General features: G+C 44.4%; 4 protein-coding genes and 1 pseudogene across 4 annotated transcripts; 1 reads left to right on the forward strand and 4 right to left on the reverse strand.

The window, feature by feature from the left end:
• The first annotated feature begins 15794 nt into the window (after positions 1-15794).
• LOC125517130 (F-box/kelch-repeat protein At3g61590-like) lies at positions 15795-26834 on the forward strand. Its single transcript, XM_048682318.1, has 3 exons — positions 15795-16970; positions 18172-18265; positions 26594-26834. The coding sequence occupies exon 1, from the start codon at positions 15859-15861 to the stop codon at positions 16768-16770; it is 912 nt and encodes a 303-aa protein (XP_048538275.1). The 5' UTR covers positions 15795-15858; the 3' UTR covers positions 16771-16970; positions 18172-18265; positions 26594-26834.
• A 133-nt stretch (positions 26835-26967) lies between these two features.
• Positions 26968-27904, reverse strand: LOC125517131 (annotated as a pseudogene).
• A 21445-nt stretch (positions 27905-49349) lies between these two features.
• On the reverse strand, positions 49350-49990 carry LOC125517355. Its single transcript, XM_048682547.1, has 2 exons — positions 49684-49990; positions 49350-49540 (listed from the first exon to the last, which is right to left on the reverse strand). The coding sequence occupies exons 1-2, from the start codon at positions 49931-49933 to the stop codon at positions 49485-49487; spliced, it is 306 nt and encodes a 101-aa protein (XP_048538504.1). The 5' UTR covers positions 49934-49990; the 3' UTR covers positions 49350-49484.
• A 2250-nt stretch (positions 49991-52240) lies between these two features.
• Positions 52241-52997, reverse strand: LOC125516473. Its single transcript, XM_048681906.1, has 2 exons — positions 52658-52997; positions 52241-52453 (listed from the first exon to the last, which is right to left on the reverse strand). The coding sequence occupies exons 1-2, from the start codon at positions 52995-52997 to the stop codon at positions 52395-52397; spliced, it is 399 nt and encodes a 132-aa protein (XP_048537863.1). The 3' UTR covers positions 52241-52394.
• Positions 52998-63752: 10755 nt separating this feature from the next.
• LOC125517354 lies at positions 63753-64582 on the reverse strand. The gene is made up of 2 exons (XM_048682546.1): positions 64375-64582; positions 63753-64268 (listed from the first exon to the last, which is right to left on the reverse strand). Exons 1-2 carry the CDS (start codon positions 64543-64545, stop codon positions 63918-63920), a joined length of 522 nt encoding a protein of 173 aa, XP_048538503.1. The 5' UTR covers positions 64546-64582; the 3' UTR covers positions 63753-63917.
• Between the last annotated feature and the right edge of the window lie 7507 nt (positions 64583-72089).

Genomic DNA, 72089 nt, shown 5'->3' on the forward strand with positions numbered 1-72089 from the left:
AGTGTCACTAGTATGCCTCTACTTGACTAGCTCGTTAATCAAAGATGGTTATGTTTCCTAACCATGGACAAAGAGTTGTTATTTGATTAACGAGGTCACATCATTAGTTGAATGATCTGATTGACATGACCCATTCCATTATCTTAGCACCCGATCGTTTAGTATGTTGCTATTGCTTTCTTCATGACTTATACATGTTCCTATGACTATGAGATTATGCAACTCCCGTTTGCTGGAGGAACACTTTGGGTGCTACCAAACGTCACAACGTAACTGGGTGATTATAAAGGAGCATTACAGGTGTCTCCAAAGGTAGATGTTGGGTTGGCGTATTTCGAGATTAGGATTTGTCACTCCAATTGTCGGAGAGGTATCTCTGGGCCCTCTCGGTAATACACATCACATAAGCCTTGCAAGCATTACAACTAATATGTTAGTTGTGAGATGATGTATTACGGAACGAGTAAAGAGACTTGCCGATAACGAGATTGAACTAGGTATTGGATACCGACGATCGAATCTCGGGCAAGTAACATACCGATGACAAAGGGAACAACGTATGTTGTTATGCGGTCTGACCGATAAAGATCTTCGTAGAATATGTAGGAGCCAATATGGGCATCCAGGTCCCGCTATTGGTTATTGACCAGAGACGTGTCTCGGTCATGTCTACATTGTTCTCGAACCCGTAGGGTCCGCACGCTTAAAGTTGCGATGACAGTTACATTATGAGTTTATGCATTTTGATGTACCGAAGGTTGTTCGGAGTCCCGGATGTGATCACGGACATGACGTGGAGTCTCGAAATGGTCGAGACGTAAAGATTGATATATTGGAAGCCTATGTTTGGACATCGAAAGTGTTCCGGGTGAAATCGGGATTTTACCGGAATACCGGGAGGGTTACCGGAACCCCCCGGGAGCCATATGGGCCTACATGGGCCTTAGTGGAAAGGTGAAAGGGCTGCCCACAAGGGCTGCGCGCCTCCCCCCTTCCCCTAGTCCTATTAGGACTAGGAGAGGTGGCCGGCCACCCCTCTCCCTCTTTCCCCCCTTGGGAATCCTACTTGGAATAGGATTGGGGGGGGGGAGTCCTACTCCCGGAAGGAGTAGGACTCCTCCTGCGCTCCCTCCTTGGCCGGCCAGCCTCCCCCCCTCTACTCCTTTATATACGGAGGCAGGGGACACCTCTAGACACACAAGTTGATCCACGTGATCTATTCCTTAGCCGTGTGCGGTGCCCCCTGCCACCATATACCTCGATAAAACTGTAGCGGAGTTTAGGCGAAGCCCTGCTGCTGTAGTACATCAAGATCGTCACCACGCCGTCGTGCTGACGGAACTCTTCCCCGACACTTTGCTGGATCGGAGTCCGGGGATCGTCATCGAGCTGAACGTGTGCTCGAACTCGGAGGTGCCGTAGATTCGGTGCTTGATCGGTTGGATCGTGAAGACGTACGACTACTTCCTCTACGTCGTGTCATCGCTTCCGCAGTCGGTCTGCGTTGGGTACGTAGACAACACTCTCCCCCTCATTGCTATGCATCACATGATCTTGCGTGTGCGTAGGAATTTTTTTAAAATTACTACGAAACCCAACAGTCGCTTCCCTCCTTCCTCTCCTGTAGCTCGTTCTCGACCACCCAGGCCGAAGCTCCCGCTGCGGCGCCTTGGACAGGAGGTCCCACATGGAGCTCGCCTCACTTGCAGCGCCCTCTCCTCCGTTCCGCTGCTCCGCCTCCCTTGCCATGGCGCCCCATCGGCGGCGAGCCCAAGCCTGCCGTCGCGCCTGACCGAGTGTCCTCCGTCTACTCTACCCCGCCTCCGTGCCGCCGTCCTCCATGGTCGCAGGCGGCCGAGCTCGAAGCTCCCGCCACTACACCTCGTCGCATCTCTGCTGCCGGCGACCTCGCCTGGACCTATCAAGCTTCGCCGCCCTACTTCCCCTGCATCCTCTGCTTCGAGCAGGAGGACGAGACGCGCCCCCAACCCCCTGCCTCACTGCGTTCTGCGCCGGAGTTCCCCTTCCCGACGTCTTCGATCCATCACCTCGCAGAGGAGAGGACCAGCAACACAAGCCACATCAAGCCACGGCCAAAAACCTGCCGCGTTGACCAAGGCCCTGCTCAAGCCCGCGAAGTGTACGACTACACGACGCCTGCCAAGTTCGACTACCGCCGACAGGTACCTCACCGTCGCCATGTGTTATCTTCCGCCAAGAACAAGACAACCCGAACATCTACGGACCCTGTACCACTACCGTCGCAAGAACGAGACCAACAAGTCCGAAGACCCCAAGTACCACGACAACCCTGAAGGGATTCGATTTCGCCAAGTTCCTCTTCGACATTGTGTACCACTACTGCCGCCGAACTTCTACAGAACGTGTACCACAACCATCGCCGAAGACCCGTGAACGACTACCGATGACCCTCCAAGTTCGTCCATGATTGCTATGTACCACTACCATCGACGTGAACCAACTACTACCACTACGAACGTGGCGAGAACGCCTACTTCCGCTACGAACTTGATCCGTTCCGAAAAGTCACCCCTCGAAGGTATAACCGTCGAGAACGACCGTCCGAGAACGAATGCATGTTTTGTATGAGATGAACCCCACGTTTGCACCGTGTCTGAAATTGTCGCTTGCATGTTCCTCCTCGTTGCCATGCCGTCCACCCATGGGAACCCGGCAACCGGGAGCACCCCATCTTCTTGCATGACACACTCACACCCACTTCCTTTGGCACCGATATCCCCGTGAGCTACCAGATCATGGGAATATTGCCGCGGCATCATTTCCGTTTCGTCACCGTGGCACCTCTTTCTTTCTACCACGGTGACAAATGGTCTCATCACGCTCATGTCAACTTTTAATAAAAATTTCATAATACTTGCAAACGTCATCCGCATCATGATAATAACCTTTAAATGTTTAAATTTATTGTTGCACCAAATTGCTAAATGCATATGGGGATTTACCGGAATTGTTGTTGTTGTTTCCGGTCTCATTTAAAATGCCTAACTATGTTTTCTAATCATGTTTCACCTCTTGCCATGTTTAACAATATTTAATATTGTTGAGTACCTAACCGAGAGTGAACCAAATAAGGATGTGGTGTTCCGTCAATATGCAACTCATTGCATATTGAGCTCCACTTAACTTGTAGTATTGTTTGTGCACTTTGCCATGCCATGCCTCATTAAACCGGACATGCATCATACTTGATTGTGCATTATGCCTTGATTATGTGATGGTTGATTACTATGTTGTTTGCTTCTTTCTGGTGTTGCTTCTTCGGGTTAGTTTCGATAACGTCGCGTTTGTGAGGATCCATGCGACTACGTCCGTTTGTCTTCTTCATGGACTCCTTCTTCTTCCTTGCAGGATTTCAGGCAAGATGACCATACCCTCGAAATCACTTCTATCTTTGCTTGCTAGTTGTTCGCTCTTTTGCTATGCTGCGATACCTATCACTTGCTATATCATGCCTCCCATATTGCCATGGCAAGCCTCTAACCCACCTTTCCTAGAAAACCGTTGATTGGCTATGTTATCGCTTTGCTCAACCCCTCTTATAGCGTTGCTAGTTGCAGGTGAAGATGAAGTTTGTTCCTTGTTGGAACATGGTTATTGTTGGGATATGTTTATGTTGAGATATCACAATATCTCTTATTTAACACTACAAGAAATCTGTTAATACGTGACGGTACTAGTCCGTCACAAATGAGTGAAAAACTGTCATGGGTGCCCATGCATGACGGACCTGAAGTCCGTCATGTATATCGCGTCATAATTTGACATCGTGCCTTCCTTGACGGATCTTGACCGTCATGGATCTGCCCCAAGCCCGCCTAGGCCCAAACCATTGTGACGGAAGAAGCCGTCATAGCCTGACGCCACGTTGATACTACTTTTCGTCACAGAAATCGTCACATACGTAGGCACAATTTAAATATGGTCCAGCCAATTTAGTTTGGCCCAATTTTGACACAGAACAATTCACGCAATATGCGGCCATCTGTATGTATATATTTTTCTCAGAAAAATCCTGTGTGTATATACAACAAGCAGTTTACAAACCCTTCCATGTAATGATAATTATAACACTAAATATATCACACAACAAGGTTAAGAAGCAGTACAATCCAGTTTACATCAACAAAACATATAAACTTTTGAAGCTGCTGTTGAGGTTCTTCGTCGATTCTCCTGATGGCAACTATCATGTCCTAGCGCAGATTATGATGGGTAGCACTTTGTAGACCACTACCCAATCATACCTAGCATATTTAATAGAAAATTAGATTTTTGCAGATTCATAGATAGTAGAGACAACAGTATTACAACAAGTGTAAAAAATGTATTACATGTCCACTTGGCCAGTATTGAGAGTACTATTACTTATAACAGGAAAAATAATGAAATGAAACAAACCAATATATTTGTATAGGTGACAAGACCTACAAATATAATTTATTACATGGCTTACAAATTACTTCATGGTTATTAAGGTACAAGCTAAATCATAAAACATGAACCCCAACTGAACATAATACTAGTACTAAGTCACCTTAGTTTACGCAAGCTCGAATACTTCATGCACCGAATTAATTATGTAGGACATGGGATGTCAGGGGATTTACATGTATGTCATGTAGTAACAATCACTAAGTTGTTTTGATGGAATTGCACAAGGCAAGATTTTTTTGGTTTGATGTGATCAAACATCTCAGCAGCACATGAGAAATACACGGCAAGGTTTGGAACTAACACAATCCAATTTACATAAACAGAACATGTAAACGATTGAGGTTGTTATTCTGGTTCTCGTCGTCGGCCCTCCTGATGGTAGCCTGCTACCTAATGATACCTAGCATATTTGTACCAACAAACTATTTGAGGTTGTTATTGAGGTTCTTGTCGTCAGCTGATAGTAGCCCTCTACCTAATACCTTAGCATATTTACAACAAAATTAGACATTAGATAGTAGAAATAAGAGATTAGAAGAAACATAAAAATAACTGACATGCTTTCCAAAATTCTTAAAACATACCATGGCTACAAATGAGAATAACATTATATACTACAAAACAATAATAATCATGTTGTTGCTTAACATTAATCCAAATAGAAGTGTGTCAAATGAAAGTCTATTCAAGTTGACCTTTAAGTGACAACGTAACAGAAGATAGATTTCAGAACTCCTAGTACTCAGCAGCAGTTGAGGCCATATAAATCCACGGGAAAATGGCATCACTAATAAGCAATATCAATGGGGCGGAGCCGCTGCTCATCGACCCGGCTGGCGTAAACATCAAATGTTCATGTGTCAACAAGTTCACTCATGAAACAAAATATTTGTCAAGGATCTGAAAATAGCAACCAACACTTGCTTGACACGTAAACTCCAATTGGCATTTAAAATACCTAACTCTGAACTAGATCAACTAAATAGGTGTAGTTCAGTGGTAGTTGAGCTGGTGAATGGAAATAATGAAGAAATCATAGGAGTGGCAGTAGAGAACCAACCCCTGGTTGATCACGGAGCAGCTCCATCACGGCCATCGTGGCAGCAAGCCCTCTCAAGCTCTATTTTGTGTCATGCAGCAGTGCCACCAAGACCTGCATCCTAAAAAATATAGATCATAATCAGGGAAATTAGAATGTTAAGTTATCAAAATAAAAAAGAGGGAATAACATCAACAAGATTTAGATAAAGCAGTAGACAACAATCCCCACTTGTTGGGGGAACTATTGCTAAGGGCGACCTAGATATGGAGGTAGGGAGCAGAGGAGTTGAATAAGAAATGTGTGTGTCATTGTGTTGGCAAGTGCTAGCTCGGTGTGTCTCCAGGTTGAGAGTGAGCTAACACGTACGTTGTCTTGGTACAGGTACTAGTAAGTGCAGAACTAATAGTAGTAGTACTACTATAAATTGACTCACTAATACATGTGTTTAGTACACAAATTGACAAGTTTAAACTCTGTATTATTACTGTAGGACTGCCACACTGTAAATGTAATTTTCTTCTTAGATTCAGATTAAACTAATTCTGATATATATATTCACCGAGTAGAAAAAGAAATGCCTAGGAGAAAACACTAAACAGAACATGTCATGATGTTAATACATTAACAGAAATCATGTCTCAAGACCTATTTGATGAAATTATTGACACACTTGATTACATTTTTTCATAACTTGAATTATATTTTGATAGAAAATAAACTGAATGAATACTGAACACTTGGTTATATTGATTTAGAGAACAGAGATTACACCAAACTATTGGAAAAATCTAAACTGAATTAGATTTGGTAGAGAACTAACTGAAATAAGATATTTGATAGAAGGTCGCATCTGCAGCCAGTTGACGAAACATGTGCGGATATATCTACTGGTACCTGCAGTGTACAAGATGGAGAGAAAAACTCAATGTGAAAATTCAGAGAGGAAGCACGACACACACAACATACTGGCTGTTGCACGCACGCACATCTCACTAGTAGAACACGCCGGAGCCACCGATGCCGCTGCTGCCGACCATGTCATCACGCACACACAACGCACCCTACAAGTTGGAGAAGGCAATAGCCACGCTAGGAATCGGACTGTAGAGGGAGGCCACGCACCAGCCCATTAGCCTTCCCAGTGTAGGCAAATGAACCGGCGGTCGCAGCAGCAACACAAGGCCATGGTATCGAGGAAGCCAAAAAGAGGGAGGGGCAAGGACAACATCACTAACCAGCCGCGACTAGGTGTGGCCTCCACCGAGCAATTGTGGTAACCGGCCACCCGAAGGTAGCTCCGTCTGACAAGACCTGTGTCGGGGTTCAGCCTCGTCCCAGATCTGCGCGCGCCGGATCTACAGCAGCAGCCCAAGGCCATGGTATTGAGGACGGGAGAGGATGGGGTAGAAAAAGGCCGCGGCCATGGAGGTGGGGTTGGGTGGAGGAAGGAGAACCAGAGCAGTGGGGGTGCGGGGGCGGCGTAAAGGAGAGGATCAGAGAGAAGGGAGAAGATGCTGGGGCGGCGGCGGTGGGAGAAAGAGATGGGGGAAGAAGATGCCTAGGGTTAGCTTTTATACGGGGAATGGGTTAGGCGGGCTTCGGCGGGCTTCAGCGGGCTAGGGGGCTGAACTAGGCCGGTTCATGACGGTATATCAAAACGTCAAGAGAAATCCGTCATGTATTAACCGATTTCTTGTAGTATAATTAATGTATCTATATACTTGGTAAAGGGTGGAAGGCTCGGCCTTATGCCTGGTGTTTTGTTCCACTCTTGCCGCCCTAGTTTCCGTCATACCGGTGTTATGTTCCTTGATTTTGCGTTCCTTACGCGGTTGGGTTATAATGGGAACCCCTTGACAGTTTGCCTTGAATAAAACTCCTCCAGCAGGGCCCAACCTTGGTTTTACCATTTGCCACCTAAGTCTTTTTCCCTCGGGTTTCCGGAGCTCGAGGGTCATCTTTATTTTAACCCCCCCGGGCCAGTGCTCCTCTGAGTGTTGGTCCAAACTAGAGCCCCTTGCAGCGCCACCTCGGGGAAACTTTGAAGGAAATATGCCCTAGAGGCAATAATAAAGTTATTTATTTTCTTATATCATGATAAAAGTTTATTATTCATGCTACAATTGTATTAACCGGAAACATAATACATGTGTGAATACATAGACAAACAGAGTGTCACTAGTATGCCTCTACTTGACTAGCTCGTTAATCAAAGATGGTTATGTTTCCTAACCATGGACAAAGAGTTGTCATTTGATTAACGGGATCACATCATTAGTTGAATGATCTGATTGACATGACCCATTCCATTAGCTTAGCACCCGATCGTTTAGTATGTTGCTATTGCTTTATTCATGACTTAATACATGTTCCTATGACTATGAGATTATGCAACTCCCGTTTGCCGGAGGAACACTTTGTGTGCTACCAAACGTCACAACGTAACTGGGTGATTATAAAGGTGCTCTACAGGTGTCTCCAAAGGTACATGTTGGGTTGGCGTATTTCGAGATTAGGATTTGTCACTCCGATTGTCGGAGAGGTATCTCTGGGCCCTCTCGGTAATAGCACATCCGCCTTGCAAGCATTGCAACTAATGAGTTAGTTGCGGGAGAGCAAACCCAGATGTTATGAACGTCTGGCAGAGCAAAGCTGATGACTACTCGATAGTTCAGTGTGCCATGCTTTACGGCTTAGAACCGGGACTTCAACGACGTTTTGAACGTCATGGAGCATATGAGATGTTTCCAGGAGTTGAAGTTAATATTTCAAGCAAATGCCCGGATTGAGAGATATGAAGTCTCCAATAAGTTCTATAGCTGCAAAATGGAGGAGAATAGTTCTGTCAGTGAGCATATACTCAAAATGTCTGGGTATACAATCACTTGATTCAGATGGGAGTTAATCTTCCAGATGATTGTGTCATTGACAGAATTCTCAATCACTGCCACCAAGCTACAAGAGCTTCGTGATGAACTATAATATGCAAGGGATGATAAGACTATCCCGAGCTCTTCGCAATGCTAAAGGCTGCGGAGGTAGAAATCAAGAAGGAGCATCAAGTGTTGATGGTCAACAAGACCACTAGTTTCAAGAAAAAGGGCAAAGGGAAGAAGAAGGGGAACTTCAAAGAAGAACAGAAGCAGTTGCTGCTCAAGAGAAGAAACCCAAGTCTGGACCTAAGCCTGAAACTGAGTGCTTCTACTGCAAGCAGACTGGTCACTGGAAGCGGAACTGCCCCAAGTATTTGGCGGATAAGAAGGATGGCAAGGTGAACAAAGGTATATGTGATATACATGTTATTGATGTGTACCTTACTAATGCTCGCAGTAGCACCTGGGTATTTGATACTGGTTCTGTTGCTAATATTTGCAACTCGAAACAGGGACTACGAATTAAGTGACGATTGGCTAAGGACGAGGTGACGATGTGCGTGGGAAACGGTTCCAAAGTCGATGTGATCGTAGTCGGCACGCTACCTCTACATCTACCTTCGGGATTAATATTAGACCTAAATAATTGTTATTTGGTGCCACCGTTAAGCATGAACATTATATCTGGATCTTGTTTGATGCGAGACGGTTATTCATTTAAATCTGAGAATAATGGTTGTTCTATTTATATGAGTAATATCTTTTATGGTCATGCACCCTTGAAGAGTGGTCTATTCTTATTGAATCTCGATAGTAGTGACACACATATTCAAATGTTGAAGCCAAAAGATGCAGAGTTGATAATGATAGTGCAACTTATTTGTGGCACTGCCGTTTAGGTCATATCGGTGTAAAGCGCATGAAGAAACTCCATACTGATGGACTTGGAACCACTTGATTATGAATCACTTGGTACTTGCGAACCGTGCCTCATGGGCAAGATGACTAAACACCGTTCTCCGGTACTATGGAGAGAGCAACATACAGATGTATGTGGTCCGATGAATATTGAGGCTCGTGGCGGATATCGTTATTTTCTCACTTTCACAAATGACTTAAGTAGATATGGGTATATCTACTTAATGAAACATAAGTCTGAAACATTTGAAAAGTTCAAAGAATTTTAGAGTGAAGTTGAAAATCATCGTAACAAGAAAATAAAGTATCTACGATCTGATCGTGGAGGAGAATATTTGAGTTATGAGTTTGGTGTACATTTGAAACAATGCGGAATAGTTTCGCAACTCACGCCACCCGGAACACCACAGCGTAATGGTGTATCCGAACGTCGTAATCGTACTTTACTAGATATGGTGCGATCTATGATGTCTCTTACTGATTTACCGTTGTCATTTTGGGGTTATGCTTTAGAGACGGCCGCATTCACGTTAAATAGGGCACCATCAAAATCCGTTGAGACGACGCCTTATGAACTATGGTTTGGCAAGAAACCAAAGTTGTCGTTTCCGAAAGTTTGGGGCTGCGATGCTTATGTGAAAAAGCTTCAACCTGATAAGCTCGAACCCAAATCAGAGAAATGTGTCTTCATAGGATATCCAAAGGAAACTATTGGATACACCTTCTATCACAGATCCGAAGGCAAGACTTTTGTTGCTAAATTCGGAAACTTTCTGGAGAAGGAGTTTCTCTCGAAAGATGTGAGTGGGAGGAAAGTAGAACTTGATGAGGTAACTGTACCTCCTACCTTATTGGAAAGTAGTACATCACAGAAAACTGTTTCTGTGACACCTACTCCAATAAGTGAGGAAGCTAATGATAATGATCATGAAACTTCAGGACAAGATACTACTGAACCTCGTAGATCAACCAGAGTGAGATCCGCACCAGAGTGGTACAGAAATCCTGTTCTGGAAATCATGCTGCTAGATCATGATGAACCTACGAACTATGAAGAAGCGATGGTGAGCCCAGATTCCGCAAAATGGCTTGCCATGAAATCTGAGATGGGATCCATGTATGAGAACAAAGTGTGGACTTTGGTTGACTTGCCCGATGATCGGCAAGCAATTGAGAATAAATGGATCTTCAAGAAGAAGACTGACGCTGACGGTAATATTACTGTTTACAAAGCTCGACTTGTCGCAAAAGGTTTTCGACAAGTTCAAGGGGTTGACTACGATGAGACCTTCTCACCCGTAGCGATGCTTAAGTCTGTCCGAATCATGTTAGCAATTGCCGCATTTTATGATTATGAAATTTGGCAAATGGATGTCAAAACTGCATTCCTGAATGTCAAAATTGTAGCGATGCTTTATTCATGACTTATACATGTTCCTATGACTATGAGATTATGTAACTCCCGTGTGCCGGAGGAACACTTTGTGTGCTACCAAACGTCACAACGTAACTGGGTGATTATAAAGGTGCTCTACAGGTGTCTCCAAAGGTACATGTTGGGTTGACGTATTTCGAGATTAGGATTTGTCACTCCGATCGTCGGAGAGGTATCTCTGGGCCCTCTCGGTAATGCACATCACTTAAGCCTTGCAAGCAATGCAACTAATGAGTTAGTTGCGAGATGATGTATTACGGAACGAATAAAGAGACTTACCGGTAACGAGATTGAACTAGGTATTGGATACCGACGATCGAATCTCGGGCAAGTAACATACCGATGACAAAGGGAACAACGTATGTTGTTATGCGGTCTGACCGATAAAGATCTTCGTAGAATATGTAGGAGCCAATATGGGCATCCAGGTCCCGCTATTGGTTATTGACCGGAGACATGTCTCGGTCATGTCTACATTGTTCTCGAACCCGTAGGGTCCGCACGCTTAAGGTTTCGATGACAGTTATATTATGAGTTTATACGTTTTGATGTACCGAAGGTTGTTCGGAGTCCCGGATGTGATCACGGACATGACGAGGAGTCTCGAAATGGTCGAGACATAAAGATTGATATATTGGAAGCCTATGTGTGGATATCGGAAGTGTTCCGGGTGAAATCGGGATTTTACCGGAGTACCGGGAGGTTACCGGAACCCCCCGGGAGCTATATGGGCCTTAGTGGGCCTTAGTGGAAAAGAGAAGAGGTGGCCTAAGATGGGCCGCGCGCCCCTCCCCTCCCTTGGTCCGAATAGGACAAGGAGAGGGGGGCGGCCCCCCTTTCTCTTTTCCCCCCTCCGCGAATCCTATTCCAACTAGGATTGGGGGGGGAATCCTACTCCCGGAGGGAGTAGGACTCCTCTAGGCGCGCCACCTCTAGGCCGGCCGCACCCCCCCTTGAGCCTTTATATACGGGGGTAGGGGCACCCCAGAGGAACACAAGTTGATCCCCACGTGATCATATTCTTAGCCGTGTGCGGCGCCCCCTGCCACCATAGTCCTTGATAATATTGTAGCGGTGCTTAGGCAAAGCCCTGCGATAGTAGTACATCAAGATCGTCACCACGCCGTCATGCTGACGGAACTCTTCCCCGACACTTTGTTGGATCAGAGTCCGGGGATCGTCATCGAGCTGAACGTGTGCTAAAACTCGGAGGTGCCGTAGTTTCGGTGCTTGATCGGTCGGGCCGTGAAGACGTACGACTACATCAACCAAACGCTTCCGTTGTCGATCTACAAGGGTACGTAGATCACACTCACCCCTCTCGTTGCTATGCATCACCATGATCTTGCGTGTGCGTAGGAAATTTTTAAAATTACTACGTTCCCCAACAAACTTGAGGGTTGGTTTTAGTTGTACGGAGTGCTCATCTGGTGTGCCTTGAGAACAAGATATGTGCAGATCCTATCGGGATTTGACGGCACATTCGGGTGGCTTTGTTTGTCTTGTTTTACCATTGTTGAAATGTCTTGTAACCGGCATTCCGAGTCTGATCGGGTCTTCCTGGGAGAAGGAATATCCTTCGTTGACCGTGAGAGCTTGTGATGGGCTAAGTTGGGACACCCCTGCATGGTTTTGAACTTTCGAAAGCCGTGCCCGCGGTTATGGGCAGATGTGAATTTGTTAATATCCGGTTGTAAAAAATCTGACACTTAACTTAATTAAAATGCATCAACGGCGTGTGTAGCCTTGATGGTCTCTTTTCGGCGGAGTCCAGGAAGAGAACACGGTTCTTGTGTCATGCTTGAACGTAAGTAGTTTCAGGATCACTTCTTGATCACTTCTAGTTCACGACCGTGCTTTGCTTCTCTTCTCGCTCTCATTTGCGTAAGTTAGCCACCATATATGCTAGTGCTTGCTGCAGCTCCACCTCACTACCCCTTTTCCTATCCTTTAAGCTTAAATAGTTTTGATCGCGAGGGTGTGAGATTGCTGAGTCCTCGTGGCTCACAGTTACTTCCAAACAGTTTCAGGTGCCGGTGATACCAGTGCAGGTGACGCAACCCAGCTTGAGTGGGAGCTCGATGAAGATTGTGTTCGTGTGTTGTTTCGTTTTCCAGTTGATCAGTAGTGGAGCCCAGTCGGGGCGATCGGGGATCTAAGCATTAGGGGTGGTCTTCTTTTATTTTGGTTTCGTCGTCGGACCTTGATTGTATTCTGGATGATGTAATGCTATATTTATGTATTATGTGAAGTGGCGATTGTAAGCCAATTCTTTATCCCTTTCTTATTCAATACATGGGATGTGTAAAGATTACCCTCTTGCGACATGCCTACTATACGATTAGCCTCTAAGTCGTGCTCCGACACGTGGGAGATATAGCCGCATCATGGGTGTTACAGGCTTATTAATAGCCCCCTTGTGTACTAGAGTGTTCTCAAAATTATAAGTAGAATATATTGTTTTGTACTCTATTACAACCAAGGAACACAAAATAAATTATGTTATGCAAAGTGAGGTATCGAGCAATTTAAGATAAGAAGTATCCAATAGGTTTGTTTCATATTATCACTTTTTTAGAAAAGGAGGATTACTTCCATCCTCTACATCATTATGATGCACAAAACCATATATTATTAAAGTTAAATACCAACCATCAGTACCGAAGTACACAAATAACAAATAAAAAGCCACAACCGAGGAAAATATCACCTTTTTTAATGGGCAACACACTACTACAAACTACAATAGTGCAAAAGGGAAATCAAATAGTCCTAATAAAATTGGAGGTGGCATGATTAAAATATTGGTTTCTAACTATAACTATAGACACTGAGTGCTAAATAAGAATACAATTATATATGTAGTTTTCTTTAAAAAACTGAAGCTTATTTCTTGGTTAAAGATAAATCTCGCAAAATGCCTGCGTCTTTATACATTTGGACAACCTAAACCAAAGGATATATATGACAAAATTAATTTAAATGTTCATACATTTTTATTGTAGTTTGTTTTTCTTAGCCAACTTAGCATATATGTGTTGATTTTATTATAATTTTCAGAGATGATTTGATTTATAGTAAATAATTTTAAGTCTTATAGTTTATAATCAAACTCACATGAAAGAATGTTGCTAAGGTAGTGCTCATGACTGCAAATGTGCAGATAAACAATTATTGGTAATGCTATCTGGCTGAATGTTCGCTGGAAGGCGGATAGCTAGCAAACCAACGCATATTGCTGGCAGTTTTACTTGCGACCCGAGATCAAATGAGGGCAGTTTCTACACGCCAGAAACTATCAGTCTGTGAAGAATCTGCCAGCAAAAACGTTCGCAAATGTCACCTCTCATGACGAACGTTCACCAGCTATTGGGATCTAGAATTATACATACAAATTTATCATAATTTATGAACATATTCTTATTATTTTACTATGTTCGTATTATTAGTATGCCATTTTATATTATATAATCATATTTTTTTTGACAAAAGGTGGATTTTATTGACTCAAGATGAAGCATCAAGTGAATACAAACATAATGAATACATATCCGGTCTCTGCATAATTAGGATGCACACATCCAATACGAACACACACAGACCTGAACACGACGGCAAATAGCAAAATCATACAAGACGAAAGTTATGTCTTTGCAAGGAAAAAAAGAAAATGACCCGAAGCGATCAAATCAATGATCGACAAATTACAACAACGACCATCTATGCACCAACCATTTCTTGACACCACGGGATAACAACATTCTTCAATAGCAACGCCTTTCGTAAGGGAACAACGCTCAAGCGTCATCGTCGCCGGATCCAACCACCAAAGGTCGGATTCTAGGTTTTCATCCCGAAAAACAAGTCTGAGCATATCCGAGCAATGCCTTCAACAAGATCACCACAAAAAAATATCGCCATTGTCAGGTATAACCCACTCGAGTCAGACCATTGATTTTCACCCCGGAGCTCGAGACTGGGTAGACGAGGAGCACCACCAAATTGAAGTTAATCATGTGTCGTCACCACCACTTTTCCTTGATCCCAACGAATGGGTTGGTTTAGAAATCCCACCATCGTCACTGCAGCACCATATCCTCTGCATCAAGCCATTGTCCATGGATTGCATCGCAGCAACGAAAGCTAACTGGCTAAAGTGAGAGCCGCCAAAACCAATCGTGTAGCCTTCTGGCTGCATCCCACAACTTCGCTAGCATGAACCGTCGGTCGGTGTCACCACTGTCAGATCTGAAGGAGGAATCCTCTCAAATCAAACACGTGACCAAGACGTTCGTCGATCTAATCGGATTCGACCACCACAAAAGGGCATCGCCATTAGGAATCTGCAACATCGTCGAGAAACTACCCCGTGGCAGGTCAGCTGGGCCTACCACTGTCGATCCCAAGGCCCATAGATGGAACTGGCCATGCAGCTTCCATGGTCGTCATCGCTGTAGAAAAGACCCAGGGCCACTGACGTGGCTCCCGCGCTCTGCCATGAGCAAGCCCCACGGCGAGAGCCTCACTTAGCCACAACAAGCGCATGCCTATATCTACGTTACTCTTTATCGTCGGTGATTGCTGTTCTGGTGCGCTAGTCCTATAAGGTCTTAGCACGACGACTTTCTGACTGTCTACTGCAATAAGTTTTGCCCGGCTCCAGCAAGGGAGGGACGATGATGGCAGCGAGCCTTCGGCTCGCTTCAATGTTTGTACTCGTTGCTATGTGGTCTATAGGTCTGAATGTAATTTTTATTATTTCTACTATTTGTTGCATGATTGAAGATGAATATATCAGAAGTTTTCTAAAAAAGAAAAATACGGAGTAATTTAGAACTGATTTATAGTGTACTGTACAATATACTTGTATTTTTAAAATTAAATAAAAAAGAACTTGATCACACTGCAGTGCAGAGAACGCTTTTATCTAATCTAATGTAATAAAGCTCTCAAAGTTTTCCCTGGAAAAAAAAACACTGCAGCTTCATTTTTTTGTTTTTTCTAAAAATAAAAAATATAGTTTTGGGGCTTCAATCCCACAACTGCACTTTCACTTTCCCCATTGCGGCTGCGCCCCACCCTAGACTCCGCCGCCGCCGCCGCCGCCTCCCCCCATGAGCACGCAGGACGGCGAGATGTCGGCCACCCTCCACCACCGCCCCCGCTCGCCGCTGGAAGACGAGGATCTGCTCCTCGAGATCCTCCTCCGCCTCCCGCCGCAGCCGTCCTCCCTCCCCCGCGCCTCCGCCGTCTGCAAGCGCTGGCGCCGCCTCGTCTCCGACCGCGGCTTCCTCCGCCGCTACCGCCGACACCACCGCCGCAGCCCTCCCCTCCTCGGTTTCTTCCGCAACGACCTGCGAGGCATCTCCTACACGCCTGCCATGGAGGCCCCCGACCTTGTTCCCGCCGACCGCTTCTCCGTGCATCTCCACGACGCCGGCTACCACTTCCATCTCCTCAGCTGCCGCCACGGCCTCGTGCTCATCTCCCACTCGTCGCGGAACCAGGTCCTGGTGTGGGACCCCGTCAATGGCGACCAGCACCACATTGCCGCTCCCCTTGGGTTCGACATGAAAAGTACCCCGATGGACGGGGCGGTGCTTCGCGTTGCCGGCGACGCCCACCACTTCCGGGTGGTATTGGTGAGCTACAAACAGGAAGATGAACAGGCGACCGTCTCCATTTACTTGTCGGAGACCGGTGGGTGGAGTGATCTTATCTCAACGCCGGTTCCAGGCAAGGCCATGGATTATGAAGGCATGCCCGCTGTGCTGGCCGGGGATTCCCTTTGCTGGCTGCTCCCTGGGGACAATATAAGTGTAATTCTTGAAGTTGATTTGGATAGCCAGAGTCTAGCTGCGATACGGGTGCCGACGAATATGTTTGCCGAAGGAAGACTTGATGGTTATGCGAGCAGAGGGTGGCGGTTTGGGCATACTCTCTCTGTCAGAATTCACGGCCGAGTTATGGAAGAGGAATACCGACTGCGATGGTGTTGCTTCATGGGTGCTGGGACAAACTATTGAACTGGACAAGCTACTTCCCCTGAATTCAGATAAGACAAGCAACATATGGATGCTAGCTTACGCTGAGGAAAATAATGTGGCTTTCATGCGTACGATTGCTGGTATCTTCATGGTCCAGCTTGAGTCATTGCGGTTCAGTAAACTTCCTGAAAACAACAACGCTGTTGTCTGTTATCCATTCGAAAGTGTCTATGCTCCAGGTAATAACATGTCATCAAATTCTGGTTATAACGAAATCATGTCTATTTTCAATAATTGGTTGATGGCCTTTCACGTCCTTTTGTGTTAAGCTAACAATTTTAAGTAGTGCTATATTAAGTGCTTCTTTTGCTGCTTGATGTCCTCTTCAACATATGGCGAATTTGTTATGTAGTGTTTCTATTCTGATGCTTGTGTGGTAGATTTATTTGCTGGTCATGGTCTGGATTCACATATGTTACTGGTTGCTAATCTGCCAGTGTCCTTTATGCTTTTGATGTCACCAGTTCATCATTATGTTGTTTGTCAACAAATATGTAGCTTGCAATTTCACATTATCACATATTGGTATTTGTTGAACTATCTGGTTCGAGTCAGAGATAACAAACTGTCTTTATCAGTTTATTATGTGAATATCTATTCAGTAATATGATGAACACGAAGACTGGATCTTTTCCTTCCTGTAATTACTGAACTAGATTTCACTATTGCTGCCTGTTGACATATTCAGGAATTGTATACTGGTAGCATTAGTTCTGTGTTATAGTTTTTTCTTATGTTGAAAACAACTGCATGAAAAATTAGGTTGAACCAACTGAAATATCAAATAGTGCTCAATAAGTATATCTGGACTTTTAAATCTAGTTATATTTGTTCATTTGATATTGTTATTGGGCTAATATTCTTGAATTGGTAATGATGAATTTGTTGTAAATGAATGCATAATTGTTCATCTCATCTCTTGTTGGAGATTCCTGCTGCGAGTGGCAAGTCCATTTGTACCAATGAAGCACACAAAATGTTTTCATTTCATTTCTCAGGCTAAATATATTTTAAAGATAATCTCTTATAGTCAGGATCATGTTGGTTGCTATGATTTATTGGTATGAGCATATTTTACTGTTTCTGATATGGTGTATAACAATTTTATTAATTCTGGATAACATGTCTATTCTGACCGGCTAATAATAGCCTGAGTGCGTGTGTCCTTCATTTTCACAATATTAATCATAATGTACTGTTTCGTAATATTTAAATTTGATAGGCTGTGTTATTTCCTTTTCTGTTCCTAATGTTGTCAGAACTGAGTTATTTTCCCCAAATTACAGTTGTGAGTAATCTAAATATCTTGTTGATTCTACCTTGTATCTATTTAGCTTTCCAATTGAAGGTTATTGGTTGTTTGACTTTTTATGATTGCAGAAGCAGGCATTGGTGGTGCCATGGAGCTGATCAAGATAAGCTAGTATGATGTACTGGTTGAGCAAGCAAGCTTATCTTCTGAATTTATGTTGAGGTATATGAACTGTTCTTTCAAAAAACTGTACTTCTTTCTTTTGTACTGCCATTCCTCAAGTACTAAATTGCAAGTGAGGGCTCTGATATTTTCTCTACAATCCATTCCACAAATACGGAACCGCAAGAGAGGGCTCTTAAGATTTTCTCGACAACCCTTTGCTTAACTGTTGCCCACCTCGCCACCTCCTGTCATGCTTCCTTCATGGCAGGCTACATCTTGTTTCTTATCTCCAGACACTGCTTCCTCATCCCTTCTTCATCGTCTCTCCATTCTTTTCCTCATGCCCTAACCCACCTACGCCATCTTTTATCAGCTGATGCTTTAAACTCCTCCACTGGAGGTGCTCTTTCGCTTGCCTTTTTCCCTTCTATCCAGCTGCCTTTCTTTCAGTTTGCCACCTCCTTGGCACTCTCCAAGTTCCCTCTGCTAGTGCAGGTTCTTCTCCTCTAGCTCCCTAGATGACCGATGACTTGAACCCTGTCGTTGCCACTGGGCAACTCGCTCGCTCTCACGATCGATCTACCAGACGTGGATCAGCTCAAGAACTCAGAGACATGAAGTGGTTTTGCGCCGCCAACTAACTTGCGGCCTTTTCTGTTTTCTCTCTTATTCCCTGCGCAACAGCGCCGCCCGATCCATGCGCCATGCCCGCTCTCGACGTGCCATCCCACGACGAGCGGATCATGACCACGAGCGCGCTGCTACCGGCGTGAACGGAGCACGACTCGGCCTCCTATCTTCTACGCAAATGAAACAAATGTGACGCTATGCAAAGCTGTCACGTATAATGAAAAACGGAAACTATACTATGTCTAAACCTGGGCTAGCACGACACATGTAATACCTAAGAAATCACCCCCTTGCGTCGTCCAGTTTGCACCTTGATGCCGATCCTCTTCTTTAGCTCCCTGAACTGAACTCTGCCCAGGGACTTGGTGAGCACATCAGCAAGCTGGTCTTCAGTGCCCACATACTCGATATCAATCTTTTCAGTCTCAACACAGTCTCGGATGAAATGATACCTCAAATCAATATGCTTGCTGCGATCGTGATGCACCGGATTCTTGCTCAGCGCGATCGCCGACTTGTTGTCCACCGGCAGCTTGACACTTCTCGTTTCAGTGCCTTGTATGTCAGCGATCAGTCTGCTCAGCCACACTGCTTGCATAGCTGCTGCGGCCGCCGCCACGTACTCTGCTTCACAGGAGGACATGGTGATGATCTTCTGCTTCTGTGATGCCCAGGTGATCAGGTTTCGCCCAAGGAAGAACACTGACCCACTGGTGCTCTTGCGATCATCCAGGTCGCCACCATGATCGCTGTCACTGTACCCCACAAGCTGCGGTTCATCCCCTCCGCCTCGCTGGTACTTGCATCCATGATGAATTGTGTCGCTGATGTAATGCAGAAGATGCCTCACCGCGGCCATATGCTGCACTGTCGGCGCCTCCATGTAGCGACTGACGATCCTAACCGCGTAGGCGATGTCCGCTCGTGTGTTTGCCAGATAGCGCAAGCTGCCCACCACACTCCTGTAGTAGGCCACATCCATCGCCGGACTCCCGTCGCTGTTTGACAGCCGCAAGCGATTTTCCATCGGCGTCGAGCACGGCTTGCAGCCTGTCATCCCCGTTTGCTTGAGGATCTTGCGGGCATAGCTACTCTGGCAAAGTGTGATGGCATCGCCCTTCTGCTCGACCTCGATCCCGAGATAATAACTCAGGGGGCTGAGATCACTCATGCTGAAAGTGCGTTGCATCTTCTCCTTGAACTTTGCGATCTCGCCGGCGTTGGCGCCCGTGGTGATAAAATCATCCACGTACACCCCCACAAGTAGGAGGGTGTTGCCGCTCCCGCGCTTGTACACAGCATGCTCAAGCGGGCTTCGCTCAAAGCCGAGAGCCGCGAGCGCACTGTCCAGCTTGATGTTCCAGACCCGCGGCGCCTGTCGTAGCCCATACAACGCCTTGCGCAACTTCAGAACAGCTCGTACGTTGTTGGTGTCGACGAAGCCCTCCGGCTGCCGCACATAGACCTCCCTGGCCAGCTCTCCGTTGAGGAAGGCAGACTCCACGTCCATGTGATGAACGTGCCAGCCGCGGTGCGCGGCGAGCGCGACGAGCACGCGCACAGTCTCCATCCGCGCTACTGGCGCGAACACCTCAAAATCAATGCCTTCCCGCTGTGCATACCCTTTATTAACCAAATGAGCTTTGTGCTTGATCACATCACCTTGGGGATCTTTCTTGATTTTGAACACCGATTTCAGTCCAATGGCCCGGTGTCCAGCTGGGAGCTCTGTCAGCTCCCAAGTCTCGTTGTCGTGGATGGCGCGCATCTCCTCTTCCATCGCCTTTCTCCAGCACCCCTCAGCGAGTGCGTCGTCAATGTTGCCGGGCTCCTCAGCAGCCAGCAGGCACAACCCACTGTACTCGATCACGACCAGCTCGGCGTGATCCACCACCTCCATCATGCGAAAGCGGAGCGCCACCCCTTCCGTGTCGTGTGTCTCTCCAGTAGGAGGCGTCACGAACGGCACCGGCGATGGCTTCAGCGTGTATGGCTTGCTGGGCGTTGAGGGTGCACACGGCGTCGCTGGGGGCGTGTCCAGAGCGCGGTCGCTGTCGCCGCTGTGCTCGGTGTTGTCGATGGAGTACTCGACAGTGAAGGTAGCGGGCGTGCCCGCGGGCACTGCTGGGTCGGGCGCCACTTCCCAGTTCCAGGGACAACCTTCGTCAAAGACCACGTCGCGAGTGATGTGCAGCTTGTGGGCCGCCGGGTCATAGATGCGGTAGGCCTTGCTGCCGTCCTCGTACCCCATGAACACCATGGGCGCCGCGCAGTCTGTTAGCTTGGTGATGCCCGGTCCCACCTTCACGTAGGCCGTGCACCCAAAGGTGCACAGGTAGGCGACGTTCGGGCGCCGGCCGTGCCAAGCCTCGTAAGGAGTGACACCGTCCAGAGCACGTGCGGGCGCCCTGTTCAGGATGTGTGCAACAGTTTTTACAACCTCACCCCAGAACTCATCGGGCACTTTCATGGCCTTGAGCAAGCTGCGGGCGGTCTCAACCATCGTCTGGTTCCGGCGTTCCACGACACCGTTCTGTTGCGGGGAGTACGGCGCCGTCGTGTACCTCTTGACCCCATTCTCGTCGCAGTACGTCTTGAACGCGATGGAGTTGAACTCGCTGCCCCGGTCCGTCCTGAAAGCCAGGAGGTTCATGCCGCGCTCGCTCGACCTTGCGGAAGAACTTGAATGCCTCGTCCTTCATTCGAAGCATCTTCACCCACATATAGCGGCTGTAGTCGTCGACGATGAGGATGAAGTAGCGGTTGCCGCTTGGTGTAGCCGGCGTCACGGGTCCGCACAAGTCGCCGTGTACCAGCTCCAGACCGCGCTCCGCGCGATACGAGGACGCTCGTGGGAACGGCGTCTGGTGCATCTTGGCAAGGGTGTACCCATCGCAGAGCTGGTCCACCCGCGCGATCGGTGGCACACCAACGACCATGCCCTTGCTGGAGAGGTCGTGGAGCGCCCTGAAGTGCAGATGTCCGAAGCGTGCGTGCCAGCGCCACGCCGCGTCGTCGGCCTTGGTGAGGAGACACACCGGGCCCGTGATGTCAAGCTGCAGCGTGTATAGGCGGCTCCTGGAGCGCCTGACGCGCGCGAGCAGCAACCTTTCCTGGTCGAAGATGCTCATCACGCCGTCCTCGACCACCCCCCTGCAGCCTACCTCGTCGAGTTGCCCGATGCTCACAATGCTGCTCCTCGGCTGGGGTATGAAGTACACCCCTGTCAGTGCACGGTGTGACTTGTTCCTGCAGTTAAACGCCACGGTTCCACGTCCACGAATATCAACAGACAAGCCGTCTCCAAACCTGACCGTGCCAGTTGAAAGGATCGATATGGTTGACTAGAGGAGGGGGGGGGTGAATAGGCAATTACCAATTTTTAGCTTTTCTTTACCAAATTAAACTTTGCATCAAATTAGGTTGTCTAGATGTGCAACTAGGTGAGCAACCTATATGATGCAATAACAACAAGCAAGTAAGGGTAGAAATACTAAAAAGCTTGCACAAGTAAAGGTAAGAGATAACCAAGAGTGGATCCGGTGAAGACGAGGATGTGTTATCGAAGTTCCTTCCTTTTGAGGGGAAGTACGTCTCCGTTGGAGCGGTGTGGAGGCACAATGCTCCCCAAGAAGCCACTAGGGCCACCGTATTCTCCTCACGCCCTCACACAATGCGAGATGCCGTGATTCCACTATTGGTGCCCTTGAAGGCGGCGACCGAACCTTTACAAACAAGGTTGGGGCAATCTCCACAACTTAATCGGAGGCTTCCAACAAGACCACGAAGCTTCACCACAATGGAATATAGCTCTGAGGTGACCTCAACCATCTAGGGTGCTCAAACACCCAAGAGTAACAAGATCCGCTAGGGATGAGTGGGGGAATAAAAAATCCCTTGGTGGAAGTGTAGATCGGAGCCTTCTCAACCACTCCCGAGCAAATCAACAAATTCGATTGGCTAGAGAGATAGATCGGGCGAAAATGAAGCTTGGAGTATTTAATGGAGCTTGAGCAATAAATGGAGCTTGGGGGAGGAAGAGGTAGGTGAGAAGGAAGAAGGGGACTCCCTTTTATAGTGGGGGCAACAATCCCGTTGCCCCCCACCAACCAGCCCTGCACAGGGCGGTACTACCGCCAGGACAACGGTACTGCCGCGCTGGGGAGACAAGTAGGGAACGGACCCAAATGTGGTACTACCGCGGTGGTAGGGCGGTACTACCGCTCCTGGAACGGTACTACCGCCACTACAACCGTGACTAGTGCCGCAAAACCCGACACGAGAAAAAGACCTCTCGAATCGAGGCGGTAGGAACCAGACTGCCCAGCGGTACTACGACAGTGGGGTCAAGGGCGGTAGTACCGCTGTGGAGCGGTACTGCCGCTTGTGACCCTTCGGCCGTAGTACCGCAGGCAGTGTGGTACTACCGCTGGGGCGCGCGCGAGAGAGAAGAAATCTCTAAAAGAAGCTGAGGACAAGGCGGAGGTGCCAGGCCCCCAGCGGTACTACTGTTGTGGAGCCACGGGCGGTACTACCGCTGCGGTACCGCTGGGTGCGCGGTACTACCGCTTTGACCCAGCCAGGACAAGGAAGAGAGAGGAGAGATCTCTTCAATGGAAAGGAAATGCTCGGAGGGTGAGAAGCTGATGTGTACGTGATGATTCTACCCATGCAAAACCCCAGCGGACACCCTCTTGATAGTACGGTGCCCTCTACGCAACTAGTCCACCGAGAAAGAAACGAAAGAGCTACACCGTCTTGAAATACACTCCGAGGGGAAGAAGGCGTCTCGTGCCAGGGGAGAATCTGTGAATAATTCAAAGCATAAGATTAGTCCGCAAACATGTTGTCATCAATCACCAAAACTACCTTGAGAGAGATATGCCGTAACACCAGTCATCGTCTCATTGAGCGTGGAGAACACGGCCCGGTCGCCTGTCATATGGTTGCTCGCGCCCGTGTCTAGGTACTAGGCGTCGCACGCTGTCTGCACCGGGATCACGCTCTTCTCATTGAGGAAGACGTGCTCGCGCGCTGGCTCGACGTGGATCTGGGCGAGCCCGCAGCTCACCACCATGAGTAGCGTGGGTTGATCTTCCTGCACTTGGTTAAGGTTGGCCTCTTCCTTGCGCTGCTGCTTGGGCCTGGTGCAGTTCCGAGCCATATGGCCTTGGATCCCGCAGTTGTGGCAGTTGCCCTTGAAACGGGAGCTGTCGCCCGACGACCCTCGGCCGTCGCCAGGCACGCCGTCTCCGGGTGGCCACGGCCGTCGCCACGGCCATCGCCACGACCACCGCTGCGCGATGATCCCTCGCGTTGCTTGTAGCGCGCTAGCCACTGCTCCTTAGTGAACAGCAGGTTTCCACCGGTCTGCCCTGAGCTGTCGTGGTCATATTTCCTCGGCCGCTTTGAGGCGGCCTGTCAGATCCTCAATGCTTAACGTATCGAGATCAACGAGAGTTCCAATGGACAGGGCGATCTGCGAGTACCGTGGAGGCACCACGCGCAGGAACTTTCTTACCGCCTTCTCCTCGGTGACCTTGTCGCCGAGAATGTTCAGGTTGGTGACCATGGAACCGAGCCGCATCGCGAAATCGTCCACGCTCTCCCCGTCGCGGAACTCGTTGGTCTCGAAGTCTTGTGCCAGTGACTGGGCCTTGGCCGCGCGCACGCGGTCGCGGCCGATGCGCATGGTGGCGATCGCGTCCCACGCCGCCTTCGCCGTCGGCTTGACGGCCAGCGTGCCCACCATCTTCGGTGGCACCGCACCAAGGATGGCCTCCAGCGCCATACGGTCCTCGTGGAAGTCGACGTCGCCGTGCTTGACGGCGTCCCAGTAGCCTCGCGCCTGCAGCTTCACCTTCATCAGGAGCGACCAGTCATTGTAGTTTGTCTTGGTCAACATCGGCCAGTTCGCCGATCCAGATTCCTGGATCACCTTGTGCACCACAGGCGTTGCCAGCTCGCGGCCGCGGATCGTGCGGCTCCGCCCGCGTCGCGGGTGTGTGTGGGTGTGTGGGGGGGGGGAGCGGGATGGTGATCGTGAACGGTGCGGCGGCAACTTCGAGGGTGACTTCGACCCTGACCTGTCGGCCTTCTCCGTCTGCACCAGCTTCTTGCCGCCGGCCATGTCCACAGGATCTCCGACGAAGCTCTGATGCCACTTGTCGTTGCCACCGGACAACTCGCTCGCTCTCACGATCGATCTACCAGACGTGGAATCAGCTCAAGAACTCAGAGATACGAAGTGGTTTTGTGCCGCCAACTAACTTGCGGCCTTTTCTGTTTTCTCTCTTCTTATTCCCTGCGCAACAGCGCAGCCCGATCCATGCGCCATGCCCGCTCTCGACGTGCCATCCCACGACGAGTGGATCATGACCACGAGCGCGCTGCTACCGGCCCGCCATGAACGGAGCACGATTCGGCCTCCTATCTTCTACGCAAAGGCAACAAATGTGACGCTATGCAAATCTGTCACGTACAATGAAAAACAGAAACTATACTAAGTCTAAACCTGGGCTAGCACGACACGAGTAATACCTAACAAACCCTTCCCCCTTTTGCGCAGAAGTTTGTTCCAACTTTATCAAGATGATAATGTTGTCATGTTAGGTGGTAGCAGAATAAAATACATCCTCTTTCTTGCTTCATGGATTTTTTTTGTTTTGTTTTTTGCTGTTATGGATCCATCAGGTCACAGTGTAATTTATACGTTTTCCCCTCTTAAGTGAGTGCCAACTAATGATACCTGAGCATTTGTTCCATGCTTCCTTTATTTATATGGGCTTATAGCTATGCCGTTTCACATTGCTGATTATTTTGAACTGATAATTGTGACAATTTTTGAAGAGCATGCCTTCGTGAATTGTTGTACTACTATTCATCGTTTTGCTTGCAGTTAAGTTATTACAGTTTTATGGACAATTAGTCTAGTTTTAGGCAGTTTGCTTAAAAATTGTCTCAGCATATCTCTCATTGTCAGTCTAACTTGCACATGTAATTGGCCATTGTTTGGTCCAAAATCCAAACTATATATGCAGCTATGCTTTCTCTAGGTTTAGTTCTTCAATTTGATCACAGTAGATGTTTAACACTTTATATTAAACACATGATCGAAATGGCATGACTGGATTCATCATGAATACTGCTTTCATCATGAATTGCACCTTTTACTACTCCCTCCGGTCCATATTACTAGTCTTAGATTTGTCTAGATATGGATATATCTAACACTAAAACGTGTTTACATCCCGTATCTAGACAAATCTAAGACAAGTACATATTGTCACTAATAGTAGCCAAAGTATTGTTTTTAATGCTGTGCAAAGTTAAAAAAAATGACCACCTATTTTGGACCGAAGGACGTCTATTCGTCAATAAGAGATGCATGATCCCTTACTCGACACTTCTACTGCATGAATTTGATTAGATTCATCCACTAGTGACTAGCTAGCTTTTTTGGCATTTATAAGAAGAATGCCTGTGAGGTTTTTCTTATTTCCTACTCCATGAACCCCTTGTATGCCCACTGATATTTTAGCCTCTATTAGGACCAGATATAGCCAATAACTGATATTTTAGCCTCTGTTTGTGATATTGGTTTTGTCTAATAATGCTGTGATGATTCAACTTTGGCGATCTGCACAATGGTGAAGCTAATGTTTATTGCTTGAGTCATACAGAGTCGCAGATATAAATTTGATGGCTTTTCCGTGTATGAAAATTGGTTTGACTGATGTCATAATTGCCCTGCAGGTATGAGAGTACGTTTCGGTGGCTGAGATGTAGGAGTGGCTTGTTTGATGGGATGCGCACGGAAATTTACCCTTTATGTAGGGATGCAGTGATCAGCTGTGAAGTGAAGTCGTAGGAATGAATCACTTATTTTGCTCAAACCCGTCTTGTTATCGAACGCAGTCCATTGCCCAACTGACATGAAAGACATCAGATTTGCTTGTACTAAACAGTACCTTTGAGTTGATCTTGCTTGCTTGCATTCCGTGTGTTCGTATTTTCACAGTTTCTTGTGATTGATTTTCCATGTTGTATCTGGCGGGGAGAATCCCGCGTCAAATTTCTGCATATGTCCCATTTTGTGTGTTTGTTTTTATCTGGTTCTGACTAATCAAAGTTGAGTTGCTTGCTTTCACCAGGATTCAGGGAGGCTTGTATGAGATTGCTAATGTTTGAGTTCTTTTATGTGTTAACCTCTTATGAAGTGAACATGCCACTTTGAGATTTGCAAAATTTCACACAAGTGATGCGCCGACGCGCAGAACACATTTTATTGATTGGTTCGGCAATCACAGCCGTTCAACATCTCCTTATTTTGCAGGTTGCTTGGCGTTAAACATGGCCCCACCTCTTGAAGCACTCAACTTTACAATCCGCAACGCCTTCTGCATCTGCACAATGGCCAACGCGAGCACAAGATCATCGGCTAGAACAGAGGATTCTTCTTTGTGTCAACAGAAAAAAGAGAGACCATGTATTGCATCGATGTTCAGGAGAGTTCATCCATAAACGGAGCAAAAATGCAATGCAAGTAAGGTGATCCGTCGTCGTCTTACCGGTCGGCGCCACCGACGGGCCGCAGGCGGAGTCGGTGCCGCAGACCCAGCAGCAGGCGGCGAGGCTCTCCTCCCTGTAGCCCACGTCCTTGCATTTCTCGACGCAGTCGACTTTGCAGATCCATCCGCTGCGGCTGCACCCGTGGTGGCAGGGCTGGAAGCACTCGCAGAAGGACTTGGCGGCCGCCCGGCGGCACTGACATGACGAGGAGCACGCACAGGGCGGCAATGGCGGCCGCCCTCTTCCTCGCCTCCATCCCCTTTCCTTTGGACGCACAAGCTATGGGAAGAGAGGAGAAAGGGAGCTGCTGTGGAGTGCGAAGTTGTGAACGGATGAGTGTTGGGATTCAGCCCTTGTCCCTTGTATGGGTGCGTGATGTATGGGTGGTGAGAAGATACACGTGTTTCACGCCGGTGCCACGTTGTGTCAAATGTTCGGCCCGGCTGACAACTGGTTTGGTGGGGACGGTAAATGTAACTGGCACAAGGACATCAATTGAAAATGGCATATGTAAAGTCTTTTTTTTCAAGAAAACTTCCGATCTATTCATTTTCAATCTATGACATATGCCGGTACAACGAACACCAGAAATGATAAAAATTATATCCAGATCCATAGACCACCTAGCGACGACTATAAGCACAAAGATGATTATTTTTTGGTAGTTGGCAACTGGTTCAGTGGGATGGTAAATGTAGCTCACGTTACACCATGATTTTGAAACAACTCATGTCAGGACGAGGTTTAGTTGGCAACCGCCTCGGTGGGGATGGTAAATATAGTTGGCACCATATATTAATTTGAATGGTGGTAAATGTAGTTGACACCAGGATATTAATTTAAACGAAATATGTAAGTGGCAACCATGTGGCAGATTGCAAAACTGCCACACCCTCCCGATCTCCTTCCTTTCCCGCACGTCCTCGCTATCTCTCTCCTTTCCTCGCGATCTCCTTCCATTCCCGCACGTCCTCCCGATCTCCTTCCTTTCCCGCTCTCCTGATTTCCTTTCTTTCAATCACCAGTTATGGCCCCACGCGCCTTTCAGATTTTTGGGCAAAAATAATGCTTTAATTGGGATTTGATCTCTGGTTTGCAGGTAATCAACGAAGAGAGCCAACCATCTCACCTATGACACTCATTGTTGAACAATCTAAGAAAAATACTGTTTTTGACATGTTTTGCCTTTAATATTTTATCACTAAAAAACTTTTGTTTCACCTATCAAACCTGACACATAAACTTTTTTCGTGGTAAATTCTCCATCACCATCACGATAAATGACGCACCACCAACATGATAACTTTTGTATACCACACGGTACATTATGTGTAAGTAGCATGGTCATAAGCATTGAAGGCGTGATAACTTTGGTGAAAGCATCATGGTAACTTTGATCATTGGGGAGAAATTTGTTGAACCCCGGCCCCGGGTAATTTCTATAAATAGCACGATAACATTCACGCCATAGACCTGATAATTTAGATACAGACGTCATGGTAACTTTAACCATTGGGGAAGAAAAATGTGAAAATATACCAGATAATTTATGTGTAAATAGATGGTAATATACGCAGCGCACATCTGATAACTGAGGTAGAAACACCATGGTAACTTTGACCATAGGGATTTTTTTGAAAAGATACTCCGGTATCTTCTGTGTAAATAGCACGGTACTATACCTCCCTCCCCTGGTATTTTTATGTGTAAATAGCATGAAAACATATGCACCGTGATAACTAAACACCATGATAAGTTTTTGACCCGTGAGGGGAAATTTTGCTGAAACATATCCTTGATAAATTTTGTGTAAATAGCATGATATTTTAAGCACCGCGGGCTTGATAGGTTACCTAGAATCACCATGATAACCTTTTGTCCCGGGGAAAAGTTGTTCAAAACATCTCCGATAATTTTTGTGTGAATAACATGATAATATAAGCACCGCATAACCAATAAGTTACAATATAAACATGATGGTAATGTTTTACCAAAGGAAAACAAGTTGTTAAAAACATACACTCGCCTCGCGAGGCCTCTTAGATGAACACAACACATGATGTGCCACAGAAAAGCCACATAATGTTTAGTGTCATGAGGAGGCACATGTGCTCGTGGGTTGGCCCAGAAAAATGGCCCACTTTGACCCGCTATAGGCATGATAAGTTACGCAAAAACATCAAAAAAGTTATGAAAAAAGTTACCGAAACACACCCAGGTTTTTAGGTGGAGGCACAATGCTCCCCAAGAAGCCACTAGGGCCACCGTATTCTCCTCATGCCCTCACACAATGCGAGATGCCGTGATTCCACTATTGGTGCCCTTGAAGGCGGCGACCGAACCTTTACAAACAAGGTTGGGGCAATCTCGACAACTTAATCGGAGGCTCCCAACAAGACCACGAAACTTCACCACAATGGAATATAGCTCCGAGGTGACCTCAACCATCTAGGGTGCTCAAACACCCAAGAGTAACAAGATCCGCTAGGGATGAGTGGGGGAATCAAAAATCCCTTGGTGGAAGTGTAGATCGGAGCCTTCTCAACCACTCCCGAGCAAATCAACAAATTTGATTGGCTAGAGAGATAGATCGGGCGAAAATGAAGCTTGGAGTATTTAATGGAGCTTGAGCAATAAATGGAGCTTGGGGGAGGAAGAGGTAGGTGAGAAGGAAGAAGGGGACTCCCTTTTATAGTGGGGGCAACAATCCCGTTGCCCCCCACCAACCAGCCCCGCACAGGGCGGTACTACCGCTGAGATGGGGCGGTACTACCGCCAGGACAACGGTACTGCCGCGCCAGCCAGCGGTACTGCCGCGCAGGGGAGACAAGTAGGGAACGGACCCAAATGCGATACTACCGCGGTGGTAGGGCGGTACTACCACTCCTGGAACGGTACTACCGCCACTACAACCGTGACTAGTGCCGCAAAACCCGACACGAGAAAAAGACCTCTCGAATCGAGGCGGTAGGAACCAGACTGCCCAGCGGTACTACGGCAGTGGGGTCAAGGGCAGTAGTACCGCTGTGGAGCGGTACTGCCGCTTGTGACCCTTCGGCCGTAGTACCGCAGGCAGTGCGGTACTACCGCTGGGGTGCGCGCGAGAGAGAAGAAATCTCTAAAAGAAGCTGAGGACAAGGCGGAGGTGCCAGGCCCCCAGCGGTACTACTGCTGTGGAGCCACGGGCGGTACTACCGCTGCGGAGCGGTACTGCCGCTTGTGGCTTCTCAGCGGTACTACCGCTGGGTGCGCGGTACTACCGCTTGTGGCTTCTCAGCGGTACTACCGCTGGGTGCGCGGTACTACCGCTTTGACCCAGCCAGGACAAGGAAGAGAGAGGAGAGATCTCTTCAATGGAAAGGAAATGCTCGGAGGGTGAGAAGCTGATGTGTACGTGATGATTCCACCCATGCAAAACCCCAGCGGACCCCCTCTTGATAGTACGGTGCCCTCTACGCAACTAGTCCACCGAGAAAGAAACGAAAGAGCTACACCGTCTTGAAATACACTCCGAGGGGAAGAAGGCGTCTCGTGCCAGGGGAGAATCTGTGAATAATTCAAAGCATAAGATTAGTCCGCAAACATGTTGTCATCAATCACCAAAACTACCTTGAGAGAGATATGCCGTAACACCAGTCATCGTCTCATTGAGCGTGGAGAACACGGCCCGGTCGCCTGTCATATGGTTGCTCGCGCCCGTGTCTAAGTACTAGGCGTCGCACGCTGTCTGCACCGGGATCACGCTCTTCTCATTGAGGAAGACGTGCTCGCGCGCTGGCTCGACGTGGATCTGGGCGAGCCCGCAGCTCACCACCATGAGTAGCGTGGGTTGATCTTCCTGCACTTGGTTGAGGTTGGCCTCTTCCTTGCGCTGCTGCTTGGGCCTGGTGCAGTTCCGAGCCATATGGCCTTGGATCCCGCAGTTGTGGCAGTTGCCCTTGAAACGGGAGCTGTCGCCCGACGACCCTCGGCCGCCGCCAGGCACGCCGTCTCCGGGCGGCCACGGCCGTCGCCACGGCCATCGCCACGACCACCGCTGCGCGATGATCCCTCGCGTTGCTTGTAGCGCGCTAGCCACTGCTCCTTAGTGAACAGCAGGTTTCCACCGGTCTGCCCTGAGTTGCCGTGGTCATATTTCCTCGGCCGCTTTGAGGCGGCCTGTCAGATCCTCAATGCTCAACGTATCGAGATCAACGAGAGTTCCAATGGACAGGGCGATCTGCGAGTACCGTGGAGGCACCACGCGCAGGAACTTTCTTACCGCCTTCTCCTCGGTGACCTTGTCGCCGAGAATGTTCAGGTTGGTGACCATGGAACTGAGCCGCATCGCGAAATCGTCCACGGTCTCCCTGTCGCGGAACTCGTTGGTCTCGAAGTCTTGTGCCAGTGACTGGGCCTTGGTCGCGCGCACGCGGTCGCGGCCGATGCGCATGGTGGCGATCGCGTCCCACGCCGCCTTCGCTGTCGGCTTGACGGCCAGCGTGCCCACCATCTCCGGTGGCACCGCACCAAGGATGGCCTCCAGCGCCATACGGTCCTCGTGGAAGTCGACGTCGCCGTGCTTGACGGCGTCCCAATAGCCTCGCGCCTGCAGCTTCACCTTCATCAGGAGCGACCAGTCGTTGTAGTTTGTCTTGGTCAACATCGGCCAGTTCGCCGATCCAGATTCAACTAGTCTAGTTTTGTATGATCCAAGGAGTAAATAATCTTTTCGTAGTTATGTTGCGCTTAACGTATGTGTGGACTTGGGCCTTGGGTAAACTGAGCGTGACGTGCATGCTGTGAATTACAACAATGTTGGATCAATGTTATTGTATATGTGATTGTTGTTCAATGGCAACACACGAGCAAACTAGCCCTAAATAAACACATGAGCAAAGTAGCGTTACAAATATGGGACCGGCTACCTGTCAGTTGACTGAAAACAGATTTGGGTCAGTTGACTGAACCAAAATTTGTTTCAATCGAATCCAGTTCAGGCAACTGCTATCGCAATGCATATATCCAGTTGGTCCATAGTTAATTAGTTTATCCACCTGGAATTGAGGTGAGCTGGCATGCATTTCAAATGGCCATGCACGTACACATTTCAGCACATCATTAACGCTGCTTTTTGGGGGTATCAATAACGCTTTTGCAATTGAATCACCACCATCAGTGTGATTGATGCATGCAACACGGCCCCCAAACATCGGATGTAGGTATTCATGTTTGGTTCATACTTCCTCCTTTTCGGTTTATAAGACTTATCTCAAAATTTTAGTTTTCCCGTTTTATTAGGCTCAATTTGGTTGTTCCCCATCATATGTTTAGATTTTAAGATGCATTAAATCATTGCATGCAAGTATTAAAAGAAAAAATTGACCAATGCATGTGCTTTATGCATGCATGCACTACAATTAATGCATTGGTAAACATAATTGTTTGAGGAAAACAAGCGCATTAATTGAGTGGTTTTGCAAACTACAAAAATTATTTCACCACTCACCATCTACCTTGATTGGTGAGATTTTTGAATTGAGCCCTATAAACTGGAAAGGAGGGAGTAGTTAGTATTTTCCCACACTATTTTACTCAGTAAGATTCTTGTTGTGGAAAATAAGGCCCACATGTCATACACAAAAAATAACTAGAAAATTTCCCAAAGGCAAGCCAAAGTGTGGCTAACAATTTAAGCACCTAACCTAAGGCAAGTTTGGCTAAAATAGTATGGCAAACTATGAGACCGGCTACCGGTTTTAACTAGCATGATTTAAATCACTATGACTTGTAAACCCGATAACTAAAACTAGAAAAAGAGGCGGTCACCTCAAACTGTAAATAGTTGTGCTGCTGTCACCTTATAAAATATACGAATAAAAACAGCGGCATTGGTCTTACCTTAAAAGCATATAAATCAAATAATGACAAGATTTGCATACAAATTGCATTTTTTTATAATATGTAATAATAAGTATATAATGGTGAAAGTTTCGCAAAAAGAAGTTTCATAAGAAGGAATCAGTATTTCATTAAAAAGAAAAAAATAATCAAATATTGACAAAACATGCACAAATCTACACAGAAGGGTTTTGCAAAAAACAATTGCACATATTTTACATAGAAATTGCCCTTTTTAAAATATGAAAGAATAACCATATAATAGTGGAATGATATTGGTATTATAGTTAAATAGATAAAATTAAATAAAATGAAAATTAAAATGAAAACAAAATAATGAATTTTCTAGGGAAGAATAAAACCCTTTAAGAAAAAAAGAAAATTAAAATAAGAAACAAAATAATGAAATTTTCTATGGAAGATTGATACTTTTTAAGAAAAAGCAAAAGAAAAACAAAATAATGAAGTTTTCTATGGAAGAATGAAACCCTTTAAGAAGAAAGAAAATAAAAACTAAAACAAAAACAAAATAATGAATTTTTCTATGGTATAGTGAAACCCTTTAAGAAAAAAACTAAAACTAAATAATGAAGTTTTCTATGTAAGAATGAAACTCTTAGAAGAAAGAAAATGAAAAAAAAAACTTGCACACAAATATGCCTTGAAATTGCACTATCATAATATGCAAAAAATAAGCATACACAGTGCAATTTTTGCTCTCTATTAGAATTTACACACGTGGTATATCATATTTGCGTGTATACTTACTTACAAACACAAGAAACATATTTTTTCCAAGAAGAAATCAAGTATAGTGGCATTGGTAGCACTCTTTAAGAAGAAAGAAAATAAAATTAATAATGATACAATTACACATAAATTGTACCTTTTATTTTTGTAAGAATAAATATATAATAGTGATTTTTTCATAAAACAAAGTTTTTAAACAAGAAACAAATTAATGGCATTGGTATCATCCTTAAAAACAAGAAATGATTTAAAAACTAAACATTATAAAAAAAATTAAGAGAGATTAACTTAGTGACATTGGTATTACTCTTAAGAAGAAAGATAAAAGAACTTGCACGCAATTTTGCAGTGAAAGTGCACTTTTTGTAATATGCAGTGAATACACATATAATAATGTAACTTTAGCAGTCTAATATAATTTACACAAATATTGTATAGTACTCTGATACGTCTCCAACGTATCTATAATTTTTGATTGCTCCATGCTATATTATCTACTGTTTTGGGCAATATTGGGCTTTATTATCCACTTTTATATTACTTTTGGGACTAACCTATTAACCGGAGGCCCAGCCCAGATCTGCTGTTTTATGCCTATTTTAGTGTTTCGAAGAAAAGGAATATCAAACGGAGTCGAAACGGAACGAAATCAACTGGAGAAGTTATTTTTGGAACAAAAGCCACCGGATAGACTTGGACTCCACGTCAGGAGATACGGGAGGTGCTCACGAGGGTGGGGGGCGCCCCCCCACTAGGGCGTGCCCCCTGCCTCGTGGGGCCCCCGTAGCTCCTCCGACGTACTTCCTGCACCCATATATATCGTCGTACCCTAAAACTTCCAGAACGCAGAATAGATCGGGAGTTCCGCCGCCAGAAGCCTCCGTAGCCACCGAAAACCAATCTAGACCCGTTCTGGCACCCTGCCGGAGGGGGGAATCCTTCTCCGGTGGCCATCTTCATCATCCCGGTGCTCTCCATGACGAGGAGGGAGTAGTTCTCCCTCGGGGCTGAGGGTATGTACTAGTAGCTATGTGTTTGATCTCTCTCTCTCTCTCGTGTTCTTGATTTGGCACGATCTTGATGTATCGCGAGCTTTGCTATTATAGTTGGATCTTATGTTTCTCCTCCCCCTCTTCTCTCTTGTAATGAATTGAGTTTCCCCTTTGAAGTAATCTTATTGGATTGAGTCTTTAAAGATTTGAGAACACTTGATGTATGTCTTGTCGTGCGTATCTTTGGTGACAATGGGATACCACGTGATTCACTTGATGTATGTTTTGGTGATCAACTTGCGGGTTCCGCCCATGAACCTATGCATAGGGGTTGGCACACATTTTCGTCGTGATTCTCCGGTAGAACTTTGGGGCACTCTTTGAGGTCCTTTGTGTTGGTTGAATAGATGAATCTGAGATTGTGTGATGCATATCGTATAATCATACCCACGGATACTTGAGGTGACATTGGAGTATCTAGGTGACATTAGGGTTTTGGTTGATTTGTGTCTTAAGGTGTTATTCTAGTACAAACTCTAGGGCTATTTGTGACACTTATAGGAATAGCCCAACGGATTGATTGGAAAGAATAACTTTGAGGTGGTTTCGTACCCTACCATAATCTCTTCTTTCGTTCTCCGCTATTAGTGATTTTGGAGTGACTCTTGGTTGCATGTTGAGGGATAGTTTTATGATCCAATTATGTTAGTATTGTTGAGAGGACTTACACTAGTGAAAGTATGAACCCTAGGCCTTATTTCCACACATTGCAATACCATTTATGCTCACTTTTATCATTAGTTACCTTGCTGTTTTTATAATTTCAGATTACAAATACCTTTATCTACTATCCACATACCACTTGTATCACCATCTCTTCGCCGAACTAGTGCACCTATACAATTTACCATTGTATTGGGTGTGTTAGGGACACAAGAGACTCTTTGTTATTTGGTTGCAGGGTTGCTTGAGAGAGACCATCTTCATCCTACGCCTCCTACGGATTGATAAACCTTAGGTCACCCACTTGAGAGAAATTTTCTACTGTCCTACAAACCTCTGCACTTGGAGGCCCAACAACGTCTACAAGAAGAAGGTTGTGTAGTAGACATCAAGCTCTTTTCTGGCGCCATTGCCGGGGAGGTGAGTGCTTGAAGGTATATCTTTAGATCTTGCAATCGAGTCTTTTAGTTTCTTGTTTTATCACTAGTTTAGTCTATAAAAGAAAACTACAAAAAAATGGAATTGAGTTTGTCTCATATGCTTCACCTTTTTAATATCTTTCGTGAGTATGATGGAAAGGAAAATTGTTCTCAAATGCTAGAAGAAGAAATCTATAAAATGTTTGGCACTAAATATTTGAATGATGAGCATGATTGCAATGTTATTAGTATGAATTCCTTGAATATCCATGATGCTCATGATATGCAAAGCCACAAGCTTGGGGAAGCTATGTTTGATGAAGATGATATTTTTTGTCCCCCAAGCTTTGATGAGCAAATTTATTATGTTGAAAGCATGCCTCCTATCTATGATGATTATTGTGATGACATGTATGCTTTAAAGAATAATGATAACCACGAAACTTGTCATATTGATCTTAATTTTCAATCACATGATAGTTATTTTGTTGAGTTTCCTCCCACTATTATTCATGAGAAGAATCTTGTTTATGTGGAGAGTAGTAAATTTTCTATGCTTGTGGATCATGAAAAGAATGCTTTAGGTGCTGGTTATATTGTTGAATTCATTCATGATGCTACTGAAAATTATTATGAGGGAGGAATATATGCTTGTAGGAATTGCAATAATATCAAGTTTCCTCTCTATGTGCTTAAAGTTTTGAAGTTATGCTTGTTTTGCCCTCCTATACTAGTTGATTATTATTCCCAAAAGTTGTTTGCTCACAAAATCCCTATGCATAGGAAGCATGTTATACTTAAATGTGCTAGTCATATTCTTCATGATGCTCTCTTTATATTTCAATTCTTATCCTTTATGTGAGCATCATTGAAATCATCATGCCTAGCTAGGGGCGTTAAACGATAGCGCTTGTTGGGAGGCAACCCAATTTTATTTTTGTTCCTTGCTTTTTGTTCCTGTTTAGTAATAAATAATTCATCTAGCCTCTGTTTAGATGTGGTTTTATGTGTTTAATTAGTGTTTGTGCCAAGTAGAACCTTTGGGAAGACTTGGGGAAAGTCTTGTTGATCATGCTGTAAAAAAACAGAAACTTTAGCGCTCACGAGAATTGATGCCATTCTTATTTGGAAAGTGCTATTGAGTTAATTATTTTTGAAGATGATTAATAGATAAATTCCTGATGTCCACCAATTTATTTGAGAATTTTATGAGTTCCAGAAGTATATGTTTGATCCAGATTACTACAGACTGTTCTGTTTTTGACAGATTCTGTTTTTCATGTGTTGTTTACTTATTTTTCTGAATCTATGGCTAGTAAAATAGTTTATAAACCATAGAGAAGTTGGAATACAGTAGGTTTAACACCAATATAAATAAGTAATGAGTTCATTACAGTACCTTGAAGTGGTCTTTTGTTTTCTTTCGCTAACAGAGCTCACGAGTTTTCTACTTTAAGTTTTGTGTTGTGAAGTTTTCAAGTTTTGGGTAAGGATTCGATGGACTATGGAATAAGGAGTGGCAAGAGCCTAAGCTTGGGGATGCCCAAGGCACCCCAAGTCAATATTCAAGGACAACCAAGAGCCTAAGCTTGGGGATGCCCCAGAAGGCATCCCCTCCTTCGTCTTCGTTCATCGGTAACTTTACTTGGAGCTATATTTTTATTCGCCACATGATATGTGTTTTGCTTGGAGCGTCAATTTTTTTGTTAGGATTTGCTTGCTGTTATTTAGAACAATGTTTTGCATCTTTTATTCCAATAAAAGTGGCATTGATAGCCTTTACTATGCCTATTTTAGAAGTCCACATGTTGCTGTTTGAAAACAGAAAGTTCACCGCTGTTGCAATAATTCCCTAGAAAAGTGAGAATGTGATAAAAATGTTGAAACCTTTTGAATATAAAGCTCTGATAAATTTACTACAGTGGGAATTTTCTTTCATAATTTTTGGAGGTAGGGAAGTATGGATGTTGCTGCATTCTTTACAGACTATCCTGTTTAGGCAGATTGCTGTTATGTTTGCATTGTTTGCATATGTTTGCTTCTTTAATGATCCTATTTGAGGATAGGACTATTAAATATGCAGAGGCATTTAGTATGCAATGTTGAATAATAATTTTTAGTGATTTGCTACAGTAGAGTATGATAAGGTTTTGGCAATGGTTTATACTAACTTATCTCACGAGTCCTTGTTGAGTTTTGTGTGGATGAAGCTTTTGAGGTTTAGGGAGACCGTGATATGAGAGGAATTAAGGAGACACAAAGGCTCAAGCTTGGGGATGACCAAGGCACCCCAAGATAATATTTCAAGAAGTCTCAAGCGTCTAAGCTTGGGGATGCCCCGGTTGGCATCCCACCTTTCTTCTTCAACAATTATCGGTTAGTATCGGTTGATCCTAAGTTTTGCTTCTTCACATGATGTTTGCTATTCTTAGATGTCATTTTATTTTGCTTTGCTTGCTGTTTGAATAGAATACCAAGATCTGAAATTATTAAATGTTAGAGAGTCTTCACATGGTTGCATAATTATTCAACTACTCATTGATCTTCACTTATATCTTTCGAAGTAGTTTGTTAATGCTCTAGTGCTTCACTTATATCTTTTAGAGCATGGTGGTAGTTTTATTTTGAAGAAATAGATGAACTCTCATGCTTCACTTAGATTATTTAGAGAGTCTTAAATAGCATGGTAATTTGCTTAAAATCCTAATATGCTAGGTATTCAAGAATAATAAAATTCTCTTATGAGTGTGTTGAATACTAAGAGAAGTTTGATACTTGATGATTGTTTTGAGATATGAGGATGGTAATATTAGAGTCATGCTAGTTGAGTAGTTGTGAATTTGAGAAATGCTTGTGTTGAAGTTTGTGATTCCCGTAGCATGCACGTATGGTGAACCGTTATGTGATGAAGTCGGAGCATGATTTATTTATTGATTGCCTTCCTTATGAGTGGCGGTTGGGGACGAGCGATGGTCTTTTCCTACCAATCTATCCCCCTAGGAGCATGCGCGTAGTACTTTGTTTCGATAACTAATAGATTTTTGCAATAAGTATGTGAGTTCTTTATGACTAATGTTGAGTCCATGGATTATACGCACTCTCACCCTTCCACCATTGCTAGCCTCTCTAGTACCGCGCAACTTTCGCCGGTACCATACGCCCACCATATACCTTCCTCAAAACAGCCATCATACCTACCTATTATGGCATTTCCATAGCCATTCCGAGATATATTGCCATGCAACTTTCCACCATTACGTTCATCATGACACATTCATCATTGTCATATTGCTTAGCATGATCATGTAGTTGACATAGTATTTGTGGCAAAGCCACTATTCATGATTCTTTCATACTTGTCACTCTTGATTCATTGCATATCCCGGTACACCGCCGGAGGCATTCATATAGAGTCATACTTTGTTCTAGTATCGAGTTATATCATTGAGTTGTAAATAAATAGAAGTGTGATGATCATCATTCAATAGAGCATTGTCCAAAAAAAGGCCAAAAAAAGGGGGGGGGGGGACAATGCTACTATCCTTTTACCACACTTGTGCTTCAAAGTAGCACCATGATCTTCATGATAGAGAGTCTCCTATGTTGTCACTTTCATATACCAGTGGGAATCTTTCATTATAGAACTTGGCTTGTATATTCCAATGATGGGCTTCCTCAAAATTACCTAGGTCTTCGTGAGCAAGCGAGTTGGATGCACACCCACTAGTTTCTTTTGTTGAGCTTTCATATACTTATAGCTCTAGTGCATCCGTTGCATGGCAATCCCTACTCACTCACATTGATATCTATTGATGGGCATCTCCATAGCCCGTTGATACGCCTAGTTGATGTGAGACTATCTTCTCCTTTTTGTCTTCTCCACAACCACCATTCTATTCCATCTATAGTGCTATGTCCATGGCTCATGCTCATGTATTGCGTGAAGATTGAAAAAGTTTGAGAACATCAAAAGTATGAAACAATTGCTTTGCTTGTCATCGGGGTTGTGCATGATTTAAATATTTTGTGTGGTGAAGATAGAGCATAGCCAGACTATATGATTTTGTAGGGATAGCTTTCTTTGGCCATGTTATTTTGAGAAAACATAATTGCTTAGTTAGTATGCTTGAAGTATTATTATTTTTATGTCAATATGAACTTTTGTCTTGAATCTTTTGGATCTGAATATTCATATCACAAGTAGGAAGAATTACATTGAAATTATGCCAACTAGCATTCCACGTCAAAAATTATCTTTTTTATCATTTACCTACTCGAGGACGAGCAGGAATTAAGCTTGGGGATGCTTGATACGTCTCCAACGTATTTATAATTTTTGATTACTCCATGCTATATTATCTACTGTTTTGGGCAATATTGGGCTTTATTATCCATTTTTATATTACTTTTGGGACTAACCTATTAACCGGAGGCCCAGCCCAGATTTGCTGTTTTATGCCTATTTCAGTGTTTCGAAGAAAAGGAATATCAAACGGAGTCGAAACGGAACGAAATCAACTGGAGAAGTTATTTTTGGAACAAAAGCCACCGGATAGACTTGGACTCCATGTCAGGAGATACGGGAGGTGCTCACGAGGGTGGGGGGCGCCCCCCACTAGGGCGCGCCCCCTGCCTCGTGGGGCCCCCGTAGCTCCTCCGACATACTTCCTGCACCCATATATATCGTCGTACCCTAAAACTTCCAGAACGCAGAATAGATCGGGAGTTCCGCCGCCAGAAGCCTCCGTAGCCACCGAAAACCAATCTAGACCCGTTCTGGCACCCTGCCGGAGGGGGGAATCCTTCTCCGGTGGCCATCTTCATCATCCCGGTGCTCTCCATGACGAGGAGGGAGTAGTTCTCCCTCGGGGCTGAGGGTATGTACTAGTAGCTATGTGTTTGATCTCTCTCTCTCTCGTGTTCTTGATTTGGCACGATCTTGATGTATCGCGAGCTTTGCTATTATAGTTGGATCTTATGTTTCTCCTCCCCCTCTTCTCTCTTGTAATGAATTGAGTTTCCCCTTTGAAGTAATCTTATTGGATTGAGTCTTTAAAGATTTGAGAACACTTGATATATGTCTTGCCATGTGTATCTATGGTGACAATGGGATACCACGTGATTCACTTGATGTATGTTTTGGTGATCAACTTGCGGGTTCCTCCCATGAACCTATGCATAGGTGTTGGCACACGTTTTCGTCGTGATTCTCCGGTAGAACTTTGGGGCACTCTTTGAGGTCTTTTGTGTTGGTTGAATAGATGAATCTGAGATTGTGTGATGCATATCGTATAATCATACCCACGGATACTTGAGGTGACATTAGGGTTTTGGTTAATTTGTGTCTTAAGGTGTTATTCTAGTACGAACTCTAGGGCTGTTTGTGACACTTATAGGAATAGCCCAACGGATTGATTGAAAAGAATAACTTTGAGGTGGTTTCATACCCTACCATAATCTCTTCATTCGTTCTCCGCTATTAGTGACTTTGGAGTGACTCTTGGTTGCATGTTGAGGGATAGTTTTATGATCCAATTATGTTAGTATTGTTGAGAGGACTTACACTAGTGAAAGTATGAACCCTAGGCCTTATTTCCACACATTGCAATACCATTTATGCTCACTTTTATCATTAGTTACCTTGCTGTTTTTATAATTTCAGATTACAAATACCTTTATCTACTATCCATATACCACTTGTATCACCATCTCTTCGCCGAACTAGTGCACCTATACAATTTACCATTGTATTGAGTGTGTTGGGGACACAAGAGACTCTTTGTTATTTGGTTGCAGGGTTGCTTGAGAGAGACCATCTTCATCTTACGCCTCCTACGGATTGATAAACCTTAGGTCATCCACTTGAGGGAAATTTGCTACTGTCCTACAAACCTCTGCACTTGGAGGCCCAACAACGTCTACAAGAAGAAGTTTGTGTAGTAGACATCATACTCCCTCTGTCCGAAAATACTTCTCATCAAAATGGATAAAAGAGGATGTATCTAGACGTATTTTAGTTCTAAATACATCTCTTTTTATTCATTTTGATGACAAATATTTTTGGACAGAGGAAGTACTTTAATGCATACATACACATAATAATAAAAATATATGCATACATACACATGATAATAAAAATATATTTAATCAGCCCAAAAATAGCATAACACAACCTGCATTGTTATTACTCTTAAAGAATAAAGAAAATTAAAAAATTAAAAAAATTCCATACAATTAGCACAAAAGATGCACTTTTTATAATCTGTAGAATAAATATATAAGAGTGAAGTTTTCGTAATCTAATGTAATTTGTACATGTGTTACTTGCATGCATACATTTACACACACTTATTGCACGCACAAGAGTTAACGAAACCGAGCGCCATTCCTCTCGTCCCTAGCGGCTCCAACCCTAGCCGCTGCCAGGGGGCGCCAATTTTCTAGCGCCGTCCTCCGATGGCTTCCCTCCGCTGGTGAGGTCGGTCGTCGGTGATGAGGAGGGTCGCCGGATCCACGCGTGTGGGTCGATTTTTACTCCCTCGTAGTTTAGGTTTTAGACTGTTCATCGTCTTGGCTTCGCGGCCACGATGACGGTGTTAAACAAAGATTCTTCGGATCCTTCCCTGACGAGGTCATCGGCCCTATGGTTGGAGATGGATTTGGAAACCAGTATATTCAAGCAAGGATGGCGTGGCGGCGGCGGCATCCTCGTGGTGGACCTGTGTCCTCGGGCTCCGCCGTTGTGATGGCGTTTACTCCAGCGTCGGCGCGGAGCTTGGGAGGTAGTCTAGGAGCGGATGTAGATTATGATCTGCATCGACGACATCTGAAAGACGGAACGTGTGCTGAGTTCGTGGTTCATGGATGGCAGGTATGGTTTCCTCCTTCGACGTCTTAGTCGTGGTGGAGTGCTAGATCTGGAGTTTGATGGCGTGTCCGCGGTGTTGTCCCGGTCTGATTCGTTCAACGGCAATGGCTTCACTTTTGATGAGCCACCTTGAAGGTCCGCAAAGCTGCATATCAGCGATGGAGCCGCGTCGAGCTCAGGTGAGGAGGTGATCTTTCATTCTTTTCTTCGGCGGCTGCTGTGATGGTGCCGGAGGCAAATGACGGGTGTTGGTGTCAAGCTCAGAGATGTTCTGCTATCTTTTCAGTTTTGTCATGTCGGTTATTACGTGACTTGTACTTTGATCTTTAAGATACAAATGAGACACGTATTACCATACAAAAAAACATTTACACACACTCAATATCCAAAAACATATGTAAAGAAAAAAAAACTCAACTCAAAAATAAAAGCATACATACACAGAAAATAAAAGCAACCCAGTTTAAAAAGCATGCACACCAAAATCCAGCCCAAGAAGAAAATCGACTGACTCAAAGTCAGTCGAATCCACATAGCCTAATACACCAACAAAACGTGACAATTGTCTGAAAAAAGAAGCAAAATGTGACAGAAAAAAGGAAAAAAAACTACATAAATCCTAAAGCACAATCCAACGGCCAGAAAATCGACTAACCACAAAACTAAAAGCCAGCTGACCGAGATCTACCTAAATAAAGTATAACAAAAGGAAAAGAATTCTATAAGATCAGGTCTCATGTGAGACCCATTCTGATGGATGACACGTGACATTCACAAATTACAAAGCACCCTCCACCCTCCACTTTAAATCAGGGGAAGAGAGATTAGATGCTTTGTGATTTGTGAATGCCACGTGTCATCCATCAAGACGGGTCTCATTTGCTAACCGTGAGACTTGGTCTCATATAATTTTTTTCCATACAAAGGGTGTGATGTTTTGGCTCTGGGATCGTAATAATCATAGTGGAAATAGTTTAGAATGAAAGAACTGATTTTTGTTTTTCTAAAAAGGTCCTTTTTCGAAAGGAAAAACTTCAATCGCACTGCAACTTCAACCGCACTGCAGATTCATTTTCCCGCATCTGCACTTTCACTTTCCCCATTGCGGCTGCACCCCACCCTAGACTCCGCCGCCGCCGCCACCGCCTCCATGAGCGCCACCGCCATGGCGGCCGCCCTCCACCGCCGCCCCCGCTCCCGCCCGCCTCTGGAAGACGAGGATCTGCTCTCCGAGATCCTCCTCCGCCTCCCGCCGCAGTTGTCCTCCCTCCCCCGCGCCTCCGCCGTCTGCAAGCGCTGGCGCCGCCTCGTCTCCGACCGTGTTAGCAACCCAGGCCCAGCTCCTGGTCCATCGGCATATGCTCGGACGTTTTCGGTGCGCATCGGACACTCCACTATAAGCAGAAAGTCCACAACATTCCAAAAGACCAGTCTGAAGGGAGTGTGGCATTCTCCCTTATAAGAAGCTCCTAGCCTCCTCCCATATCCGAGGTGGGACTAAAGTCACTGGCGTTGCCCAAGGTCAGGTTCCTAACAAACCGCGGCTTCCTCCGCCGCTACCGCCGGCACCACCGCCGCAGCCCTCCCCTCCTTGGTTTCTTCCGCGACGAGCTTCCAGACCTCACCTACACGCCTACCATGGTGGCCCCCGATCGTATCCCCGCCGGACGCTTCTCCTTGCATCTGTACGACAGCCGCGCCAGAATCCTCATCTGCCGCCATGGACTCTTGCTCGTCGCCCGCTCATCGGGAAACCGGTTCCTGGTGTGGGACCCCGTCACCCGCGACCAGCACAGGCTTGTCGCGCCACCGGCGTTCGACACCTACGCAGCTCAGGTGGACGGGGCGGTGCTCCGGGCTACTGGAGACGCCCACCACTTCCAGGTGGTATTGGTAAGCTACCAACAGAAACAAGTGATCGCCTGCATTTACTCCTCGGAGACTGGTGTATGGAGTGATCTCATGCCAACATCAGTTCAACGCGCGGCCGTGGGTTGTCAAGGCATGCCTGCTGTGTTGATCGGGGATTCCCTTTACTTGCTGCTCTCTGACGGTGGTATAACTGTAATTCTTGAGGTTGATTTGAATAGGCAGAGCCTAGCTTTGATACAGGTGCCACTGTGTATGCTTGCCTATGGTCATTACAGGGACTTTCTGACACTTATGCGAGCAGAGGGTGGCGGGCTGGGTTTACTCTGCAAGAAAGGCTTCACCGCCAAATTATGGAAGAGGAATGCTGGTTGTGATGGTGTTGCTTCGTGGGTGCTGGGAAGAACTATTAGACTGGACAAGCTACTTTCCCTGAATTTAGAGATAAAGCACATACAGAGGATAGCGTATGCCGAGGAAAATAATGTGGCTTTCTTGCGGACAGTTTCCGGTATCTTCATGGTCCAGCTTGAGTCATTGCAGTTCAGTAAACTTCCTGAAAACAACAACTGTGCTATCTGTTATCCATTAGAAAGTGTCTATGCTGCAGGTAAAACCATGTATTCAAACTCTGGTTATAACAAATCTATGTTGATTTTCGATAATTATTGATGGAATATGCCGTTCACATCCTTTTGTGTTAAGCTAAACATCTTAAGTAGCGTCATATTACTTGTTTCTTTTGCTGCTTGATGACCTCTTCAACATATAGCGCAGGAATTTTTCTTCTAGCTCGACTTCTTCCTCTTTTCATATCTTTACCTTTGATAATGAGTTTTATTTCTTTAGTAGGTACAATAACACTATTCTTAGGAGCTACTTTAGCTCTTGCTCAGAGAGATATTAAAAGAAGCTTAGCCTATTCTACAATGTCTCAATTGGGTTATATGATGTTAGCTCTAGATATTCACCAGAACCTCAATTAGTTCTGCAGTTCTTCTGCAGTTAAGTGGTGGCAGAATGAAATACATCCTGTTTCATGTTTTTCTTTTTGTTATAATTTTGCCACTTCCTACATTGCCTTTGATTATTTTTTTGTGGTTATGGATCCATCAGGTCGTAGTGTGATTTATATGTTCTTCTCCGCGTCAGTGACTGACAACTAACTATACCTGAGCATACTAAATTTATATGAGCTTATCGCAATGCCATTTCACATTATATTGCTGCTTATTTTGGATCATTGTGATACCTAGTGAACTAATTATTGTAACAAAATTTTGAAGAGCATGCCTTCGTGAAATGTTGTACCACTGTTTATCATTCTACTTGCAGTTAAGTATTGCTGATTTGTGGACAGTTATTCTAGTTTTAGGCCGTTTGCTTAAATATTGTCTCAGCACCTCTCATTGTTAGTTGCATGTGCAATCGGAGTCATACAAAATCAGCTCAATGGTATAAAACTTTAACGGCTTTTCCATGAATGCATGATACAAATTTAGTTTGATTGATGTAGTCATTGCCCTGCAGGTATCTAGAGTTACGCTCTGGTGGCTGAGATGCAGAAGGGGGCAAGGGGCTTGTTTGCTGCGACCCACAAGGAAAATTTGCCCTCTATTTAGGATGCACTAGTCAGCTGTGAAATGGACCTGTAGGATTTAGTTGCTCATTTTGATCAACCCGGTTTATATCTAATTTCTGTAGTCAATTGGCCAACTGGGCATGATGACATAATGAGCTTGTTACTATTAATTAGTACCTTTCATCTGATCTTGCTTGCATTTTGTGTGTTCTCATATTTTCATTGTTATGTTTTGATTGTGTTCCGTGTTATATTAGGTAGATGCCCCATTTTGTGTGTTTGTTTTTACCTGGTTCTACTAATGAGTGTTGAGTTCTTTTGCTTTCCCTGAGATTCAGGAAAGGCTTGGATAAGATTGCTAAGGCTTGGAGTACGAAATAAACATGCCACTTTGAGATATGCAAAATTTCACACAAGTGGTGCGCCGACACGCGAAACTCATTTTATTGATTGCTTCGGCAATCACTGCCATTCAACATCATATGATCCCATGATCTATATGTTCAGATCTTTATTTTGAAGGTCACTTGGCGTTAGTTATTGCCCCACCTCTTATTGCACTCAGCTATACAATCCGCAACACTTTATGCATCTGCAAAATAGCCAAGACGAGCACAAGATCCTCAGACCAGATGGTGATCCTTCTGTGTAACAATAAAAAAAAGAGAGCATATTGCCTCGATGTTCAGGAGAATTCATCTACAAATAGAGCAAATGCAATGCAGCTATACAGTGAGGTGGTCTGTTGGTCTTATAGGTCGGCCCCACCAACTGGTCGCAGATGGAGTCCGTGCTGCAGACCATGATGCATGCGGTGAGGGTGTCCTAGTCGACGCCGTCGCAGTTGCAGAGCCACCAAGAGGCTGTGCCTGCACCCATCGTGGCACTGCTGGTAACAGTCGCAGAAGGACATGGCGGCCACCTGCTGCTTGGATGGCACTGACATGATCAGGAGCATGATGCACAGGGTGGCAATGGCGGCCGCCCTCTTCTTCACTTCCATCTCCTCTCCTTTCCTCAGACAAGCTATGACAAGAGAAGAGGAAGGGAACTGCTGTGGGAGTTTTCAGGTGACTGATGGCTCTCTTATTCAGTCAGAGTGTGTGGCCTCTTACATATTGGAGTTCCAAGGGCAATACCGACATTTGACCTGGATAATTTTTAGTGTAACACGACGAAGTATTTCAGTGTTTTCTAGCACATCAAATTATCCACAATTTCAGGTTTGGTTGTTTTGTAGCCAGTTTTGCCATGGTATCAATTTCCTGAACAAGATGGTGCCCTCTGCCAATTAGTAGCCCCTAGTGGAGCACCTGAAAATAACCTTGGATCTTAAACCGATTAGACAAGCGCATGCTACTCATCTTTCTATTTTCCTTGTGAAGAGGCCTGTGCTGATGTAGTAAGAAAACCGAATGCAGGTTTTCATACAATGCTGTTTAGTACTAGTAGCAAGGGACAGATTGATATATTAAGTTCCTGGAGATGTAAAGTGTCTGCCAGGAAAGACACCTCCTGTGAATTGAATTTGCACAATTCTCTTTTTCTTTAACAAAATTTACATCTATTCAGTAGCAATGCTACTGGGATAGTTTTCAATTTTTGAGATATGGTGAAGGCTTCGGTGTGTTGGCTAATGTTTGAATTTAAATTATTTGATGAGTTAAATATACAGATGATGTATAAACGGGAGTGTGTTCTTCGGTGTGTTGGGTCTTGGGTCTTGGGTGTGTGATTGTCTTTGTCGTTAAAAAACTATGTATGATACATGGATATGTTGTGTTGCTCCTCTTGACATGGGGATGGGGTGAACGAATCTCACACAGTAGAATCTTCTCTTTTGGTTAGTCTGGTAGATATGGAAATTGCCTGTAAGTTGTATCTTTTTTACTGAAATGTAACTATACATATGAATATATCTAGTGTTGGGGAGTTTGCTTACATATTTTCTTAGCATATCTCTCATTGTTATTTTTTTACATTGTCATTGTGTAATCAGATTTTTCTTCTTTCCTACTCCAAAGAACGCATTATATGCCCACTGATCATTTAGCCTCTATTGGAACAGATATTGCCAAAAACTCCCAAGTTGAAGGTGTGCCTCAAATTACCTTTGTTCTCTGTTTCTAATGTTAGTTTTGTCTAATAACTCTGGTGATTTCACGTCGGAACTTTTGGCACTATTTTGAAGATGGTGTAGCTAATGTTTACTGTTTGAGCCATTCAAAATCTACATATATGACTTCAATGGCTTTCCATGAATGTGTTGTACAGATTGGTTTGACTGATGCCATGATTGCCCTGCAGGTATCCAGAGTTACGGCCAAGATGCAGAAGTGGCTTGTTCGCTAGCTTCGATTAGTTAGTATCTTTCAATTGATCTTGCTTGCCTTCATTAGTATGTGTTAATCTTTTCACTGTTTTCTTTGATTCTGCATCAGATTTCTAGTTAGGCCCCATTTTCTGCGTTTGTTCTTGGTGAATGTTTATCTGGTTCTCACTGATGAATTTCAAATTATTTTGCTTTCTTAACATTTAGGCAAGGTTTGGATGAGTTTGCTGTAGTCAATTTGCCAATTCAGATGAAGACATAACGACTTGCTTGTATTAATCAGTACTTTTCGGTTGATCTTGCTTGCTTGCATGGTATGTCTGTTCATATTTTCACTGTTTCTGTGTTGCATCTGGTGGGGAGAATTCCTCGTCAGATTTATGCTTATGTCCCATCTTGTGTTTTTGTTTTTGTGAGTTGCTTGCTTTCACTGGTATTCAGGGACGGCTCGGATGCGTGTTTGAATTCTTGTAGCATGTGTTAACTTCTTACGAAATAAATATGCCACTTTGAGATTTGCAAAAATATTCAGAAAAGTGGCACCGACGCACACGGAACACATTTTATTGATTGGTTCAGCAGTGACAGGCGTTCAACATCATATGATCCCATGATCCACAGTTTCTTCAGCTCTTTATTTTGAAGGTTACTTGGCGTTAATTATTGCCCCCACCTCTTGTTGCACTCAGCTATACAATCCGCAACACCTTGTGCATCTGCAAAATCATCAAGACGAGCACAAGATCATCAGAACAGATGGTGATTTTTTTCATGTCAACAGAGCAGACATCAATGGTCATGAGAAATTCATCTATAAACGAAGCAAATGCAATGCAAGTAAGGGGGTCCGTCGTCTTACATGTTGGTGCAGAGTCCGTGCTGCAGACCATGATGCACGCGGCAAGGGTGTCCTCCCGGTCGCCGACGTCGCAGTTGCCAGCACAGTTGACGTTGCAGAGCCACCAAGGGACGCTCTGCCTGCACCCGGGGTAGCACTGCCGGTAACAGTCGCAGAAGGACATGGCGGACACCCGCTGCTGGGATGGCACTGACATGATGAGGAGCATGCAGATGGCGGCAATGGTGGCCGCCCTCTTCTTTGCCTCCATCTCCTCTCCTTCGTCGGACGAGAAGAGAAAAGAAAGGGAACTGATGTGGAAGTTTTCAGGTGGTTCTCTTAGCCTGTTAAGAGTGTCAAGTCTCTTATATATTGGTGTTCCGAGGGCAATATCGACATTTGACCTGGATAGATTGTAGTGTAACGCAACAAAGTACTTCAGTATTTTCCAGCAAATTAAATGACCCACGATTTCAGGTCTGGTTGTTTTGTAGCCAGTTTTGCCATGGTATTAATTTCCACAGCAAGATGGTGCCTACTGCCAATTACTAGCCCCTAGTGGAGCACCTGAAATAACCTTGGATCTTAAACAGATTAGACAAGCTCATGCTGCCCATCTTTCTATTTTATCTGTTAAGAGACCTGTGCTGATGTAGACAGAAAACCGAATGCAGTGAGTAGCAGTTTTCATACAATTGCCGACTCAATTAGTAGTAGTGATGTAGTGAGGGAGAGATTGCTATTTTAAGTGCCTGGAAATGTGAACTCTCTGTCAGGTGGAGATTGTTTTCATGTGGACAGAAAACCGAATACAGCCTCTAGATTAATTGTGCTGATGTAGACCTACTCCCTCCCTCCCATAATATAAGAGCATTTTCATACAATGCTCTTTAGTAGTAGTGAGGGAGAGATTGCCATTTTAAGTGCCTGGACATGTGAACTGTCTGCCTGGAAAGGCATCCCCTATGAACTGAATTTGCACAATTCTCTTTTTCTTCAACAAAATTTGCATATGTTAAGTAGCAATGCCACTGTGATAGTTCATTTCTTTTTTGAGATATGGTGAATGCTTTGGTGAGCTGGCTAATGTTTGAATTTGAATTCTTTGATGAGTTAAACATACAGATAATGTTACATGGGCGTGTGTGCTTCAGTGTGTTGGGTGTGTGATTATTGTCATCGTTGAGAAACTATGTGTGCTACGGGACATGTTGTGTTGCTCCTCTCGACATGCTCAGGAATGGGGTGGATGAATCTCGCACAGTGGAATCTTCTGTTTTGATCGGTCTGGTAGATACGAGAAATTGCTTGTAAGTTCTATTTTTTTCTACTGAAATGTGACTACAAATGAATGTATCTAGTGTTAGGCAGTTTGCTTACATATTTTCTTAGCTTATCTCTCATTTATAGCATATGGCATTGGTTATTTTTTAATCCAAACTGTATGTAGCTTTCTTTGTGACAATCTAACTCTCAAATTTTGTATGTACTCCCTCCGTCCCATAGTATAAGTATAAGAGCGTTTTTTACACTACACCAGTGTCAGAAATGCTCTTATATCTGGGACAGAGGGAGTAGATGTTTAGCACTATAAATATTTAACACATGATCAAATTGGACTTCGATTCACCGTTATATTGATTTCATCACGAACTGCACTTTTTACGGAATAAGTATTACATATCATTAGAAGTAGTGGTCAAAGTATTGTTTTTGATACTGTGTAGGGCAAAACTGACATCTATTTTGGACCGAAGGAAGTAGTGGTCAAAGTATTGTTTTTGATCCTGTAGTTGATGCTTCTACTTGTATGAATTGTATTAAATTCGATTTGGTAGCAACTTGCTATCATGTGTATTTCTAAAAGGTATTTCCGGTGAGCTAGAAACCATATTTTTCTGCTTTCCTACTCCATAAACGCATTATATGCCTATTGATCGTTTACTCTCTATTGGCACCAGATGTTGCCAAAAACTTCCAAGTTAAAGGTGTGCCTCAAATTACCTATTACCGATTACCTATAATTCTGTGGTGATTTCACGCCGGAGCTTTTGGCACAATTTTCAAGATTGTTTAGCTAATGTTTACTGTTTGAGAGATACAAATCTACAGATATGACTTTAACAGCTTTCCATGAATGTCTTGTACAGATTGGTTTGACTGATGCCATGATCTCTCTGCAGGTATCTAGAGTTACCTTCCGGTGTTCAAGATGCAGAAGTCGCTTGTTCACTTGCTTCTGTTAATTAGTTAGTACTCCGTGCCTTTCAATTGATCTTGCTTGCCTTCATTAGGTATGAGTTCATCATTTCACTGTTTTCTTTGATTCTGCTTCAGGTTTCTATTTAGGCCCTGTTTTCTGCGTTTGTTCTTGGTGATTGTTTATCTGGTTCTCACTGATGAATTTTGAATCATTTTTCTTTCGTTATTTAGGCAGGCTGGAATGAGTGTTAATGTTTGTATTTTTTAATGTGTTAACCTTATATGTCGCTTATTCCTCTTAAAAAGAAGATAAATAGTTTGCTCTTCCCATCTGGACAGAGGAAAGTAATATTGTAGATGAATCAAAATAAGCAGGGTTTGCACATGCATCGATAATCTTAAGATTGGCAAATTTTCACACAAGTGATGCACCAAAGCGAAGCACATTTTATTGACTGATGCAGCAACCACAGCTGTTCGACATCATATTTTTATGATCCCATGACCGACCTGCTCGCAGCCCTTCAAGGTTAGTTGGCGCCACCCGCCGCCCACATATCGTGGCAGACATTCCTGCAAACCTCAACATCTGCAAAATAGTCCAAGATCATCAGAACAGGCGGTTCCTTTTCCCTCAGTGAAAAGAACACATTCTATCAATATATCCCCCACAAAAGAAAATATTCTACCACTGTACATGATAATTCATACATAAACAGTGCAAACGCATCCATACAGTTTGTGTGAAAAAACACATATTCTATCGATGCAAGACAGGTGGTTAGTGTCTTACCGACTGACGGCCCTGGCTGGTCACAGATGGAGTCCATGTCGCAGGCGATCAAGCAGGAGGCAAGGCGATCAATGGCGTCGGGGCAGCGACCAGCACACTTGACCTTGCAGGGCAACGGCTGGATCCTTTCCTTGCACGCAGGGTAGCACCGCCGGTAGCACTTGCAGTTGACTCCGGAGGGCTGCTGACGGGATGGCTTTGGCAGCGTGAGGAGGAGCATGCACAGGGCGGCAATGGTGGCTGCTCTATTCTTCCCCTCCATCTCCTTGGCCTCACACTCACTGTCGTAGTGTAGAAGAGAAGAGAAGAGAACTCCTGTGGTGAGTGGTGGCTCTGTCATTCAGCCAGAGTGTGGGATCTTATATATTGGAGTTCTGAGGGAAATACTGACATTTCACCAGATAATTCGTAATGGAGCCGAGATTAGTATTTCACTATTTCCAGCAAATCAAATAACCACAATTTCCTGTAGCCAATTTTGCCGTAGTATTCATTTCTCTGAATGAGATGGGACTTTGCGTACTGTCACTTAATTACTAGCCCCTAGTGATAGTGGTGCACCTGATAATAACCATGGATCTTAAACTGGTTAGACAACCACATGGTGCTCACCTTATGAGTTGTGAAGCTGCCTGTGTTGATACAGAAAGAAAAACTGAATGCAATTCTATACAATGCGTTTTATATAAGGGATAGCGTACCGGTGCAAAGTTCCTGTTTATACGATTCTATACAGCTGCATGCAGGGAGATCAATCAGAGTTCATTGGCAGCTTACAAGCTTCTGAATGTAATTACAATGGAGTAGTCCACGCAAGAAGAAAAAAGCCCAGACAAGCCATTTTGAAGCTGCCTGTGCTGTTTTTTTTTTGAGGAACTGGCAGGTCACTGCCTATATATTAAGCAGGAGAAAAGTAAAATAAATAGTTCTTACAACACAGCGTTACAATTAAGAGTAGAAAGTCTAGCCTGGCTCAGGTTCTGGCTGGTTCTCAACATCACTAAGCCAGTGAGATGAAAGCATAGGTTGAAGAATTTCCTGGTTGATGAGGAGAAGCACACCCTGCTCAGCAAGAGTCTTATGCTCGAATACGCGTCTGTTTCGTTCCTTCCAGATATTCCAACATGTGTAAATGGCCGTGTTAGTGGTCTTCTTGCCAAGGGGGCAGATTACATCATTCCACCAGGAGATGATAGAGGTGGCATGCATGGCATCCGTGGCCAGTCCAGGAGCAGAATGGAAGTTCTCCACCAGGATCGCAGAGATTGCACCTCGGATTGTGCGGGAGTGCACGCCTTGCCAAGTTGTCGTTGGTCAGAATTTTGCCCTTGAGGAAAAGCCAGAAGAAGAACCTGCATTTGCCCTCGACCTTGGCCTTCCACAACTTGTCGTAATTAGCAACCGGTGCAGAACCAAGAAATTGAGAGTGATATGCCGATCTGGCAGTGTACGTCATCGAGACAGTGCGGTTCCAAGAGATACTAGACAGTCCAGAACAAAGTGCCGCAGCTTTGTCCAAAGAAAGGTGAATTGACGAAGCTCAGGCTCAGTGGATATGCGATGCAAACCCGACAACCAGCGCTGGTCTGCGAGTCCCTGTGCCACTGAGAAATTCTTCCTGTAGCAGAGACGGAAGACGTCAGGTGCTAGTTGACAAGGCGCCTCACCATGAAGCCATCGGTCTTGCCAGAAGCGAGCCCGCGAACCATTGCCCACAGTGATATTTGTAGCAGCAGCAAACAGAGCCTCGTCATCTCGGTCACAAGGAGTGGGAGAGCCAACCCAAGGCCTGTTCTGGTCCCGCCACTCGAGCCACTTCCACCTAAGCCGCAGCGCCCTTCCAAACCGCTTCAGATCAATCACACCAAGACCCCCAAGGTATTTCGGGCGACATACCGTGGACCAGTTGACCAGAGCAATGCCCTTGTCTGCCTCAGGCCGGGAGCGCCACATGAAGTTCCGCCGTAGCTTGTCGATTTCCTTGATGGCCCAAGCACCAAGCTTAAAGATGGTGATTAAGTACACCGGAACAGCGGAGAGCACGGAGTTAATAAGCCGCAGACGAGCGTCCCCAGACATGAGCTTGCCGCGCCATCATTGAAGTTTGGAAGCCAACTTGTCCAGAATAGGTTGGATGTCAGCCCTGGTGATGTTCTTGTAGTGGAGAGGGAGACCAAGGTATCGACAGGGGAATTGAAGCACAGGCACGGGGAAGTGCTGTAGAAGTGATTCTAGGTTTATGTGTTCGCAGGAGATGGGGTAGATGCCACTCTTACTAATGTTACAGACAAGGCCTGAAGCAATGCCAAAGCTGGAGAGGATGTGTTTTGTGAGGAGGATGTCCGCCTCGTTGGGGGCGATGAACAGAGCCGCGTCATCGGCATAAAGACTAACCCGAAGTTGGGAGGGGGGTAACTTGATCGGGGACAAGGCTCCAGAAGAGGCAGCACGCGCAAAAAGCCAATGTAGTGAAGCGATGGCGAGAGTAAAGAGCATGGGTGAGAGAGGGTCACCTTGGCGTAGACCACACCGGTGGGAGAAGGGCTGGCCAAGCTCGCCATTCGCCATAACACGGGAAGACGAGGAGCTCCAAAGTAGCGAGACCATGTCGCACCACCTACTCCCAAAGCCTAGTCGTGGCATAAGCTCGAGCATGTAGGACCAGGAAACGTTGTCGAAGGCACCAGCGATGTCAAGCTTCAGAAGTAGTGCAGGATCGTTGACAAAGTGTAATTTCCGGACGGCATTCTTGACAAACAAGAAGTTGTCATGGATGCTGCGAGCCTTGATGAAAGCGCTCTGGGAGGGAGGGATCAACACTGATAGGAACGGAGCCAGACGGATGGACAACATCTTGCAAACAATCTTTCCGACGGAGTGCATGAGACTGATGGGGTGGAACTCCTTGCACTACTAGGAAAACAGTTTTTAACGATGGTATATGTGATCGTTAATGGTTGGATTGTGGTCGTTAAAGGTCAATAACGACCACAATTTGCTGGTCGTAGTAGGCTCCGTCGTTAAAAGTATAACGACCACGTATCTTTCGTGGTCGTTATTCTTATAACAACGGGATGGTGTGTCGTCGTCGATCCCAAGGCAATAACGACCACTTTTGTCGTCGCTAATAATAGTGGGATGGTGTGTCGATCCCAAGGCAATAACAACCACTTTTGTCGTCGCTAATAATGTTACCATGCTGGCCAAAGTATCATTACCGACCACTCTCTTCACACTTTCATATCCTTCATAACCACTTATATTATAACATTCCTTCAACAATCACTTTATGCAGCATCCAACATTTCAATATTAACATCCACATTAATATAGAAACAAAAAAAATCTTAATTGAAAGGATCATAACCTCTTTTATTAATAGAAGTACCAATATTCTGACATATAATTCTGAAACTAAAATATCTTGTAAGAAAATTGAGTCAAAAGCACTCCTTATATATGTCACCAATGTATTTGAACATATCTATATGGAAAACGAGACAAGTAGAAAAGATCATATTTATTAGTCTTCAATAGAGGGACGCCATGGTTGTTTGAATGGATATCATTCTTCACCAGCGATTACAATGCCTCCTTATGCTTATATATATATATATATATATATATATATATATATATATTCTGGTGGACCATCAGTCCTACAAAATGTTGATTAGTTTATGAAAGTCAGTCCATGTAAATAAATGGCATCAAAGTATAATGACAAATAAAACCAATGTGTGAGAACAACTTACTTGATCGTGTTGGCGTTCATGAGAACTATCAGTTAGAGATCTACCAGATAGAAGACGCTTAATTTCTGATACTTCTTGCGCCATGCCATTGACTTTTTCTTCGAGTACTTGTTTCGCTTGCTCAGAAGCTTGAAGTTGAGAAACTAATTCAGCCTTACTTAATGCTGGTCCTCGCAAATCTCTTGCTCTAATTCCACCACCAAATCCAACTACGCGATCATGCCGCTTAGATGTGTCACATTTCTGCATGACTTCATCATTTGAAAGACCAGGATTCAACTGAACTATGGTCTTAATTTGTGCCTGAAGTGCCAACAGTAAGTTATTTGCATAAACTTCTATCTCTAAGTAGGAATTGTACACGTGCTGTTCATTATGGAAGTTATGAACGTTAAATTAAGTCTTACATGTTTGGCAGAGGTTGTAGAATCAGGGAAGTCTGTACCCTTCTTGTGTGTCTCTGAAAATACTTTATCCATACTCGGTGGCTTGTTTTCCTTTCCTCCCTGTTCCAACATAGGCAAGTGACTATTATTAGTTGAAACAAAATGGCAAGACAACTCACACTGATCTTATATTATTGGAAATGAAAAACAAGAGAAGTGAAAGCATGTACCATGTCCCAAATTATCTGTCTAAAGGGTTTACTGCCAGATCGGTGAAGCATTTTGAGGTTAGCTCTGTTTTGGGTGTTTCTCTTGCTCTTTTTCCGTAGTTAAAGAGGAATATATTGTCAGCTGCACAAATGGTTGAAAATTAAGAGGCAACATGAGAACATACCAGAAACTCCTTGCTGAAAAAATGCTCCTTGACAAGCCATTCCCAGTCATCCTTTGGAATATCTTTAGGTACCTTTTTCATAGCCTCATGCATAGTCTTCTTGGGTTTCACAAAATGCCGGTGCAAGTCTCCACGCCAGTTGATCCAAAGTTTCTTGACATGGTCTAATATCTCATCTTTGTACACATCTATTGCAATGTTGTCGTCAATATTTTCGAACTTGTCCTAAGTAGTTGTTCATAAAACAGAGTCTCATAAATACATCAGTACAGAAATTCAGATTATAATGCTAGAACTTTTAACCAAACATACCTTAATTGCATCAAATATATGTTTTCGAGCTGCATCAATAATATTGGACCATTCATTTACCCTCATCGGGGTAATTCTAGGATTACGGACGATTCTACCCAAGTGTCGTGCAAAACTTTTGGAAAGCGCACGGTTATTGTAAAACTGGACTTTAATTTTTTGGGACTCCATGAGATCAGCTACTTCCTTGCATTTATTTTTCCCACGGACCCTGCGCTTTTCACCTGTTTGAGGTCCTGCACCATTGGAAAGAAATATGTTAATCAAGTACAAAAAAAGAAAAACATTCAAGCTACAATTTATATTGAAGCAGTCCGACTGAAGTATGAACTAATCAAGTTGCATTGCTGAGCTTACTAGTCTTGGACGTAGCTGTAAGGCCATGGTTACCCTGCACTTCTTCATTTTCCAGATTTTCATCAACTAATTCAGTTGCATTGTTGTGCTTACTAGTCTTTGAGCTACCTGCAAAGCCATGGCTATCCTGGGATTCTTCACTTTCTAGATTTTCATTACCCATTAATTCATCTGCACCATTTGCACCATCTAAAAAATATACAACCAATCGGTCTGCATGGTGGACGAAGGAAAAATGAAAAAATTGAAGTTTTTCATACCATGAAAATCATCCATATCATTTCCCATGTAACCATCATTGTTGGTATCAGCTTCATCACTCATAGCTGCAATATATTGTGAGTTACTTGAAGACAATAAAGCGTAGAAACAATTCTTGGTACAATATATGGTACTTAGAAACTCACTTCCGGAATCATCAGCATCCCAATTTGTAGTAAACAAGATTGGTGTATTTGTTGCCGCATCATTTCCATCTATGAAAACAAGCAACCACATTATATCATCCTTTAGTAGATAGCTTGAATAATATTTTTATGTTTCTGTAGTACCTTCTGCAGCTAACTCATACTTTTTCCACAGTTCCTCATCTTGCAAATGAGGCTTGTGAGTAACCCTTTTTCTGCTGAAATCTGCTATTTGACTTGATTTCTCTGGCAAGGTGTGCCTAGCAATACTCTGGTGTACCAGTCCAGACTTACTCAACTGTGAGGAGCATCTTTCCCGAGCTAATGCTGTCAAGTTTCCATACCTGTGCTGACTCATTGTGATACCCTACGCATATAGCGTTAGTTTGAAGTGTGCACAAAGGCTATACAAAGTAAAAATGAATTAAATAAGTGAATATTGATATACTAAAAATGAATTATTGAATGCTAAATCAAATTAAGTAAGTACAGAACTACTTGTATCACTGTTTATTAATAAGGTGAAAGCAAAAATATGAAGCAAATCGATTACTACAGATTAAGAGTTGCATAAACTAGTGTCATCATGTTGTTTTCTTTCTACGTGATGTTGATGTCGAATTTTGAAGCAAGTCGTCTTCATCGCCATTGTGAGGTTCAGCTTCAGAGGCTTCATCATCAGACTGTCCATGTGGTACACTATAAGCATGACGTGATGGATTTTTCACGACTGTGTGCCATCCTTTTATAAGATTGTCCTTGACAAAAAATACTTGAGAGACTTGGCTAGCCAGAACGAAAGGCTCATCTGTGAGAAGCAAACGGTGCAGGTTAAGACTAACAATTCCATGCTTGTTGTCTTTCTTCATCCCATGCTCTTTGTCAAATACGTCAATCCAGTTGCAACGGAATAATGTCACACGCCTTCCACCTAAGTATTGCAGTTCGACTATCTCTGTCAATATGCCATAATATTCTACTGTATTACCATTATCCCCTTGTTCTGAAAGTACAGCCACCCCACTGTTCTGTGTGCAGAGGTGTCTATCTCGACTTTGAACACGATATCTGAATCCATTCATGTCATAGCCAGTAAAACATGTTATATTTTCCAATGGACCACGTGATAGTGCCAAAAGGTCTTCGGTGAGCTCACTCTTATCATGTTCGTGCAAGCTGGCTACCTATGCAGTGAAAAATAGCTATGTTAACATCTTCACACAGAAATACTGAAATGTACGTGCATATGTATGTACATACAGACTTTATTCTGGAATCTTTACCTTCTCTTTGAACCACTGATTGAACTTCTGGTTCCACATGGTGGTAAATGGTTGTAGTGAACATCCATCTTGACTACTGGAGTACTCACTACAATAATAGAAAGCTTAATTGATATGGGCATGCAAAAATTAGTTGACTAAGTACTTAATAAGTGAACCGAATAATCAATACCTGATATATGGTTGAACTTCATCACAATTTCTCAAAACATAAATATGAGCTTGCTCTGCTTCAAGAAGATTAAGATCTCTAGGTTTACGACCACCGGATGGCCTTCCATCCGGATTGAATATTGACAAATAATAGTTGTCATCCCCTGGTGCATCATTGATTCTGCCTGGTCGATTATGCTTTGTCTCGACATCATCCAAATACCTAGAGCACAATGTAATGAACTCTTCTGCAATGTATCCCTCTGCAATGGAAGCCTCAGGTCGTGCCAAATTTCGCACTAGCGATTTCAGACACTTTATTTGTCTCTCAAAGAGATACATCCACCGATATATTGTAGGTCCACCAACAAGAGCCTCATTAGCCAAATGAACAGGAAGATGCATCATGACATAAAAAAAGGACGGTGGGAATTCCTTTTCAAGCTTACATAGTGTCACAGGTATTTGGGCCTGCATTTCATTAAGTTCTTCTACTGAAAGTGATTTGGAGTTTAATTTGCAAAAGAACTGTGAAAGCTCAACCAGAGGGTCATAAATATTCTGGGGAACAAGTCCACGCAGTGCAAGAGGAAGTAAATGATTTAGTATAACATGGCAGTCGTGGCTCTTCAGTCCTGAAATTTTTTTCTCTTTCATATTAGTGCAGCGGCCAAGGTTTGAACAAAATCCATCTGGAACTTCAAGGTCCTTAAAAAACCGAAGGAACAAAATCTTATTGGGTGGAAGCAAAGTGAAAGGCGCAGATGGAAAAGTAGGCTTGTCCCCTTCCTTGTCTGGATGCATACCTGGCCTTATTTTCATTAGTTGCAAATCACGCCGAGAATTTATGTTATCCTTCGTTTTTCCTTTGACATCCATAATTGTTGCCATGATGCTATCACATATATTCTTTTCTATATGCATGACATCAAGGTTATGGCGCAACAAAAGAGTTTTGAAATATGGCAAATTACAAAATATACTTCTTTTGTTCCAGCTATCTCCTCTCTCATCATGGGACACCTTTGTCTTCTTACTTGCATCTTTAGACAAGATAATCCCCTCTAGATCAGCCACTTGGTCCATCACATTTTGTCCTGTTAAGGGTGTTGGTGGTTCTCTGGTTTCTATGGTACCATCAAAAGATTTTTTATCTTTCCTCCACCTATGGTTTTTATGAAGAAAGCGTCGATGACCCATGTAACAGAACTTCCCACCTTTTTTAAGCCTTAATGAACAAGTCCCACTGTGGCATACCGGACAAGCCAATTTTCCTTTTGTGCTATATCCAGAGAGGTTGGCATAACCAGGGAAGTCATGGACCATCCACAGAAGTGCTGCACGCAGTGTGAAACTTGTTTTCGTTGATGCATCATAAGTGTCAACACCCTCGTTCCATAGTTCAATAAGTTCCTCTACAAGTGGTTGCAGATAAATATCAATCGCATCACCAGGACCATCAGGCCCTAGAATCAACATGGACAACATCACATTTTCTTGTTTCATGCACATCCATGGCGGCAAATTTAGGGGAACAAGGAATACGGGCCAGATGCTATGAGATGTTCGCATTGTTTTATATGGTTGGAAACCATCAGAAGAGAGACAAAACCTAATATTGCGAATTTCTTTTGCAAATGGGATGTTTTTTGCATCAAAATATTTCCAAGCTTTCGAGTCAGCAGGGCATCTAATGACACCATCATCTACCCTGCCCTCCGCATGCCACCTAAAGGATTCTGCAGTTTTGCGGCACATGAACATCCTTTGCAGCCTTGGCTTTAAGGGAAAATACCGCATTGTTTTTTGTGGAATCTTCTTCCCTTTTGCCGAGTGCATAGTGGTGCCTGTGCGCTTGTCTTCTTTCCATCTAGATGCTCCACACACCTTGCACGACTCCGCATTTATATCTTCTTTCCAGTAGAGCATGCAATGATTCGTGCAAGCATCAATTTTCCTATAACTCAGTCCTAGTTCCTGAATAGTTTTTTTTCTTCATAATAAGAATTTGGCAAAGTAGAGTTCTGTGGTAGGAAAGCCTTCCGCAGATATTCCAACAACATGGTGAAGGACTTGTTGCTCCACTTTCCCAAATTCTTAACGTGAAGCAAGTTAACTAGTGCAGATAATTTAGTGGTACTACAACCTTCATAAAGTGGCTGGTTGTAGTTGTCAAGCAATTTATAAAACTTTGCTGCTTCATTGTTTGGTTCCTCTTCGTTAGATGGTGGTGTCGTTGTTTGCTCAGTTGGATTATTATTTTGGGGAAACAGATCATGCAACAAATCTTGCATTGGATCATATCCATCTGCACTCTCTTCTTGCATTTCTTCATCACCTTGACCTTCAGAAACTGTTTGAGGTTCCCTCGCAACTTCACCATGATGGTACCAAAAGGTATAATTTCTCAGAATTCCATACACTTTCAGGTGAGAAGAAACCAATGCACGAGGATGAGAGTATGTGTTGCAGCATTTGATGCATGGACATCGAATTTCATTCTCCCTGCCTGCGTGGCTGAATGCATAGTCAAGGAAATTCTCTACCCCTTCTAAGTATTCATCATCTAATCGCTCATCCACTAGTCTCATCCATATCTTACTTGGAGTCATCTCCTAATATATATTACTGTTTTAGTACGTAGTTATCCTGCACTTATGTTATTCGATGTAAGACATATCAGACTATACAATAAATCATATTATGTATGATCTATAGATGAATGGATTCTACTGAACATGGCATAACAAAATTCTAAATCATAATAAGCAAACGAATTCTACCTACATATTTTGTAATCAGGATCAGCAACAGTGCATCAAGGTTCCACAAGAGAAAAAACAGAGCAAGGAGGAATATGAAAAAACAGAGCAAGGAGGAATACGAACCAAGCTGCAGCGGAGTTGCGTTGGCGACCGGTGATGTGCAGGCGGCAGCGCGGGCGCACCGGGGTCGAGGCTAACCAGCGACGTGGAGGCGGCAGCCCGGGCGCGCCGGGGGTCCAGGCGACCGGCGATGTGCTGGCGGCAGCGCGGGCGTACCGGGTCGAGGCTACCGGCGACGTGCAGGTAGCATCGCGTATGCGCCGGAGTCGAGGTGACTGGCGAGGTGCGACCTGCAGCGTGGAGAGGCGTAGAACACAAGGGAGGAGATGCGATCTATGGACTATGGAGGTGTCGAATTGAGCAGGGCAGAGGAGGCGAGGAGAAAGAGGCACGGGGAGATGAGATCCTAACAGATTAAATATTTATTCCCTGTTGCGGAGGGTTATCTAGTCGAAATTGCCAGCAGTTTGCGCCAAAAAAGATTCAGCCGTCCCACTCTCTTTACTCGAGAATCAAAAATCTTTATTTCCTATGTTTGTGCTGCAAAACCTGAGGATTAGGTCTTAAAAAACCCCCTGAGGATTTCAACTTTCGAAAGGCACGGTGGACTCTACCTCCCTGTATTTGCAATTGCAGCTATACTTTTTGAAACCAATTGAATCAAGCACAAATTATGTTCATAGGTTGAAAATAAAGAACGCAGGCGTGGTGGTTTCAGTGTACTTTGAGTCTTTGACACACACGAAACAGGGGGGAAACTGACCGGTTCAGTTTTAGATAGAGAAGCACACAATTTTGACACAATGGATTCCTTTTTCTCTTACATCGACTATGCCAAGCAATGAATGGTACAACTCCTATTTTTATAAGTTTCTCAGCACTGCAAGCAACCGACTTGCTTTTGCTGCAACAAATGCAAGCAAAAGACTGAAATTAGCTTCGCCAACATGTACACGCAGGGCACACCTGCACTTAACTTGCAGTAAGTTGCAGCCGATCTGCCACAATCACTTCACATTGCGATAGGAATTGTTTGACTACAATCAGGTTTAAGCTACACATGATGATGCTTTGGCGTCCAAAGTGCCTGATGATCTGAAGGTACTGCTGCAGATCACATTCATTGGAAGGTACCTGTCCATCACATCGCCAAAATACAGTGCCTATTTCTAAGCCCATTCATATGTCTGTACTGTATAATACAATGTCAGGGAATATGAAGATCCATTTACGGATAGGAAAATATTTAAAAGTCAGTCGCTTGTTCATAGCCTGACATATGAATGACAAGAACAAATGTTACAAATAAAAGGCACTAATCTTGAATTCTGCTGCCGATGAGCCAAACTGAAAAACTAACAATAATATTGTTCTCTAGCAAACAATATTTATTTTTCCACCATCTTGTAGTAGTCAGGAATATAAATTCGCAAAAAGTCTCTACGTATTTTGTTCAGATTACTCTTATGCCTAGATGCATTCCTGGCTCTTGCTTCCCTCCTCAATGCAGCATCACTAGCACGTCTTTCATTAAATTCCTTCCGGACCTTCTGGTATACTTCATCTTGCTTGTCTTCTTCCTCGGAGTCTTCGACAACTTGCCTACGCAGGTACTCAATAGAGTCTTCATCGACATCGGTTATTGAGACATCGCTGCTCCGTTCTTCATCAGGAGACTCTTCTACCTCCTGATTAATTGTATCTGGAACAAACTCATCCATGTTGTCTCCTTGCACGTTCTTGTTCTTCGAATCAGGAGCAAAATCAACAATCAATTCTTCTTTTACCTCAGGATATATTGAACTATATTGAATCTAGAGAAGAATTAATGATTAAGTCATGTACCTCTTCATCCGTAGTATGGTGAGCAAACTCAACCATGGAATCTGCTTGCTCCATCAAGTGCATCTCTACCGAGCATTTTGGGGAGGAATCGCGGTGGCCAGGGGAATTTTGTGGTTCAGCAGAGGCGCCGGACGGAGATGCAGGGGCATGAACGACCATGCAGACTTCCATCGGGATGTTGTGCAAAAATGTGGATCGGGAGGACTAACTAATAGGATTAGCAGCAGATTAGATTAGTTTTTTTTGCGGGGAGCAGATTAGATTAGTTGGGGCTGGAGAGATTTAGCGCCAATATTTTGAGAACCCGCCAACATTAGTTGGGATGTAGCGGGGGAGAGATAACGGAGAGTAGAGTTTTTTTTCTTTTTCTTTTTGAGCGCAAGGAGAGTAAGTTTGTTAAGAGTTGTACGTACATGCAAACCATATCACAACAGTAACGACCGGTCATGTAGCGACGGGCAGACCTGTGGTTGTTGAACGTATTACGTAGATAGGTTTCCACCACGCGGGGAGTCCACTCGGGGGTTCAACGACCAAGAGTTTTTGGGCACCATCGTTAATGCTAGTTTTTGTAGTAGTGTTGATGCGAGTAGCCTCATTGCATTTGGGCAAAAGAGTAATGTGAGCAGAATTCAACATGTGACCTGTGCTGTTTTAGAAAGAAAACCGAATGCGGTTTTCACAAAATGATGTTTATATGGGATGACACGTACCACTGGAAATTGTTGTACATATATTTAATCACTTGCTGTTTAGTAGTAGTAGTAAGGGACAGATTGCTATTTTAAGTGCCTGGAGATGTGAAATGTCTGCCAGGAATGACATCTCCTATAAACTGGATTTGCGTAATTCTCTTTTCCTTTAACAAAATTTGCATCTATTCAGCAGCTTGCTATGATACAGTACTGGGACAGTTGGTCATATTCTTCTTTGAGATATGGTGCTTCGGTGAGTTAAACATACAGACGATGTATACACAGGCCGGCGTGTGTGCTTCAGTGTGGGGTGTGATTAACATACAGGGACATGTTGTGTCGCTCCCGTTGATATGGTTGGGAATGTGGTGAATGAATCTCACACAGTGGAATCTTCTCTTTTGATTTGTCTGGTAGATATTTCAAATTGCCTGTAAGATGTAATTTTTTTACCTGAAATGTGACATAAGAGTATATCTAGTAATTGTGGTGAATGAATCTCACACGGCAAAATTAACTGTAAGTTGCAATTTTTTATACTGATATGTAACTACACTACACATGAATATATCTAGTATTACACAGCTTGCTTACGTATTTTCCTAGCACATCTCTCATTGTGGGTATAACTTGCATATGTCGTTGGCCATTGTCTGATCGTAACTGTATGTAGGTTTGCTTTGTGACAGTTTAATTTCTTAAATTTTGGTAATGGTAGATTAGTAGCACTTCATATTAAATACATGATCGAAATGGTATGACTAAATTCACCATTAATACCGCTTTCATCACAAATTGCACTTTTTACGAACATATTACTTGTAATTAGTAGTGGCCAACATATTGTTTTTATGCTGTGTAGAGTAAGAAATGACATCTGGTTTGGACTAAAGGAAGTCAATCTGTTACTAAGATGATGCACAAACCCGTACTCGAGGCTTCTAGTTGAATGAATTGAATGAAATATGATTCGTCGCTAACTTGGTAACGTGCATTTTTACCGTATCTTGTGAGCTAGGAACCTGATGCTTCTGTTCGTCCAGATGCAGAGGCCGGGGGTATTCCTCCTTTTCGAAAAAAACCTGATGCTTCTGCTTTCCTACTCCATAAATGCAGGCCCATTGATCATTTATCCTCTATTGGAACCAGATGTCGCAAAAAACTGCCTATTGATAGAAGTTGAAGGTGTGCCTCAAATTACCTGTAGTTATCTCTTTCTAATGTTGGTTTCTGTAATAATCCCGAGGTGATTTCACTTTGGATTTTTTTTGCCAAGAAATTGCATTGGAGTTTTTTTTGAGGAATCACATCGGAGCTTTTCGCACAATTTTTAAGATGAGTTAGCTAGTGTTTACTGTTTGAGCCGTACAAAATCTTCAGATTTAAATTCAATAATTTTCCTTGAATGCCTTGTACAAACTGGTTTGCCTGATGCTATGATTTCCCTGCAGGTATCTAGATTACGTCTGGTGGTGAGATGCAGAAGTGGCTTGTTCGGTTGCTTCGGTTAGTTAGTACCTTCCAATTGATCTTGCTTGCTTGCATTATGTATGTCTCCATCTTTTTTTATCTTGCTTGCTTGCATTATGTTGTGTTCATCTTTTCACTGTTTTCTTTTGATTGTGTTCCATGTTGTATTAAGTGGGGATTATTCTGCGCAAGATTTCTAATTATGCCCCATTTCGTGTGTTTGTTCTTGGTGAATGATTATCTGGTTCTCACTGATGAATTTTGATTATTTTACTTACTTTACATTACGTCAAGGCTTGGGTGAGTGTGTTAACGTTTGCATCTTTTACGTGTTAACCTCTCGCAAAAGGAAGATAAAATATTTTGCTGTTGCCATCTGGACAAATGAAGGTAAAACGGTACACGAGTCAAAGGATTTGCCACTTTATTTTAAGATTGCAAATTTTCTCACAAGTCATGCACCAAAGCGAAACACATTTTATTGACTGGTGCAGAAATCAGAGCCATTTTATTGACTGATTGTGATCCCATGACCGACCGGCTCTTGGCTCTTCAAGCTTAGTTGGCGCCCAAGCACCAATGCTTACAAGCCTCAGCATCTGCAAAAAGGCCAAGATCATCAGAACAGATGATTCCTTTTCCCTTTGTGAAAAGAAAACATATTCTATCAATGTAAGGCAGACAAGGTGGTTCGTGTCTTACTGGCCAACGGCGCCGGCAGGTCACAGATGGAGTCCGAGTCGCAGGCGTCGAAGCAGACGAGTATCCCATCGAAGGTGTGGCCTGGGCCGCTCAAGGGGCAGCCAGTGGCGCACTTGGCCTTGCAGAATCACGACGGGGTGATGTCCTTGCACCCAGGGTAGCACTGGCGATAGCACTCGCAGTCGACGTCGGACAGCGGCCCCTGCTTGGCAGCGTGAGGAGGAGGAGCATGCACAGGGCGGCCACGGCGGCCGCTCTCTTCTTCGCCTCCATCTCCTTGGCCTCACAATCGGACTGGAGAAGAGATGGCTCTGCCATTCAGCTAGAGTGAGGGTCCTCAGAGGCCGGGGGTCATCCTCCTTTTCTAAAAAAAAAGCTAGAGTGAGGGTCCTTATATATTGGAGTTCCAAGGGCAATATTGACATTTGACCCAGATAATTTGTAAAGGAGCCGATAGTATTTCACTATTTTCCAGCAAATCAAATGACCATGATTTCAAGTTGGAGTGTCTTGTAGCCAATTTTGCCATGGTACTCCTTTTCTGAAAGAAATGGGACTTTGCATGGATCTTATATATACAGTCACTTATTAGACCCCGGCCTTAGTGGTAGTGCTGCACCTGAAAATAAGCATGGATCTTAAACTGGTTGGACAAGGCACATGCTGCTCACCTTAAAACCGCGTGTGTTGATATAGAAAGAAAACAGAATGCAGTTCTGAACTTCTAATACAACGTTGTTTATATATGGGACGGCATACCAGCATGCAAGCTGTTTAATCACCTCTGCTTAACTATACAGCTGCATGCAGGGAGGTCAATCGAAGTTCTTTAGCATGGCAAGTTACAAGCTTCCCAATGTAATTCCAATGGAATATATAGTTCGTCCCAGGAACTATAATTTTTATTATAGTTGCAACGGAATATATGATGCTGCTCATCCTTTTTTCCCCCACACAAGCCTTTGTGAAGCTGCCTGTGCTGATGTCAACAGAACACAGAATCAGTTTCCATATAACTCCGTTTATACGGGTTGACACACACCAGTAAAAAAAATACTCTATACATGGATTTATGCTTTCTAAGGTATCTTATGAGCTAGAAACCAAAAATGTTTATGCTTTCCTACTCCATGAATCATATGCCCATTGATCTTTTAGCCTGTATTGGAACCAGATATTTCCAAAAACTGCGAAATGATAGAAGTTGAAAGTGTGCCTCAAATTACATGTTGTTCTCTGTTTCTAATGTTGGTTTTCTCTAATAATTCTGAGGTGATTTCACATCGGAGTTTTTTCTATTGAAACCATGTTGGAGTTTTTTTAATTTATAATTCATGTTGGAGCTTTTGGCATGAATTTCAAGATGTATTAGCTAATATTTATTGTTTGAGCCATACAAAATCTCCAGATATAACTTTTAACAGCTTTTCATGAATGTCTTGAACAAATTGCTTTGGCTGATTCCATAACTGCACTTGCTTCGGTTATGATCTTGCTTGCTTGCATTATGTATATGTTTATATATTCACTGTTTTGATTGTGTTCACTGTTTGATGTTGTATGAGGTTGGGAGTATTCTGTGGCAGATTTCTACATACTACCTCTATACCTAAATATAAGATCTTTTTGAAGGCTAAACTAGCCTACAAAAACGTCTTATATTTTGATACGCAGGGAGTATGTCCCATTTTGTTTGTTTGTTCTTGGTGAATGTTTATCTGGTTCCCACTGAAAATTTTCTATTAGTTTGCTTTTTCCTTTTGAGATTTACGCTAGGCTTTTGAGCATTTGATTAGTTTGCTAATGTTTGATTTAAGCCTTTATGTCACTTATTCCTTGCAAAAAGAAGGTAAACAATATAAATCTTGCTATCTGGAGAGGCGAAGGTAAAATCAAAGCCAAATCAAACTGAGCAGGGATATGCGACATGCATCGATAACCGTCTTTATTACAAGCGGTGCACCGAAGAGAAACACATTTTATTGATAAGTGTAGCAATCACAGCCGCTTGACATCATATGATTATGATGCCATGATCGACCCGCTCTTAGCTCTCTAAGGTTACTTGGCATCACCATGGGCGCTCCACATCAAGATGCAAATCAAATGACCACAATTTCAGGTTGACTCCTGTAACAAAATTTTCAATGGTACTCTTTTTCTGAAAGAAATGGGACTTTGCCTACTGTCACTTACTAGCCCCCAGTGGTGCTCCTGAAAATAACCTTGGATCTTAAACTGGTAAGACAAGACACATGCTGCTGAAATTCGAGTTATGGAGCTGCATGTGTTGATATGGAAAGAAAACTGATTGCAGTTCTGGTACACTAGCTGTAGTTTATGTATGGGATGGCATACCAGAGCAAGTGGCAGCTGCATGCATTAAAATGGTATAGTTCATGCCATAAAAATTCTTCTATTCACTGTTCAGATGTTACACAAATAAACGACGTCTGAAATCCCGGCATATGTTACACAAACCCTTGTCACAAATCATCTAAATTGCGTGCCCTCTGAAAAAATGAGCCTCCTGCCGGCACAAACAATTGAACTGAAGTATATTTAATCCTAGCAAAAAAAACCTGTAGCACTTTTCAGACGAAATGGAAATTTGCCTAGAAAAGGAGAGAATCTGCTTCCACCCGTGGACACTAGAAAAATTAGCCTCCTTGTGGCACAAGATTGCTCGACCTCTTGTGATGGTAAACGGTGAAAGCACTACTACCACTGCTAGGAACGACCCAGTGTTCCAATCAAATCAAATACTAGCTTCCATGACAACTGGAAATTGGTTTGATTATTTGATTATTTCTATCTGGTGGGGAGAACTCTGCGTCTAATTTCTGCTTATGTCACATTTTCTGTCTTTGTTCTTGATGAAATTCTGTGGGGGAGAATTCTACTAATGAATGAATGTTGATTTGTTTTGTGTTCATTGAGATTAACAGAAAGCATGGACGAGTTTGCTGATTAACGTTTGAATTCCTCTTAAGAAATGAAATGTGTCACTTATTCCGCGGAAAAGAAAGCTGCGGCTGCTGCGGGAGGCCGCTCCTCTCACTCGCTCCTCCCTAGGGTTTCCCGCGCCGCCGCCGGCCCCCGCCGCCGCTTGCCCTCCCCCCCCCCCCCCCCCCCCCCCCCCCCCCCCCCCGTCCCCCCCCCCCCCCGAGCAGGGCGACCGGGGGCCTCGTCCCATCTCTCCTCCATGCTCCCCTTGCTCCTGTGCTACCGGCGGCGGCGGGCCTGTCCTTCCCCGCGCGCTGTCCCTCCTGCTCGGGCGTGGTGGCTGGTGGCGGTGCCCTTCGGCCGGCGGCGGTGTGGCAAGACGGCGGTGCTGCTGCTTGCCACGGTGGCCCTCGACGCGGCGGCATAGCCGTTGGTTGTGGGGCGGCACGGTGGCGCTGTTGGCCGGCGGCGCCCACCGAGCCCAGATCTGGGCCTGTTTGGGCCCCGTCTGGGTTGGGTCGGGCCGGTGGCACGACGCTCGGCGGCGGCGCTTCTTGGTGGCAGTGGCGAGGCGGCGGCGGTCTACGGGCAGCGAGTTCTTCGTTGGTCGGCGTCTTGCAGCGCGGTGACAGGGGTCCGGGTCCATGTGGGCCCGGCAAGTCCTCGTCGCCGCGTCCGGTCGGCTTCGATCTTGCGATGGAGGTTGTTCCCTCCCACCAGTCGAGTAGTGCCCGCTCTCGTAGCCGTTGTCTCCTATCCCTCTCCAGGCCTCGTGTTGGCAGCTCCAGAGAGACGGCGAGGGTGGTCCGGTAACCGTGGTGGCACATGTTGGTGGGCGGCTGCGTGGGTGGTGCACTACGAAGTGTCTGGAATGGTGGTGGTGGTTGTGGATTGGGAGAAATCCATGTCGGCTTGTCGACACCGATGTGATGACGCCTGCGGGCGCCGTCAGACCTTCCTGAGGGGCATCGGGTATATCCCTTCCCCACTATCCCTCGCGTACCAGGGAAATCCTAGAACTTGTTCGGGCAACAGCGACGGCATCGTCGCATTCCTTCTTGAAGGTGTTGCTTGGTGCCCGACGCTTCGGGATGCTGGAAGTGTGGTGGTACTTCTTCGAAGGGTGCAGCGGTTGCCGGTCTTCTTTTATTCGTTGATCTGCCGGTGTCGGCATTTATTTCTCTTTTTTCTTCTTGTTTTTCTTTTGAGCTTTTCTGTGCTGCGGCCCCAGCAAGCTGGATGTATCGGGTGTTTGCTTTATAATATAAAGCGGGGGGAAACCCTCTTTCTCAAAGAAAGCTGCTAGTTTTGTTCTTGCGATCAAGTAGGGGAAGGTAAAATCAAAGCCAAATCAAAACTAGCAGGGATTTTCCATATGCATCAATAAAGCTAATTTACTTTTGACTTTTAGATACACAAACATTCTTACAAGTGGTGCACCGAAGTGAAACACATTTTATTGATTGGTGCAGCAATCCCAACTGCTTGACATCATACCATCCCATGACCGACCGGCTCTTCGAATCTTCATTACTTATTTAAAGATGCACAAGCTCTACAAATCTTTGTTAGTTGGCGTGTCCATGGCCACCCCACCTCTTTTTGCACTCATTGTTACAAGCCACAACGTCAGCTCGATCGATCTACAAAACAACAATGCAAGCACAAGAGGTCATCGGAACAACAGAACAGATGATCCTTCTTTCCTTTGCGTCATCAGAACAATGGAACGAGCACATGTTCCGTCAGTGTCCATGCATGAGAACTCATCCACAAAAGGAGCAAACGCAGTGTCGTCTTACCGATGGGGGCCGTTGACAGGCCGCAGACGGGGTCCATGCTGCAGGCGGTCATGCAGGAGCCAACCTTGTCGTCGCCGTTAGCGCCGCCGCAGCCGCCGGC

The sequence above is a fragment of the Triticum urartu genome, chromosome 6 (genome assembly GCF_003073215.2).
Source record: "Triticum urartu cultivar G1812 chromosome 6, Tu2.1, whole genome shotgun sequence".
Classification (NCBI taxonomy): Eukaryota; Viridiplantae; Streptophyta; class Magnoliopsida; order Poales; family Poaceae; genus Triticum; species Triticum urartu.

Bases quoted from the DNA above. Each gene is read 5' to 3' on its own strand.
- LOC125517130 (XM_048682318.1), top strand. From the start codon at position 15,859: ATGAGCACGCAGGACGGCGAGATGTCGGCCACCCTCCACCACCGCCCC.
- LOC125517355 (XM_048682547.1), bottom strand. From the start codon at position 49,933: ATGGAGGCAAAGAAGAGGGCGGCCACCATTGCCGCCATCTGCATGCTC. The intron at 49,541-49,683 runs GTAAGACGACGG...ATGATTTTGCAG, and splicing joins CACGGACTCTGCACCAACAT to ATGCACAAGGTGTTGCGGAT.
- LOC125516473 (XM_048681906.1), bottom strand. From the start codon at position 52,997: ATGACAGAGCCACCACTCACCACAGGAGTTCTCTTCTCTTCTCTTCTA. The intron at 52,454-52,657 runs GTAAGACACTAA...ACTATTTTGCAG, and splicing joins CCAGCCAGGGCCGTCAGTCG to ATGTTGAGGTTTGCAGGAAT.
- LOC125517354 (XM_048682546.1), bottom strand. From the start codon at position 64,545: ATGGAAGTCTGCATGGTCGTTCATGCCCCTGCATCTCCGTCCGGCGCC. The intron at 64,269-64,374 runs GTACATGACTTA...TCGAAGAACAAG, and splicing joins ACCATACTACGGATGAAGAG to AACGTGCAAGGAGACAACAT.